Here is a 58,108-nt window from a genome sequence, read left to right as displayed (position 1 = left end):
TCCAAGAAGACTCTCTTCATCCTGCCTGGGGCACTGGGTCATTTCACATAAAATAGACTCATTAAAAATCATCAGGTAGAAGCCTGCCACTCGGTCAGTCAACATCCCAGCTGTGTCACTGCCGGAAGTGGAGGTCAGGTCATGGCAGGGTCACAGGCCTCATGGGATCTCATGTCCCCAAAACTGAGAAGACGATGAACTGAGATCAAGAAAAACTCCCTCCTTTTTAGATGAAATAGAAGCTGTGGGAAGCACTCTGAGGAATATCAAAGCTTCAGATAACTCATCCATGATTTAGCAAGTTGGTTATTTGCTGAGTCAACCAGTTTGCAAAATGATCTTCAACACATTGGCTCCTGGAGAATGGACCTCTCTTCAGGGAAGGCAGCTGTTCTGGTTGGGCCCTGATCCAGGGAAGGATGGGACTTCTCTGCCCCCTAGTGGCCTTGAGGGTAATGACAAGGGCAGCAAAACCACTCCCCTGAAGGCAGGAGGAGACGGGGTCGACAGAAGATGAGATGGCTGGGTGGCATCACTGACTGGATGGACGTGAGTTTGAGCAAGCTCCAGAAGTTGGTAATGGACAGGGAAGCCTGGCGTGCTGCAGTCCATGAGGTCTCAAAGAGTTGGACACGACTGGGCGACTGAACTGAAGTGAGGGGGGTTCTGCAAGGGCTCTACCAGTAAGACACCCTTCCTCCCCTCCAGCAGGGGGAGGAAGAGGGGCTGGACTTCCAGAAACAGGATAAGCCAGGAAGGCACATGTTTTGCGAGAAAGGAAGAAGCTACCAGGACCAAGCACAGTGTCAGACACAGAGGTTCAAAGACTCTCCAGATGCGTCTCTGATTCAAGGAGCTCAATCAAATGAGGGAAAAGAGACTAAATGTGTGGATACAAAATATATGTAGATGCTGCTATAGAGGGGGGCCATGGAAGCAAAGAGGAAGCCTGTCAACCCTGCAAGATGGAGGAAAAAAACAAGTGGGAAAAAAAACTCATCAACCAACCTGTAAACCAGCCATTTCCTGCAGCAGGTACTAGAATGAGGGGAGCAGCATGCACTGAGGAGGAGGAGACTACATAGGGGCGCTCCAGCCCAGCCACAGTCTTGAAAGGCATCTGGAAATTTCCCCAGAAAGGACTTTCAGGCAGGAGAGTGGTCAATGCGACGGGCAGACAGAGTAAGGACAGCAGCTCGAGCCCATGGAGGGAACAGGGTCAGGCTGCAGGACCAGTGAGAGGCTACTACAATAGTCCAAGCTAGGAATAAAGACCCGAACTAAAACAGTGACAGGAAAATGGACGATGGAGAAAGGAACAGATTTAGGAGCTAGAAATGGCACAAGAATAAAAAAGACTCATTCAGCATGGCTGTTACAAGTGTTCGAGTTGCCAGATCAAAGGGAGTGCTACTTACAACATAGACATTTCTTATTTCAGAAAAAAAAAATTATATGTTGTTTTCTTTCAAAGACAGGACATGTGTGTTTACTACAATTTTGGCAGATGGCAGTAAAAGTGTCTTGTAACTAAATTTGTATATTTTGACGGTTTGGGGATGAAATTAAATGTCTTACTCAAACAGAGTCCTTGTTTGCTACAATATTTATTATTAGGAAATAACATGCCTATTTATAAACACTTAACTTGAAGAAGAGGTATATTCTCATTTTATATAAAGGCTGACCAGCTGTGGGATGGCTGGGATCACACACTTTCTAGTGGCCTTTGTGGAGCTCAGGCTGTGAGAGGCTGGGGTTTTCCGGGGAGATGAGCTTGTGGACACTGAGTTTAAGGCTCTAGAGTCAGGGCAGGCAGAGACATCCAAAAGATAATGACTGTTCCCTATTTACCACATTATTCACACCAACCTCCCACTGAAAATAACTAAAACTAAACAGGATAAAGATACTTAAATCTTCTCAAAAACATCCAAAAAGCAAGAAGGCAATAAGCAACTACCAGGTCAAAGCAAAAACCTGGACCTCGGAGGCATGCTTTTCCCCGTGGGCATGAGGTCAGCCCGGAAGACGAGGATCTGTCCTTGTAGCCTCCACAGCAAAGGGCAACAGAAGCCAAACCCCAGGGGAGGCGTCAAAACCAACTGCAGCAGCCACTGTGGAAACAGTATAGAGGATCTTCAAAAAACTAGAACTAGAGTTGCCATGGGATCCAGCAATCCCACGCCTGGGTATATGTCCAGACAAAACTGTAATTCAAAAAGATCCATAGCCCTGTGTTCACAGCAGCCCTATGTACAATGGCCAAGATGTGGAAGCCATCTAAATGTCCATCGTCAGATGACTGACTAGAGAAGATGTGATGTGTAGGCATATACAATGGAATAGTACTCAGCCATAAAAAAGAAAGAAATAATGGTATCTGCGGCAATATGGATGGACTTCAAGATTTCGTACTAAATGAGGTAGGTCAGAATGAGAATGCCAAATACAATGTGCTATCCCTTATATGTGGTACCTAAAATATGACACAAATGAATTTACCTGTAAAACAGACTCACAGAGAACAGGCTTATGTTTGCCAAGCAGAGAGGGAAGGGTTGGGAGTTTGGGCTTGGCAGATGCAATCTCTTGTATATAGAAATAGATAAACAACAAGGTCCTACTGTATAATACAGGGAACTATATTCAATATCCTGCAATAAACCATCATCTGGAAAAGAATACATAGATATAGATACATGGAGGAGGGCATGGAAACCCATTCCAGTATTCTTGCCTGGAGAATACCCAAGGACACCCAGCCTGGTGGGCTGCAGTCCATGGGGTCGCAAAGAGTTGGACATGACTGACGTGACTTAGCACACGCCACACTGTAAGTCAACTCTAAGTAAATACGATAAATTAAGACAACAACCATGATTACCATATGCAAAATAGATAGCCAGTGAGAATCTCCTGTATGTTGCAGGGAGCTCAAATCCAGTGCTCTGTGACCACCTAGAGGTGTGGGGTGGGATGGGTGGTGGGCAGGAGATTCAAGGGGGAGGGAACATATGTATACCTATGGCTGATTCATGTTGATGTATGGCAGAAACCAACCCAATATTGTAAAGTAATCATCCTCCAATTAAGAATAAAAACAACAACAATAGCAACCACTGCAGCAGACAAAGGCAACCAGGCCAGGAAGACTATTCAAGGCTCTGATAACAGGGACTAAGACCGAACTCAACCACTCAAACACTAGGAAGGATGTTCAGGGCCGGGGTGAGCCGCTGGAAAAGTACTGGTGGATGTTGGGGAAGCCTGTCACTGTGATGAGGCCGTGTGTGTTTGCTCACTGGAGCCCATCAAAGCCAGGCTTGACCCTCCTGGGCAGAAGAGAGATAGGTGGCTACATTTCAAAGGGGTAGACAGCTCCCATGGCCTTGAGAAAGACAGTTCTGGGTTGTAAAACTGGCAGGAGGCTTTTAAAAAGAGTTACATCTCAAAGAGGCAGAGAAAGAATTTGTAATTAAAAGTTTTCTCAAATAAATGATCCAAGGAAAGGGAGGTCAAGAGTCAGGAAGAGACAAGTCTGAAGCCGTCAGGTAGAGGAGAACATGAACGAGCTAGGCAAAAGGTGGCCCGAGTCTCCCAACTCTCCATCAACCATGCCTCCGTCTGCAACGCAGATGGCCCCAGTGGAGACACAAGAACCTGCCCTGTCTCTACAGCCAGATCACCATTCTCAGTGGACTCTGAGAGGGCATCATCTCTCTGTGTTGTAGTCCATTCACTCCCCTCACCCCCATCAACCCCCTCCGACCTTCTCTTCTCCCATCTTTAAAAAAGAATATTTTCTCAACCCACTTTGTCCTCCAGCAACCATCTAATTTCTCTCCCACTTGCAGCATGTATTTGGAGAAGGAAATGGCAACCCACTCTGGTACTCTTGCCAGGGACGGAGGAGCCTGGTAGGCTACGTTCCATGGGGTCGCAAAGGGTCGGACAGGACTGAGTGACTTCACTTCACTTTCTTTCTTGCGGCATGTATTACTGATGTAGTTGTCTAGATTTGGGCGTCTTGAGGTGCTGTAATCCCCTTGCTGGAAAGGAGACGGGATGATGAATGCCGAAGGCAGCTACTCCATCCGCAGGTGTTATCATCACACCCGCAGGATTTTATCAAAAGAACATCTGTCCCTGCTGCCCGGGCTGCTGGCTCGCAGGGATGCAAGAGCAGGATTTTTAATAAGCAGATAAAGGCAACGTTATTAATTATTAAAAAATCCTGCTCTAAGGCCACATGCTTCCCTGGTCACTCAGCTGGTAAGGAATCCACCTGCAGTGCAGGAGACCCTGGTTCGATTCCTGGGTCAGGAAGATTCCCTGGAGAAGGGATAGGCTACTCACTCCAGTCTTCTTGGGCTCCCCTTGTGACTGAGTCGGTAAAGAATCTGCCTGCCATGTGGGAAACCTGGGTTCGATCCCTGGGTTGGGAAGATCCCCTGAAGAAGGAAATGGCAACCCAGTCCAGCGTTCTTGCCTGGAGAATCCCCATGGACAGAGGAGCCCAGTGGGCTTCAGTCCATGGGATCACAGAATCAGACACGACTGAGCGACTAAGCACAAGCACAAAGGCCACTCGGGGGCACCAAGAGCAACAGCGAGGCCAGAACACAAGTAGGAAGCCAGGAGGGGCCTCGGAGGCCGCTTGCTTCTTACATCTCAGCTGCAGGTGTTCCGGCTTCGGGGGCTAAGGGCCAGGTCCCAGGCTCAGACAAACCACAGCCCAGCCATGGCCCACCTTCCAGAGCATTTTAGATAAATACTGATAGATAATGAAGAACAATTCAACACTCCTAAGAACATCTGAGCTAAACAAAAATGTCCCCAGAAGCCTAGCTTGCCGATGGTGGCCTTGAGATTCCCACAAGACCTTCTTTTGTGCCCGGGACTGAGTCAGCACTTTCTGAGAAGCAGAGAAGGAGGTTAATCCCATTATATACTTGGGAGTCCTTAAGAGATTTGATCACAAATGTTACTGCCACACACACAAAAAGGTGAGGGAGAGAGGTGTTAACTAACCTCACTGCGGCAAGCATGTTGCAGTATATACAAAGATCAAATCATCTCCATGTACACCTTTGTTGTGTGTTTAGTCACTCAGTCGTGTCCGACTCTTCGTGACCCCGTGGACTGTAGCTCACAGGCTCCTCTGTCCCTGGCATTTTCCAGGCAAGAATCCTGGAGTGCGTTTCCGTTCCCTTCCCCAGGGGAATCTTCCCGATCCAGGGAGGGGAACTGCGTCTCCTCCACTGGCAGACAGATTCTTAACCACTGACTCACCTAGGAAGCCCAATCATACACCTTAAACTTACATATATTATATGTCAATAATATTTCAATAAAGCTAGGAAAAACTTAAAAACTAAGAAGTCACCCTTCTATTTAAAAACATAAAGCTACCGCAAAGATATGACACTCAGGTCCCCTGACTCCCAGTCACAGTGTCTCCTGTCTTTGATGAGATGCGTCCCAGAAGCCTAATGAATTATAAGAGAGCCCAGGCATGCAGTGTTCCAGAGGCTTCTGCAGGGCCCCACAGAGCACCTGGAATTAGTCTTTCATCAGAAGATGTTGGTGACTCTTCTAGAAATAACCCACCTAGAAATCACATTCTGCATCAGTACAAATAGGAAGCACGTTCTATTATCTTGCTTCTGGAAAGTGGAAGGTTGCCTGGGGAGGTGAAGGAAAAACCTACAGGTCCCAGGTGGCAACATAGGAGCAGGTGTGTGGCCTCTTCCTGCAGCTCTGCACATGGTCTGACTTTTGGGCCGTGAGCTTCCATCGCCTCCCCCAAATGTCTAGTATGTTGCCTTCTCCTGAGATGCGCCTGTTCCAGGTGAGGCCTGAGACCCCCGGGAGTGGGGTCTCTTCAGCCCAATTAGTCCCCCTCGGCTCCCCAGTTTCTGGATGGCACTGTGCCCACCACAACTCTCAGGCCTCCTCAGATCTCATATGGTCTCAGAGTGATTCCCCACAGAAAGGAGGGTTTGGGCCTCACCGGATCTGCAGCATCTCGAAGGGAAAGATGAGGCAGGGACACCTGAGACTCAGCACTAACACCCCATGCAAGGGGGGCACTAACAGCTGGCACTAGCAGAAAGGTTTCAGGCAAGGAAAACTCACCTCCATCCTGTTCACGGCGGAAATGAAGAAAGTTTGGCTGCCATTTCTCAAACTCCTCAAATTAGAGAAACAGAAACTGCTCGTTTTATTCTTCCAGCCTGAGTGGAAGTTCTGGAGGGTTTATCAGGGGCCTTTTAGAAGTCCTGGAAATCCCGACCCGCTGATCACTGCATTTCCACACCCCTGCTCAGGTGCAGATCCCCAGGGCCAGCCATGGCCCTCCCTGCTCAAGGGTCCCCCCGACTCTCCCCGACATGCATCTCCTCCGCCTGCCAGGTGGGGTGCAGGCGGCCAGGGTGGGGTGGTACCTGTCCCACACTGGGACAAGGACTCAGGGGTGCAGCCCCGAAATGGACATTGAAGGAAGCGCTTTGGAAAGAGGGGGACTCATCGCACTAAGTGAAGTAAGCCAGACAGGGAAAGGCAAATACCACCTGCTATCGTTTAGGGGTGAAGCCTGGGAAAATGACACAGACGAACTTATTCACAAAACATAGACCCACAGCATAGGGAACAAGCTTACGGTTACCAAAGGGTAACGGGGGGAGGGATAAATTAGGAGTTTGGGATTAACATATACTCACTACTATGTATAAAATAGATAACCAACAAGGACCTAATGTATAGCACAGGGAACTCAACCCAATATTGTGAAATAACCCATAAGGGAAAAGAATTTGAAAAGGAATATATAGAGAGAGCTTCCCAGGTGACACTAGTCATAAAGAATCCGCCTGCCAGTGCAGGAGACATAAGAGACTTGGGTTCAGTCCCTGGGTCGGGAAGATGCCCTTGGGGAGAGCATGGCAACCCACTCCAGTATTCTTACCTGGGGAATCCCATGGACAGAGGAGCCTGGTGGGCTACAGACCATGAGGTCACAAAGAGTCGGACATGACTGAATCAAATTAGCGCTCGAGTGCGCACACACACACACACACACACACATATATATATATATATAACTGAATTATTGTGCTATACTCTTGAGACTAACACTATAAATCAATTATACCTCAATTGTTTTTTAAAGTTAGGAAATAACAAAAAAATAGAAAGACACTCCCCAACAGGCACTCATGCCTTTCTTCAGGCAGAGAAACAGAAAATTCCTGTTAGGAGCCAGTTCACCCAAGATCACACCTGGAAGTGGCAGAGCTGGGATTCTAACCCAGTTTTAATCCCGAGACCCACGCTCTTCCAACCTCAGCCATTTCTGTGTGGTGGTCACTGAAAAGTCAGCGGAAGCACCAGCAATGCAAACAGCAGTCCCATGGCATCCCACTGCCCATCCCACCTCATCCAGAAAGAAGATCCAGAGTGTGGAGCCTAGAACCTGTCTCTACTAGAAGCTGAATTAACACTGCATTTCTCGATGCACTCCCTAATCATTTCTAGCGTTCCTTAGAATTTTTCTAAGTTCAAGCAAACACGGAAATGACTTCCAAAAATTCAGAAGAGCAGCCATTCACTCAAAGAACTCTGTTACAGCTGAGCATCAGCCTCTGAAATCCAGGCAGGGGCTCAGCATCCCCCACCAGCTCTCTTGGTATTTCACAGGCATTGCACCCCACCTCCACCCCAAGGGATCAGACTCCTCTGTGATCATAATCACACCAAAGACCTAGGATTCTCTCAGAAGTGCTTTATGTCAGTTTTCCTTTTAAACACATTCAGTTCAACAACAACAACAAAAACCCTCAAGGCATTCCAGATTAGGACTGCCATTCTCGAGGTCAAAAATTGATTCATACTCAACTAGCTGATTGTCTTTGAGGCAATTTTATTTCCTCAGTAGCATTTGGGAAAGTTTTCAAATTTTCCAGTTAATGTATCCTTAAGTCGATCCGACCATGAAGTAATTTGGTTCAATTACCTATTTAATAACTAGATCATCTTTCCTCATCTTGAAGAGACCCGTTACATGGCATCACCCCTTAAGAGGGCATCCTCTGGACTCCTCCCCATCCTCATCTTTTGGACAAAAGGAAAGGGCTCAAAACTAAGACTTTAAATCAGCCTCAACCATTTCCTCCCCACCCCAACACTTCTGCTTTTTCAGAAGTATTAAGAAGGGAACATTCTAAGGGCTTGAAGGATTGGGCTCAACGATACTTCAACTTGTTATTACAGAAATCTTCTAATACATGACAATGGTAGACAGAAGGCTGTAATGACCCCCAGTCCCCTTATCCAGCTTCAAATCATCAACACACAGTCAATACTGCCTCATCTCTAGCTGCACCTTCTCACACCCATGCCCCAGAAGGTCTTGAAGCAAATTTCAGAGAGCATTTCATTCCCTGTGTATCTCTAAACATTAGTGTTCTTTCATTGTGCAAGCACAGTACCTAGTTACTAATTCCATACTATCAAATATCCAATAAGTATTCAAGTTTTCCTAATAACAGCTATATATTATCAATCTTTTTATTGACATATAGATGATTTACAATTTTGTGCTAATTTCTGCTGTACAGCAAAGTGTTTCAGTTATATGTTTATACACATTCTTTAATGTGTTCTTTTGCATTATGGTTTATCACAGGATACTGAATATAGTTCTCTGTACTATATAGGAGGACCTTGCTGTTTATTCGTGCTGTATATAAAAGCTTACATCCGCTAGCCCCAGCCACCCAGTCCACCCATTCTTCAAGCCCCTCCTCTTTGGAGGAGTCTGCTCCTATCACCAGTCTGCTGTCTATGTCCGCCATTCTGTTTCTGTTCACAGATAGGTTTGCCATGCTAAGCTGCTTCTGTCATGCCCAACTCTGTGCGACCCCATGGACTGTAGCCCACCAGGCTCCTCTGTCCATGGGATTTTCCAGGCAAGAATACTGGAGTGGATTGCCATTCCCTTCTCCAGGGGAATCTTCCTGACCCAGGGATCCAGTCTCTTAAGTCTAACCTCCATTGGTAGGTGGGTTCTTTATCACTAGCGCCACCTATGAGAGTGAAAGTGAAAGTGCAAGTCCCTCAGTCGTGTCTGACTCTTTGTGACCCCATGCACTATACACTCCATGGAATTTTCCAGGCCAGAATACTGGAGTGGATAGCCTTTCCCTTCTCCAGAAGATCTTCCCAACCCAAGGATCAAACCCAGGTCGCCTGTGTTATGGGCAGATTTTTTATCAGCTAAGCCACAAGGGAAGCCCAACAGCTGGAGTGAGTAGCCTATCCTTTCTCCAGCGGATCTTTCCGACCCAGGAATTGAACCCAGGTCTCCTGCATTGCAGGCAGATTCTTTACCAACTGAGCTATCAGGGAAGCCCACGGTACATAGGTTTATTTGTGTCATATTTTGGATTCCACATGTAAGTATAGCGTCTATATTTTAAAGATTTGCTTACAGATGAAAACAACCCACCGTTTTCAGCTGGTCTTTGTTTTTCCCCCTCTTATTACATTCTTTTTTTCTCTCACCTTGTGGTCGACTCAGCAGCCTGTGGAGTTTGTGCCTCGCCCCATTTGGGGCCTATTCCCATTTAAAAAGTCCCTTTAAATAAACTTTGATGAGCAAACTTTCATTGCCGGATTTTTGGCTCATTCTCTTTGGAAAGTTACTCCATGTTTTCTTCTTCTCCCCTCTTGAAACTCAGACAAGAAATATATGTTGAAATTCATTACCTCCATATTTCTCTTCTCATCAACCTTTGTGTTATCATCAACCTTTGTGTTATCATCAACCTTCACTTCATCTCTAAAGGGACAGTTTACAGCTCTGCTTTTTTTTTTTTTTACTCACTTCCATAGGGCACTCTGAAAGCCTCGTGGTTCTATTTATTCATCCAGCAAATATTTACTAACGGCCTACATAGTCCCTGACTTGTACACTGTAATAAAAACGCAGCCAGGCAAGCCTCAGAGAACAAAGTCCAATTCACGCCACATCAGTTCTCGAAATGTGCGCTAGAGGGCGCGTCTTTCCCGTTGGCATCTGACAAGCGGCGTGGCTAACTCTACGTGCAGCCTACACCTCAGGACACAGTCAACCGAAAATCGCACACAACTTGCCCCCTAAAACGAAGTAAATTCCATTTATTGGATTCACGAACAAAAAGAGAAATACAGAAATTACATAATTCCCCCCAAAAGGTCCATTTTTCCATTAGACACCTCAGGTAGAATGCCTAGGGCTTACAGGTTTTGCAAAATTATAAAAAAGTTAAGGACTATTATCATTCCACAATACCCAAAGAAAACTGAAAAACTGACATCAATAAACTTTCAACTGAATGTCAAAGATAGTGACATATCAAATTTGCTAACTATTAACTGTCTCAAAAAGACTTCCTTATACTTAAAACAATTAACAAGTTTAATTCTCCATACAGTAGAATTTCCTGAATATGCCTAGTAATGGCCAAGACCGGGAGCTGACTGTGGCTGAGATCATGAACTCCTTATTGCCAAATTCAGACTGAAATTGAAGAAAGTAGGGAAAACCACTAGACCATTCAGGTATGACCTAAATCAAATCCCTTATAATTATACAGTGGAAGTGAGAAATAGATTTAAGGGCCTAGATCTGATAGATAGAGTGCCTGATGAACTATGGAATGAGGTCCGTGACATTGTACAGGAGACAGGGATCAAGACCATTCCCATGGAAAAGAAATGCAAAAAAGCAAAATGGCTGTTTGGGGAGGCCTTACAAATAGCTGTGAAAAGAAGAGAAGCGAAAAGCAAAGGAGAAAAGGAAAGATAAGCATCTGAATGCAGAGTTCCAAAGAATAGCAAGAAGAGATAAGAAAGCCTTCCTCAGTGATCAATGCAAAGAAATAGAGGGAAACAACAGGATGGGAAAGACTAGAGATTTCTTCAAGAAAATTAGAGATACCAAGGGAATATTTCATGCAAAGATGGGCTCGATAAAGTACAGAAAAGGTATGAACCTAAAAGAAGCAGAATATATTATGAAGAGGTGGCAAGAATACACAGAAGAACTGTACAAAAAAGATCTTCACGACCCAGATAATCATGATGCTGTGATCACTGACCTAGAGCCAGACATCCTGGAATGTGAAGTCAAGTGGGCCTTAGAAAGCATCACTATGAACAAAGCTAGTGGAGGTGATGGAATTCCAGTTGAGCTATTCCAAATCCTGAAAGATGATGCTGTGGAAGTGCTGCACTCAATATGCCAGCAAATTTGGAAAACTCAGCAGTGGCCACAGGAATGGAAAAGGTCAGTTTTCATTCTAATCCCAAAGAAAGGCAATGCCAAATAATGCTCAAACTACTGCACAATTGCACTCATCTCACATGCTAGTAAAGTAATGCTCAAAATTCTCCAAGCCAGGCTTCAGCAATACGTGAACCATGAACTTCCTGATGTTCAAGCTGGTTTTAGAAAAGGCAGAGGAACCAGAGATCAAATTGCCAACATCTGCTGGATCATGGAAAAAGCAAGAGAGTTCCAGAAAAACATCTATTTCTGCTTTATTGACTATGCCAAAGCCTTTGATTGTGTGGATTACAATAAACTGTGGAAAATTCTGAAAGAGATGGGAATACCAGACCACCTGATTTGCCTCTTGAGAAATCTGTATACAGGTCAAGAAGCAACAGTTAGAACTGGATATAGAACAACAGACTGGTTCCAAATAGGAAAAGGAGTACGTCAAAGCTATATATTGTCACTCTGATTATTTAACTTAAATGCAGAGTGCATCATGAGAAACTCTGGGCTGGAAGAAACACAAGCTGGAATCAAGATTACCAGGAGAAATATCAATAACCTCAGATATGCAGATGACACCACCCTTATGGCAGAAAGTGAAGAAGAACTAAAAAGCCTCTTGATGAAGGTGAATGAGGAGAGTGAAAAAGTTGGCTTAAAGCTCAACATTCAGAAAATGAAGATCATGGCATCCGGTCCCATCACTTCATGGGAAATAGATGGAGAAACAGTGGAAACAGTGCCAGACTTTATATTTTGGGGCTCCAAAATCACTGCAGATGGTGACTGCAGCCATGAAATTAAAAGACGCTTACTCCTTGGAAGGAAAGTTATGACCAACCTAGATAGCATATTCAAAAGCAGAGACATTACTTTGCCAACAAAGGTCCGTCTACTCAAGGCTATGGTTATTCCTGTGGTCATGTATGGATGTGAGAGTTGGACTGTGAAGAAAGCTGAGTGCCAAAGAACTGATGCTTTTGAACTGTGGTGTTGGAGAAGACTCTTGAGAGTCCCTTGGACTGCAAGGAGATCCAACCAGTCCATTCTGAAGGAGATCAGCCCTGGGATTTCTTTGGAAGGAATGATGCTAAAGCTGAAACTCCAGTACTTTGGCCACCTCATGTGAAGAGTTGACTCATTGGAAAAGACTCTGATGCTGGGAGGGATTGGGGGCAGGAGGAGAAGGGGACGACAGAGGATGAGATGGCTGGATGGCATCACTGACTCGATGGACCTGAGTTTGGGTGAACTCCGGGAGTTGGTGATGGACAGGGAGGCCTGGCATGCTGCGATTCATGGGGTCGCAGAGTCGGACACGACTGAGCGACTGAACTGACTGACTGAACTGAACGGCCAAGAAACTCAAGTCAGCTGATGCAACCAGTATTTATAGAGCACCTAACCTGTACCAGGCATTGTTCTGGGCCATGGATGGACAGAGTCCCACTGCCCTTGGGGCTTACATTTGAAGAGAAAGATAATGAACAAGCCAACAGATAAATAAACAAGGTCAAGTCTGTGATCACTGTGGCAGAGGAAATAAAGCTGGCTGTTAGGGAAAAGCACAGATAGGGAGCTCTTGAGTCAAGTGTTTAGGAAATGTCTCCATGAGATGACAGCTATACAGATATCTCAGTGACAAGAGAGCACTGGGAATGTCTTGGAGCAGAATTTTCCAGAATATTCCAGGAAGCGGGAACAGGGGCAAAGTCTTACCCATGAGAGTGTGAGTTTTTAAAAGATAAAGAAGAGTAGGAAGAGCACAAATAACAAGTATTAGGATGTGGAGAAAAGGGAACCCTCCTACACTGTTGATGAGAATGCAAATTGGTGCCATCATTATGGAAAACAGTATGGAGATTCCTCAAAAAACTAAAAATACAGTTACCATATGATCTAGTAGTCCCAGTCCTGGGTACGTATCTGAAGAAAATGAAAACCCTGATTTGAAAGGATCCATGCACCCAGTGCAGTGGTGCAGTGGCAAAGAAGCCCCTGCCTACGCAGATGACACAAGACTCAAGGGTTCGATCCCTGGCTCGGGAAGATCCCCTGGAGAAGGAAATAGCAACCTGTTTCAGTTCTTGCCTGGAGAATTCCATGGATGGAGGAGCCTGGTGGGCTACAGTCCATGGGGTCACAACGAATTGGACACAATTGAGCGACTGAGCACACACACAATGTTTATAGGAGCTTTATTTACAATAGCCAAGATATGGAAGCAATCTAAGCGTCCATTGACAGATGAATGGATTAAGAAGATATGTATATATATACAATGGAATACTACTCAGCCATTAAAAATGAAGTTTTGTCATTTACAGCAACATGGATGGACCTGAAGGGCATTATGCTTAGTGAAATAAATCAGAGAGAGAAAGACAAATACCGTACGTTATCACTTATACGTGGAATCTAAACTATAAAACAAATGAATAAATGTAACAAAGCAAACAAGCTCACAGATATTGAGAACAAAACTCACCATTACCAGTGGGGAGCAGGAAGGAGTGAGGGGCAAGACAGGGGTAGTAGCCTGCCAGGCTCCTCTGTCCATGGAATTCTCCTGGCAAGAATATTGGAGTGGGCTGCCATTCCCTTCTCCAGGGGATCTTCCTGACCCAGAAACCCACGTCTCCTGTACTGCAGGCAGATTCTTTATTGTCTGAGCCACTCGCAGGTACAAACTAGAGGTATAAAATAAATAAGCTACAAAGAGACACTGTACAGCATAGGAATATAGCCAGTATTTTATTATAATAACTTTAGAGTATAATCTATAAACAATTTGAATCTCTACGTTATATATCTGAAAGTAACATAATGCTAATATCAACTATGCTGCTGCTGCTAAGTCGCTTCAGTCGTATCCAACTCTGTGTGACCCCATAGGCGGCAGCCCACTAGGCTCCACCATCCCTGGGATTCTCCAGGCAAGAACACTGGAGCGGGTTTCCATTGCCTTCTTCAATCCATGAAAGTGAAAAGTGAAAGTGAAGTCGCTCAGTCATGTCCGACTCTTAGCGACCCCATGGACTGCAGCCTACCAGGCTCCTCCATCCATGGGATTTTCCAGGCAAGAGTACTGGAGAGGGGTGCCATTGCCTTCTCCAAATATCAACTATACTTTCACTTTAAAAAAATAGCAGAGGAGGAAGGTATACTGAGATGAGGAGGAGGAAGGTATACCAAGATGAGGAGGAGGAAGACTGCTTTTTCTGAATATACTGAGATGGCCATGCTTTGTCCCCATTAATCTGTTGCAGTGGCATATTTCTTTAATAGATTTTCCTTATGTTGAAACCTTTTTATTTTTTTTTAATAAAGCCTTTTTGGTCATGATACATTTTTAAATATATTTCTGGATTTGACTTGCCAATATTTTATTTTGAATTTTTGTGGAGATCCTCATATGTGAGATGGGCTGAAAATTTTCCTTCATTGTCCTGTCCTTGTCTGGTTTCATTTTCAAGGTTATACCAGCCTCATTAAAACATTTGGGGATATTTTCCCCACTATTCTTTGTTTATATATGAAGAATCATTAGAGGTTGAAAGCCTTCCCAAATAAAGCAATCTGAGCTCCTATTTTAATTAAATTTTACCTTTCTTATTATTTTTTCTCTTTCTTTAGGCATATTCTGTTGTTCTTTTCCTAACATTTTAAGTTAAACTCTTGACTTCTTGATTTTCAAAATGTCCTCTCTTCTGATGAATATATTTAAGGGTAAATTATAGTTGCGTGACACAAGGTTTGTAAGGTGGTGTTTTCACCGTCATTCATTCATTTTGTCATCTTTTTGTTAATTATAGGTGTACATCTTTTTATTGCACTTCACAGATGACGCATTTTTTACAAACTGAAAGTTTATGGCAATATTGTGTTGGGCAAATCTACCTGTATCATTTTTCCTACAGCATCTGCTCATATCATGTCTGTGTCACATTTTTCTAATTCTCACAATATTGCATACATTTTCATTATCGTGACATGAAATAATGTTAACATATTACCTTACAGTGATTGGTGACCAGTGATCTTTGATGTTACTCCGGGACTTACTGAAGACTCAGATAATGGTTAGAATTTTTTTGTAATATAGTATTTTTAAATTAAGTTGGCATACATTGTTTTGTTTGGGATATAATCCTATTGCACACTAAACAGACTATAGTGTAAACAGAATTTTTATATGCACTAGGAGACAAAAAATTCACGCGACGCTTCATTACAATATGCACTTTATTGCAGCGGTCTGAAAGCAAACCCACAATCTCTCGCAGGTGTGCCTGCATTTCTAATTTCATTGTATTCACAGAATACAACCTCTCAATGATACCTTTTTTTTTTTAATATCATCCCATAAGTGGGACTGTTGTATTCACTGGCTCTGTCCCTTGATTTTCTCATATTGCAGGATTTCCTGAATATACTCGGAGTGCTGGCCAAGCTAACAGTCCCCCTTTATATAACCTTCTCCAGGCATTAAGGAGAAGCGACTGCAAATATTAACATACACCAGCCAGGCAGAGGTCATGAGAACAGAAAGAAGATCCAAAGGGGATTTTTGTTGTTGTTGTTCCAACTCCAGCACCCTACCCAGAGCTCGAATCCAATCAAAACCAACATGCCCCCCACCTATCCCGGGGGGCGGGGGGCAGGGGCAGAGAGATTTGCACATAAAAGTGAGGGAGAAACCAGAGTCCGGGGCTGGACAAGTCAGACCCCAGGAGCCTGTCAGCTGACCCTCCCTTCCAAGAACACGTGCTCAAGCATCTCCAAGTTCCTGAGACTGGAACTTTCAGCAGAGCCACTGGGCCTGTGCCTGGGATGCCAGCTCCAGGCTCACAGGTCACATGGGAAGCACGGGGAGAATGAGCTCTGTCCGAGGGACGGTGACTAGTCACATCAATCCTGTCCCTGGAATTCTCAGGGGAGAATTCTGCAGCTGGAATAAAGAGGGGCACACAGAGCAGGCAGCCGGGCTGTCAAGGGCATTGGCAGAGAAAACACGGTAACAGGCCCCCTGAGCCAGCACAGAGGCGAGGTGGGAAAGCGGTGGCCAGCGTCCTGCTCCAGCAGCCTGAACAGGCTGTTACATACAGACCAAGCGCTCCCCCACCCCCAGGACTCTGCAGGGTCCATTTCTCCCCCAGGAGCCCACTTTTCCCCCAGGAGCCCACGGTGCATACCCCCCAGTCATTTCTGGGGGTGCTCACGTGCGCCTGAGGCTGCCTGTCCCCTCTATCCCCCAGCCACTGTCTCTGCCACCTCTGGGGACCCACAGGCACCATCACACCACCCCGCTCCCAAATCCCTCAGTCCCCACACCTGGGCACAGTTCATGCTGCTCCTATAAACTCAGGCTCTCCAGAACCCACGTGCCTGAACCCTGATCTAGGATGCCACTTGTCTGCTCGCAGGTTTCCAGGGGCAAAGAAGGACCAGCTCAGCCCCTGGGGTCTTTTCCACATCTCCAAGCCACCTTGGTCCCCTGGTGCTCTGCCTAACAATAGCCTTTTAAAAATGATTTTTATTAAACACAAAGGGCTTCCCAGGTGGCACTAGTGGTAAAGAACCCACCTGCCGATGCAGGCGGAGAAGGCGATGGCACCCCACTCCAGTACTCTTGCCTGGAAAATCCCATGGATGGAGGAGCCTGGTAGACTCCAGTCCATGGGGTCGCTAAGAGTCGGGCACGACTGAGCGACTTCACTTTCACTTTTCATTTTCATGCATTGGAGAAGGAAATGGCAACCCACTCCAGTATTCTTGCCTGGAGATTCCCAGGGACAGAGGCGCCTAGTGGGCTGCCGTCTATGGGGTCGCACAGAGTCGGACACGACTGAAGCGACTTAGCAGTAGCAGCCAATGCAGGAGAGGTGAGAGATGCAGGTTCCATCCCTGGGTGGGAAGATCCCCTGGAGGTGGGCATGGTAACCCACTCCAGTATTCTTGCCTGGAGAATCCCATGGACAGAGGAGCCTGGCAGGCTACAGTCCATAGGGTCACAAAGAGTCAGACACGACTGAAGCAGCTTAGCACGCGTGTCCAAACACAACAAGCTAATATGCTGGTCTGAAGCATCTGTGTTTGCAATGCTACCTAAGTCTAAGGCTGGCATGAGAAAAGCAGTGGCTATCTGTTCTATGTGGGTTTCACCACCTCACAAAGGACACAACCACCTCCAGTCTGTCCACCAGCGCTCTTTGATGAAAGCCTATAGCAGCAGGCAGAACTCAATACTAGTCACGATCTCATCTGCGCGAGATGCTTTGATCATGTACTTGAGCGTGTATGTCTCAGCGACACTGTCTTAGATCGAGGTCCTAAGAAGTGGAGCCTGAGCCAAAGATTCTGTTCAAGGGGAATGAGAAGTATTGGGAAGGCCTCTCAGGAGAAGGGGAGTGGGACGCAGGCTCAGGTTGGGGAAGGAGCCAGGGATGTGGTCGCAGCAGGAGCCCGGTGTCGCCTGATCCCCAGCACAGGCTGCCCTCAGATCTGGCCCCACACCCAGACACAGTGACTGCTGGGTCAGTACTCACTCGCAGTGGCAGGGATGGTCTGGGAGCAGCCCCCAGGCTAAGCAGCTGCAAACCTTAGCAGTCAGCGCTGGAAGCAGCTTGCAAAGGGAATCCACAGGGTCCCAGCAGCCTCCGCCACAGACATCCTCTCACCTGGGCATTACTAGGGTGAGGAGAGGGAGGCTTAGTGATGCTTCGAAGGAGGGTGGAGAGGGGAGTCAGGGAGGGTGCAGAGACTGGGTGGAGGAGCTGCTCTGTTTTCCCAGGACCGGCCCTTTCCTGGACCTTTCTCTCCTGTGCTGTGCTCTGTGCTGATAGAAAATTCTCATAAAGCCAGGCTGGCCAGGCCAGGCTGGGCACCGCCGATGAATGCTCTGGTCCCTGGGGACGTGGGACGGAGGGGCATTGTGTCTGGGGTCCTGGACCCTGGAGGTTCCTGGAGGCGGAGACAGCGTCTTGTCTCTACACCCCACAAGCTGCTTAAGACAAATGACATGCTTTAGTCTCCCGCCTTTTTGCACAGTAGGGTTGATGTCATGTCGGAGTGAAAAGGCCCACCCGAGAGAGGTGGGAAAGCGCGGTAGGGCAGACCACCTGCACACATGACAGCCTGGACCTCTTGTTAAAGGGCCGTTTCTGATTAGAGTTGGGAGGGGGCTGCAATTTTGAGTTATAACAAACCACGAGGCTGCTGGGCATAGCAGGGGTGCTGGACTGCCACTGGAGTCCACTCGCCCACCCTCTCAACTCTGGTTTTCCCTGGTGATTCGTCCCTCCCCTCCACAAACACACACATCATGGCCTCCAGGTGGAGCTGAGCCTCCTGGGGCGGCGTGTGCCCGGGCCAGGCCGTCCAACATGTGCCCCTCCCCAGATCTGGTGGAGCCACTGCTCTGGCAAAACCATCAACAGATTCCGGCCGAGGACGGTCAGCCCTGCAGCTGGTTCTGACCCTCAGGGAAGGAAGTGAGCCTGGGCAAGCAGAAGGCAGAGCTGTTGCCTGCTCCCTCCTGCCCTGCGAGACAGGGAGGCAGCAGAGGGAGATGGGCTGGGTCCCTGCAACATGGTCAAGTCCCCGCCCTTCTCAGCTACAGATCCCATGGTTCCCCTTTAAGGTGTCAGTGGATCTGAGTTGAACGAGGTTCCTGCTTTGACTCACCCCGACCTGAGCCAGGTCTCCCAGGCCCTTGTCCACGAGTTACCCTGACTCAGGACCCCCGTCGGCTGATAGACGTGATTGACGCAGCCCCAGGTCTGAGTCGAAGAGCAAGGCATGGAAGGAAAGTTCGGGAATGAGCCCATGACCATGGGCCATGACCAGGCCCGCCCTCACCAGGGACAGGAGGGGAAATCACTCATCCAAGTCTTGGCAGCCTGGCGGCAGGCCTCAACAACCCCACGCTCCAGCGCCTTCTGCGGCAGGAGACTCCAGGCTGTGAAGCGGGGTGTTAGCGGCCGGACCCACTTTTGGTGGGAGACACAGCAGGACACGGCCCTGCCTCTGCATGGTTTCTTCAGTGCACGCGGTTTACACACGTACTCATTCGAGTCTCACAACCCGTGACACAGGAGGAGCAGAGTCAGAAGAGAGACAGGACTGGCCAGGGCCTCCCGGTGGGGATGGGCTGGAGCCCAGGCATCCCCAGCGCTCAGGGACTGGCAGAGGGAACCACCTCGAAGGTTCTCAGCAGTTCTGCCTGACCGCAAGCTGGGCAAGCTGTGGGGGCTTACTCCAAGACGCCCTGATATCCATCTATTACCCAAATCCAGTAGCAGTCATTAGCCAGCTGGGGGGAGCCCAAGCTGACTCACTGCTGTGACTTTGGAGCTCTGTGACCTTGAACGTAACTCCCTCGGGGAGAGGGAAAATGAAGGAGGCCGAGGTAGAGGCTTCCCTGCTCCCAGCTGAGCTCAAATGATCACTCCTCACATGAGCTGATGTTGCGAAAACATCAATTCCTGTTAGTCAGCTCCGGCAGGCATCGGTGACCTAGGGAGACATCCACCCTGGACATCCAATGCCACACACTCCTGAGGAGCCAGACGGGGTTGCAGTGGGGTCGGGGCAGGGGGCGTTGGCGGGGATGGGGTCTCTCCTGTCCCACTGCCCCAAGGAGGGGAGAACTGGAGGCCTCCCATGACCTCCCATTATTGTCCGGGAGACCAGCCCACAGCCCAGTAAAATGCACTCAGTGGGCACACCTCCCCCATCCACCTCCCACCCCATGGCCTCCAGCCCTGGATCCACCAGCCAGTGGGCAACTACTTCCTGGGTGTATGAGCCAAGCCCTGCACTAGACCCTGCCAGGGTTGAAGAAGGAAGGACACGGCCCTTGCCTTCAGGGAGCCCCTCGCCTGCCCCCTATCTCAGCAGAGATCACACACACACAGAGGAAACTGGAATATAAGCCCGCACACACCTCTCAGGGGTGAGATGGTGTGTTAACACAGGGACTGTTCCGAGGAGGGAGGGGTGTGTGCTAGGTGGTTCTGGAAGGCAGGCCTGGCGGAGAAGAGGGCTCAGGAGGGCAGAGCGGAGGTGGGCAGAGGGGCACAGGTCAGACCGGCACCAGTGGAGGCAGGAGATGAGCAGAGCAGGGGCGTCTGCAAGGGTCCCCCCAGGTGGGCCAAGGACCCAAGTGAGGGGAGTTCCAGAAGCATGGGGCCTTGTTCCCTCACCCCCGCAGAGCAGCCTGTTATCCCAGAAGCCAGCGCATGGCAGATGGTCGGTAAGAACCCCTGTGCAAACTGCACCAGAGACCCATGGGAGCCCCCCAGCAACCCTGACTGAACCCCAGCTCAGCCCTGGGAACCTCAGCCCCCACCTCAACACAACTCCCAAGCACCCCGGCACTCACATCCCTGGGATTTGACCTGCATGTCATAACTAAAGGCCTCTCCCACCCTCAAGGGTTTCACTCCCTATAACTCACCTTACAAAGTCTGGTTGTCCCCAAAACCCCAGCCCGGCCGTAGTCAGTCCCCTCTTTTCTGAGAGGTGGTCCACTCTGGGGAGGCCAGGGAGCTCCAGGCCAGGTGTGAAGCCTGGAGGAGCCCTTGCCCTGCAGCTGGCCCCAGCCTCGCCCTCCTCTTGTTCCTCTGTGCCCTGTGGACACACAGAAGCTTGTCTGCCAGCTTCTCTCCCTGCCTGGAGCTCGCGGCCACCAGCAGGGAGGTGCCACTTCCTCCCCAGCCTCCCACCTCGCCCTCTCAGCCAGCACTCTGGAAGCCAGAACAAGCAACCCAAACCAGAGGAGAGCAGACCAGCCCCCTCCAAGCTTCCCAGTGATGACGACGGCTGGGGAAGGGAACTGGGGCTCCTAATGTGCTGACGGTGGGCTGTGGGAGAACAGAATGACTATTCAGGGCCCCTCCTCAGAATTCTTTATTCCTGAAAAGGGAAGGAAGGTTGATGGGTGCGGAATGGGGGAAACGAAATGTGACTCAAACGAAGATCCTGACCCAGGACTCTGTGTCAGCTCAAGAAGGAGCAGCGGGCTAGCCCCAGGGCCCGGGGATCTCGGCCTGGAGTCCCGGAGCTCCTGGAATCCCTCGTAGATTCTGCTTCCCCGTGAATGTGTGCGTCTTCCTGGGGAGAAGGTTCATAACCTTTGCCATCTTGCCAGAGGGCTTCATGAGCCCAAAAGTGTGAAGAAACCACTGCCCTAAAAGGAGAGGGAAGCCTGCAGGCGTGTTCATCCATGGGGGGCTGGTCTTGCCTCTGGAGCCGGGTGTCTGCTTCCACTCACTGTGTCCTCCCCAGCAGCTGACTTCCTGTCTCTGGTGGGCCAGGCGGGAGCACAGAAGTGGGCTCCCCACACAGGCACCATCGCTGCTACCACAGGAGAGGCGGGGCAGCCAGGACCACCTCTTCTCTGGCTGTAACTCCCAGCAAGCCCGGGGAGTTTTTCCGCCAAGGCACAAAGTCTGTCTCCAATTCCAGGCTCCATCGGACCCTCTGCCTTCACCTCCCAAGGTAGGTCTTCTTAGGGGACGTGTCCTCATGCTGGGGCGCAGGCCCAGGGCCCCATTCCAAGTCTCTGTGTCAGAGGTGCCCTGCACATGCCCAGAGCTCCTGACCACTCCACATCTGTGCGTAAAGACAAAGAGACCAGGGTCAGGTCTGGGGTGGAACATGGCCCCGCCCAGCCCCCACCTGGCCCCCACTCAGCCAGGGCTAGGAGGGAGCAGTCATGGGCCCCCTGCACCCAGTTCAGAATTTTGCATCCTCTTAGCCCCTACCAAGCACCCCCAGGATTATACTCCCATTTACCAATGAGACATCGTGGGTTCAGGGTACTTTTGGTTCCAGATGTCCTGGGTCCCGACTTAATCTCTTAATCTCCACCACTAAGCACTAGTCCACATTGCAACAGCCACATACAGGCGGCAGGCAGAGGACAACTGATCCCCGAGAAGCCACATGGCTCTAAGGAAGGAGGGAGGGCAGAGACGGGTCTCCAGCACTGAGCACCAGCCTGGGTGTGGAGCAAGGGCCCTGTGGAGGCAGGTCCTCTCCCAGCCCCCGGCTGCCTTCCTCCCAACCCACCACCCAGGAGGTCATGTCCCCTGCAGACACCCATATCTCCCACCAATGCCCCTGCCCATCCTCCTACTACATGGTCCCGCTTCCTCAAAGCCACATTTTTCCCACCTGTAGTAGCATCTCTTAATGATGGTACAGGAGAGATACAGGGTCTTGGGGTCCAGAATTCAAAATGAGGTCCAGGCTTGCACTGCTGCACCACTAACTCCTATGTGTGACTCAGGGCCAGCCTGGGGGAGCCTCACTTTCCTTGTTGACCACATGGCGGAGAAGCCCAAGCATCAGCTTGGAATCTGAGGCCTGGGGGACAGGTCATGGCTCGCCCCTTTCTCACTGCATGACTTTGGCCAAGCCGCTCGGGGGACCTCAATTCCCTTGGCCGGACGACCCCAGGACCCGGGTCCTACTTCCATCTCTCCTCCATGCCTCTAGTTGTCCTTGAACTGCACTCGCACTCACTGGGCTCTTTCCATTAAATATTTTGGTGTCCCCTCTCCCTGCCACAAATCCTTTGTAGAGCAAATATAAGCCTCCGAGTTCAGACACCCACCTTAGAAACCTTCCACACTCTATGGAAGGTTCTATGTTCCCTATGAGTCCCCAGGACCCAGCTCAAACCATCAAATTGCCTTGGGTGTCGCCAGTCACCTCCCCACCCCCCAGAACACTTTCAGTCTGTCTTCTACAGTAGGCGGCATCACCCTGTATGAGCACCCCAGGGACAGGGCTGTGCTCCTCCCAAGGACCCTACTCAGCACACAGCTTGGCACACTGGGGCACTCAGTTAATGATGTCACCTCCTCTTAGCTGCTAAACTTAACAGTCCTCACAACATTCCCGGGAGGAGGAGGACCTCCTCATCTTTAGCCCCTACTTATAAATAAGCAAACTGTGTCGTGAAGTGAAATGACTTCTCAAAGGCACTAAGTAGGAAGCACTTGTGCCAGGAGACCTTGGGGCTGGGGGAGGCCTGAGGATTGCGGAGAGTGTCCTCTCCGGGTGGCTTTCAATTCTGGCATTCAGGGAACGAGGATCTAGTAAGAAGACAGTCCTACACCTAGAAGCCCTGTCTGCCCCACCCTCCCCACGTGACCCCCAACAAGACCGAGAGGGCTCTGGCCAGCGCTAGGTCTCACCTGCTCTAAGCTGGGTGTGCCTGTGGAGGAAAACCAACACTGGGGCCCAAAGCAGCCGGGTGCAGCCACCCGGAGGGTCCTGGAGGATGAGAGGAAGGCGGCGGCCCAAGCCCGGCAGCGGCCCACTCCTTTTGAGAGCCTCCCCTCTCCCAAGCCAGCCCTCACGGTCTCCCAGGATCCCATCCAGAGAGGGGGCCCCAGCCCAGCGGCATCTCCAGGGGTCACAGATGCGGCTCTGGGGCGGAAAACAGTCGGCGGCGGCGGCAGGTTCTGTGCGTATCAGAGCACGCGGCCTAAATGGCCCGCCTGACCCTCGGGCCCGTGGCCGTGGCTGCGCTGGTGGGTCTTGAGCGAGCCCTCGCGCGCGAAGCTCTTGCCACAGCGGGCGCAAAAGTAGGGCCTGCGCTCCCCGAAGACGCCGGGGCGGCGCGGGTGCGGCGCGGGCATGCGCGCGTGGGTGCGCTGGTGGTTGAGCAGGAAGCGCGGCTCGCGGAAGCAGCGGCCGCACTGCGCGCACTGGTGCGGCTTCTCGCCGCTGTGGATGCGCTGGTGCGTGAGCAGGTTCTGCTTGAGGCTGAAGCAGCGCCCGCACTCGGGGCAGGGGAAGGGCCGCTCGCCCGTGTGGGTGCGCTGATGCACCTCTAGGTTGTGCTTGACGCTGAAGGCCTTGCCGCACTCCGGGCACACGAAGGCGGCTGCGCGGCCCGCCCCGGCGTGCGCCTTCTGGTGCCGCACCAGGCTGGGCTGCTGGGCGAAGGTCTGGCCACACAGCGGGCAGCGGTGCGGCTGCTCCTCCGCCGGGTGGTGGATGACCAGGCCTCGATCGTCCCCCAGGCACTCCTCCCCGTCCCCCGTAGGGGACCCGACCCCGGAGGATGCCAGCTCGGTCATGGGCACGTCCAGCTGCAATCACCGGCCCCTGAGGAGGCAGAAGCAGAGAGAGGAGTCAGAGGGCACCCGAGGGTCGGCCAGCCCCCAACCTCAGTGCCCATCACTCCCCAGTCCTGTTCGAGCCAGTGTCCCCCTGCTGGAATGTCCTTCTTTCTTCTCTACCCCTTAATCACATCCTACCCCTCCTTCAGGCCTTTCTCAAATGACACCTCCTGCTAGAAGCCTTCCTTGACCCCTCCAGCTTCTTTTGAGCCACGTGGCCCAACCCTGTGACCCTCATACATCACACAGCACACGGGTCGGTCATGCCACCTCTGTCTCCCTAATCTGTGAGCATCTTAAGGACAGACCTGCTTCCTTTTATGACCCACATCAAACGCTGTGCCTACCACACAAGGCATGGAATAAATGCTGATGAGTAATACTCAGGGGCTTCCAGTCTTATAAGTTGTCCTGAACCCGGGTGCGCCTTATCCCTCCAACCAGAGTCTCAAGGAGGAGGGGAGGGACAGACATCCCCAATCTGGAGGGAAGGGTGGGGTCAACAGTGGTTTAAAGATATTTTTGCAAAGCTTAAAAGAAGAAACAAAACAAAAGCCCTGTAAACTTGAAAGTAACCTCAGTTAAACATTAAAGGCAGCAGCTCTTTGTTTATCAAAATGAGGCATGCCTGTAAAAGGTTTGCAAGTCACTGAACCACAGTGTAAGCTCGCAGGGGGCGGGTCTCAGCTTGATTCCTCTTGGCATCCCCCCAGGAAAACCTGGCCCAAGGCTGAGGAACACTCTCAGCTCAACAAACACCCCCAAGTTCAGTTCCATCTCCTTCACACTGCTTCTCCTAAGGATCCTCTTTCCCAGAGCACTGTGTCCCTCTTAAATTGTTGCCCACAACAGCCCCAAGGAAGGGGCAGGCTTACTGAACCCCAATTTATAGATGGGGAAACCAAGACTCAGTGAGGTCGACTTACTTGCCCAAGGTCGCCCAGCAAGGTGAACCGGGACTAGACTGTAAATTTCCTCACTGTCAAAAGTTCTTCTCAATGTACTAGCTGCTCACCAGCTAAGTGCCCCTCAAAACACACACACAGAAGACCACCACTCTCCTGGCCACCACAGGTTATCAGGACCCAAAGGACCACTGCTTCTATGGGGCGCTGTCTGTGGCCAACACCCTCACCCCTCCCCAATTCCTGGGCTCCAGCTTCTGCAGAGCACTGAGGCCTGCTTCAAGGGGTCGAGCTGACCTCTCCCCATGCTATCCCCCACCCCTATCAGGGAAGCCTCCTGGCCCTTCACCTGGACCTCCATGCAGGCCTTCTCCACACTTGCAGATCTCCCTGCTTACCACCGCCTCAGTGGACCTACCAGCAGAGTGGGGTCCCAGAGGCACCCCCTCTGTCTCCCCCTACCCTCAGGCCCCCGGGGAACACCACTCACCCCGGGGAAGGGGACAAGGACTACTTGCAACAGACCCCACCCCCAAATCTTTCCCCAGGCAGCTGCACGGATGTTTGCAAAGACAGATCATCTCTGTCCCCTTGGGCCAATCTCAGCCTGGCCTTGCCTCTGAGCCGCCTCCCCACTCCCCCAGCTACACCCCTGGCCGAGGGCCCCGCCCGCCGAGAGGGTCTCAGGCCACGGTCCCCAGTCTCTCTGGCGGCAAGTTCCTCCATCCCATCCCGCACTCACAGCCCAGGCGGCGCCCCAGGTCCTCGGGCCTCCAGCAGTGGCTCTTTCCTCGAGTCTGCGCTGCTCAAGGCAAATACGGTAACTCTCCGCAAAGCCTCCAGGGGCCCCTTCTCCCTCACCCCAAAAAAGACGGCCAGCCTCCAACACCGCTCTTCTTATCAGATCGCGGCGTGAATCGGAAGAGCTGACCCCACCCACCCGAACCCCCGCACACAACCTTGCCAGCTCCTCGGGCCAGAGCGAGATCCTGGAGAAATATGGTAAACTCTGCGTCGCAACCCCACCCCCACGAAAATATGTAGGCCTCCCACTCTGCTGCAGCAACCCACCCCATTCCGCTGCAAGCCCTGGCTCCCTTAGGGAATTTGTGCAACCCACCCCGCTCCCGCAACGCCGGGGTGGGGGTGGGGGGAACCACGCCACCCCGGATAAATACGTAATTAAGTCGCGGCGCTCGCCACTCCCGGAAAGGGTCTGCGCGGCTCCCGGCAAATACGGTAGCGCTCCCGCAGTGACCCGCCCCCAAGGGTCCGGCACCGGCCTGGGTAAATACGGTAACCTCCCTCCGCGGCCTCCGCCCCGGACCCGGCCCGGGGCTCGCGAGGCGCCGCCTCCCCGCAGCCCGCCGCTCCTTCGCAGCGCCGCAGCCGCCAACGTCGCCGCAGCCGCACAGCAGCCCCGTGAGGCTGGGAGGTCTAATTCTCCCACAGCCTGGCTGGAGCACCGAGGAGGGCTGCGAGCGCGGCTCCCGCCCGGGGCAAGACAAGGAACCAGGCGGGGCGCCGGAGGGTAGGGGCTGTCAGGACGCCTAGGCGGGCGGATCGCCCCAGGTCCCCTTGTCCCAGCCATTCCCGGTTCAGGATTCCCTGAGGCCCCCCGATTCAGCAGTTAGAGCTACAGCCTCGCCTCCCTCATCCTACGGCTGTGCTGTGCTTGGTCGCTCAGTCGTGTCCGACTTTTTGCGACCCCATCCATGGACTGTAGCCCGCCAGGCTCCTCCGTCCATGGAGCTTCACCAGGCAAGAATACTGGAGTGGGTTGCCATTCCCTTCTCCAGGGGGTCTTCCCCACCCAGGGATTGAACCAGGGTCTCCCGCAGTGCAGGTGGATTCTTTGCCGTCTGAGCCACCAGGGAAGCCGAGCTACCCTAGTCAGGCCCACAGACTGGCCCCAGCGCCTGAGAAGCCGGGTCTGGGGGCGCTGGAAGGACAAAGCCTTTCCTTGCAAAAGAGAGAAAGGTGTGAACGCAGGAAGCTGCCCACCCCACCCCCGGGGAACCTTTCTGAGCAGGGGCTTCATGGGTGGGAGACAGAGCCCAGTCTACCATCAGGTTATGCCATCAAGATGACTAGATGACTGGGTGGAATAGAAGAGATACTTATTCCCCTACCATCCCATCCTTCCCACAAAGGAGCCCATTACAGTCAAGCTAAAGACAACCCATGCAAGAGTCACTTGTAACACCCCGGGGAGGCAGCTGGTGTGGACAGAGCTGGGCTGAATTCCAGCTTCCAAATGTCACTTAATAATACACCTTACCTAGACATTACTTCTCTCATTACAAAGCCCTTTCCCATGTATTATCTCGCGGGAGCCTTCCAATAACCAGTGCCGGCTGACCTATACAAGTGTTATTATCCCATTTCATAGATGGGAAAATAAAATAAAATTGAAACACAAAGTGGCTCTGCCAACACCCCACCCCTGCCTCTCCCCATCCCCCCTTCCCCACTGCTCCATGTGGCAGAGTCCAGGTGGAAAGGCAGGCCCAGCTCCCTCTCCGTGGCATCACCCTGGTCCCTCAGTGGAGAAACAGAAACTGTGCTGACCAGGATCGGAAGGAATAATCTCATCCCAAAGGGGAAAATACCCTCAAATTTACATTTTACAGATGAAGAAACTGAGGCTGGAGAAGGAAAATGATTTTTTAAATTAAAAGTGCTAGAGGAACATTCTGGGCTTCCCAGGTGGCACTAGCGGTAAAGAACTCCGTCTTCCAATGCAGGAGACATAAGAGACTCAGGTTCAATCCCTGGGTCAGGAAGATCCCCTGGAGGAGGACAAGGCAACTCACTCCAGTATTTTCTTGCCTGGAGAATCCCATGGACAGAGAAGCCTGGCGGGGGGCGGGGTGGGGGGGGTGCGGTGGACACAAAGAGTCAGACAAGACTGAAGCGACTTAGCATGCGTGCATGCATGCACGCAGAGGAATATTAGTTGGCCCTTTCTGCCCTGGCCCTCTGCAGCTGCCGGGTGGAAAATACTGCTAGGATTCCGGAAGGCCCAGGCAGGGCTCCTTACAACAGACAGTGGATATGGCTGTTGGGGTGGCATTATCCCTGATGAAGGCTTCTGGGAGGCATGAGTCCCCCAGCCTCAGGAGGTGCCCCCCGCAGCCCTGCAGGCACCCAAGGTCCCTTCCAGGGCCTGGGAAATGAATTCCAGGTGGGGGGGGTCCATCTGGGAGTAAAACCAATCCCTCACTCCCAACACCAGCTTTCACAGCTCGCCCCGTGGACCAGTTCATCCCAGCAGGTCCCCCCTTGGGTCACTCTCAGCCTCTGACAGACCCATCCCATCCACGCTGCTCCAGTAGCCCCTCACTGAGGTTTGTGGAGCTCCCCAGAGGAGACATCCGAAGGAGATTGGTATTTCAAATACAGTCAGTGGTGGGGTGGGGGAGGAATTCTGGGAAAGCCAAAGACGTTAAGCCACCAAGGTAGATGTTTACTCCAGGGCCAAGTGTAGCTTTCCCATGGCATTGACAAAAGGACCTCTAACCACTGACGATAACCCACACCCACACCCCACCTGGCCCGTGGACTTGGTTCATGAACAGCCACGCCACCCAGCTCTCTTTGGTTGCAAACATCACCCGTCAGAGCGACCAGCTTTCATCTCTCCCACAGGCTACAGGAGAAATGGGAACACTTAGGAAATGACCGGATTCCTCAAAAGCAAAATAATATACCTGAGGACATCACCCTTATTTTTAGCAGCTGTGCCATATTTCCGGGTAAGCTATACTAACACAGAAAGGGAAGGAACACAGCCAGGGGGGTGGGGGAGGCAGACACCACCACCTAAAACTCGTTGCTCCCAGTGGAATGCCCAGGGCTCCGGGAAGCCTCCTTCCTCTGCCCTGCCTGTGTGTGATTTCTGCTGACTCACTTCACGTCTCTGGTTTCATACACATACACCCCCGCACACATCTCCTGCTGCCGTTGGCATGTGCTGTCGTGAGCACAATAGAATGGCAGCGAGGAAGTATTCCGCAAACTCAGTCACGCTTCTCCGTCCAGGCAGGGCCAGGGGCTGGCATGGAGATCCCCACCATCCGCGAGGCTCATGTGACAGCTGGACTCTGGACCCTAAAAAAAAAGGCCCAGGCTGCTCACAGCCAAGAACAGCTGGCCCGTGAGCCCCCTCTGGGTAGAGGTGTGTCCAGCTCAGCTGAGTCCTGCCCAGGGCCCTATATTCCCTCCCTCCCCCACCTCCGGGGCACACTGGCTGGACCAGTGATCCCCCTGACTCCCCTGGACACGTGTGCTCCCTCACAGAGGTCAGCCTGGTCATCCTCTGGCTCCCCCAGCTCTGGGCTGCAGGCCCAGCGCTTCTGCACTCAGTTCAGTGACCATGCCACCGGCCTCCATCAGCTCATCCCATCTCCCCAGATTGAACGGTGATCCCTAACCTCCGTCTCCAAGGGGACTTAGCTCAGTTTGGTTTTCCCACCAGGTTTTCCCACAAGCTTCAAAGGGCAGGGACTGTGTTCTCAACATCTCTGTATCCCAAGAGCCCAGCATATCATAGACCCTGGGTCAATGTCTGCTGAATGAATGAATGCATGTCTGCCAATTACACCTGGGGGAGGGGGGGGCGGGCCACGGCCAGCAGGTGTGCTGATGTGATGTGTAAGGGGTGAGGGACTGCAGGCAAGTTACAGCCCCAGCCACGGCTCCGAAGGCCAGGAGGCACTGCGAGACCTGGATGGTGCTGTGAGGCTCTGGGCATGAGTTCTCATCTGCTCCCATGTTCTTTTTCCTTGAAATTAAAACCCAAGATGTGACCTAGGACATCCATTCAACCCCTTAGCTTGCAGCCTGCTTGATACCAGCTAATTTCTATGGCAACTGAGCTCTGTTTGGGGAAAATGTTTTCTTCTCTTTCCATGGTACGACTTCCGTTTCTACAAATGCCGGGCAAGTAGCCAGACATGGGGGCCATTTTTTAAATGACAACAGCAATCATTTATTGACTGAGTGCTGTGTACCAGGAACCCATACTACATGCTCCTAGGTGACTTGGAGCACCTAGGTGAGCTCCTAGGTGACTTGCCCAAGGTCCCACAGCTTACATGGTTAAGGCCAGAATTTAGCCCCAGAACAGAATCTATCCGCTATTCCCAAAAACAAAAGAAAGCTCTTTTTAGACTGGGGTGAGAGATGGGGACAAGAGAAAACATTTCTACTTCTTCTCAATAGGAGCATTATTCCTAGGGCTGTACTGTCCAATAGCCACATGTGGCTCTTTACATTGAAATTAACTAAAATCAAGTAAAATGGAAAATTCATGTTTTCTGAGGTCCTCCACCCCACCAGCTACAGTTAAGTTCTCCACAACCACACATAGCTGGTAGCCATGGCATTGGGGGGCACAGATGTACAACATGTCATCATCACAGAAACTTCTTCTGAACAGTACTGGTCTAGGGCCCCTCCCCCTCCAGATCTGGGAGACTCTGGTCTCTTTTTAACCCAAAGATCAACCTATGCTGGGATCATTCATTTCCCTCTGTCTGCTGGGATCATGTAAAAGCCTACTGTTTTCAGCCCCAAGGACTCCTCTTGCCAAAAGGTCAAGGCTATTTCTTTAGCAAACCCAAACTACTTTAAAAAAGAAAAAGTAAAAAGCTCAGCAGAGGCTTCACTCCTGCCATGCACTTCCTGCCTAGTCCCTGCTGGTCCTCCTCCCTCCCCTGGTCCTGGGACTACTCCCTGGGGCTGGGCAGTGGGGAACCACACTCTCCCAAGAAGGCTGCCATCTGCCTGGCTGAGTCGAAGCTCATGATGCTTGCCAAGGACAAGCATTTGCCCAGTACCTAAGTCATTTGTCATAACTCCCAGCCTGCTCCTAACAAAAGACACAATGATGCTGTAGGCAGTTCCTGGAACACCACCTCACCAAGCTCATCCGGTGTGTTGGAAGCTTGGCCCCGGGTCCCCACTGCAGACTTGCACTTACCCGGCTGTGGATAGGCTATAAATAAGTCTTTGAAGATCCTGATTTATTTACTCATGGTTGTTTTCTGTTCCCCCACGCAAGCCTTTAATCTCAGCATGCTCTGGAACGTTTTGAACTGTAAAACACGAGGCCAGGTCTGATCTTCTTGTCTTTGATTTTATGGCGTGCCTCTTCCTAAATTTTCTCTGACCCAGTTTGATTATTTTTAAATGAAAGGGAATTAAAAATTGAAGCTGACGATGCCAGACCTCCCTTGGAGAAGCCTGAGCCTTGTGAAGGTGGAAGAGGTTTAGGCTAACAGGAAGTCTAGGACCTACCATCCACTTGCAAGGGTTCTTGGTGAACTAGTCCCACCATCCCCACCCACTGCCCTATATCTCTGTCCTGCCCAGTTCACAGCTCACAGTGAGATGGCGAATAAGAAAACCTTGTTGGGAGAGCCAGGGCTGGGAATGATTTGTTGAAGAATTAACTGTATACAGATTGTTCCAAGCTATGTATCAAAATGAACTAGAGAGCAGGGACTATGACTGCTGTAGACTGAACTGTGTTCCCCAAATTTGTATATTGAATTCCTGACCCCCAGTACGATGGCATCTGGAGATGGAGCCTTTGGGAGGCAATAGGAATTAGGTCTAGACAAAGTCGCTCCAATACTTAGACCACCGGATGCAAAGAGCCGACTCACTAGTAATCACTCATCAGCATCACCTGATGCTGGGAAAGATTGAAGGCAGGAGGAGAAGGGGACGACAGAGGATGATATGGTTGGATGGCATCACTGACTCAATGCACATGAATTTGAACAAGCTCCAGGAGATGGTGAAGGACAGGGAAGCCTGGCGAGCTGCAGTCCACGGAGTCGCAAAGAGTGGGACACGACTGAGCGACTGAACAGCAACAACAAAAGTCATGTGAGTGAGGTCCGCCTGGTGAGATGAGTGTCTAAGAAGAGGAAGGGAGAGACCAGGTCCTCCTTCTCTTTACTTTTTCCTCTCCCTCTCCGTCCCACCACATGAGGACACCAAGAAAAGGTGGTTGTCTGCAAGCCAGGAAGCAGGCCCTCACCAGGAAAAGAACCTGCCATCTCCTTCATCTTGGACTTCCAGCCTCCCAGACTGTGAGAAGCACGTGTCCATCGTTGAAACGCCTAGCCTGTGGTGGTGTTCTGCTGACCTGAGCTGACGAAGACAGTGGCTTCTTCATCACACCGTCCCTGAGGTCTGACACAGTGTCTGGCACACTAGAGGCTTGCTTAGGAAATCAGTGCTCTGCCATCTCACCATCCTGACCTGGCCAATGGGACCTGCACCTCAGTTACTCTTGGTCTGACGGACTTGGTCCTGTCCCCATTGTGACCCAGAGCACCCATTTGTGAGGGGGTGGTCACCTGGGGTCAGTGAACAGGCATTCATTCTCATGACTTTGGTGGCCGGGGGTGGGGGGAAGAGGCAGTGGATGGGGTGCTGCAACCAACCTCACTAACCCCAAATCCTACCAATACAGCTGTTTGATTGATCTGATCATCAAACACAGGACATTTGTGAATGGTAACACATTCATTGTACAGAAACTCCTGCCCAGCTGATCTCTTCAGTATCACAGACATGGTACCTCTGGGATGCTTCCTGGAGGAGGAGGGCTTGCATGCGTTGGCCTCAGGATTTGAGGAAGCAAGTTCCCCATTGTTAAAGTGGGTTTTGATGGGATCCCAGGCGCCCGGTTTCCCTGAGCAGGGCAAGCTGGGGGAGGCACTGCAGGAGAAGGGCAGGACATCACAGGGAGACAGCAGAGCCCCTGGGGCTGGGGAGGGCCAGAGAGGCTGCCCAGGGAAACCCTTCTGACTTGGCCTCCAGCTGGTCCTCAGAGCTGAACTCCCGGATGGACACACCTCGCCCATTCATGAGGTTTCACACAGCGTGGTTTGCAATCAAAGGCCGGGACCACGAGTCAGCAGCCCTGGCTGCACATTAACCATCCCCAACATTGTGTTACCCAGGGAAGCTGGATCACCTCCATGTCTTTTTGTGATGCTCCTGCCAGATGAAAGGGATTAAATAAAACCTGAAAAGAGGGGTGGCCGGAAGCCAGGGTGACCATACAGATCCCAGAGAAGGTCACACTTGTCTGAGTTCAAGGGAGAACCCGGTGGGCCCCTGGGAGGCAGGAAGGCAGAGCTCCTCCTACAGAATCATCCTAGGGTCCCCCTTTTCCCTCCCACTTTCCCCAACCCCATACCCACCCCCTCTGCAATTCCCTCCTCTCCCACGTGGGAAGACCTGGTCCAAGGCCACAGTCGGGCTGGAGCCCTGGGTTCTCTGTTAGCACTAGGGCCCCAGATGACTCTGCTTTTGGAAGGGTGTGAGCAGTGACCTCAGGGGGGCTAGAGGTTGAGGGGGTTATGTGTGAAGTGATCAAATTGTCTTAGGGAAAGGGGGAAGAGAATCCTTCCCTCCACCCCCAGCAAGAACTGACCACTGGCTGTCCCGGCCCGGGGGACAAATGGATCCCTCCGAGCACACAGGAACCCGGAGTTCAGGAGGGCAGCTTAGAAAGGACAAGGAGACCACGTGAGGAAGGCAGTCCTTCATTTCTCTCTTCTGTGACATCAGCATCAATAAGGGTCCCAGGCAGCGTCCACCGAGTGGGAGCAGCACGTTGGGCGCTCTCCCTCTGCAGGGCCCTTCCCAAGGAACCAAAGCCCAGTGAGACCACCCTCCGAGTCCCAGCCGTGACCATCATACACACACAACCCAGTCCTAGGCTCAGGCCGCCCAGGATAGCACCCAGGGTAGTGGGGTACTCAGGGTTGAGGGCCATCAAGCCATTCACGCCTTCCTAACACATGTATTGAGTGGCCTTTAAGTGCTGGGCGCTGGCCTTGCACTGGGGACATGCTTGCCCCTCGCCAGCTGCTGCTTCTAGCTCCCATCTGGGTATCGCTCAGTCTGTTGAGACTCCCCCCCAGGGACTGACCCTGGACGGCCACAGCTGACCAGTCCAGACTTGGGCCATCTCACCCAAGGCCTCCGACAGCCCCCTCATTCAATGCCTGAGAGCTGGGGTCCCACCTCCAAGGAAGGACACATCCAGGCTCCACAGTGTGGGATGTGATCTTATTTCTGCCTTCGGCCCTTCCCGGGACTTTTCCCGATCCCCTTTTGGGGACGCTCCAGGAATTTGTTGTCAGGTCTCGGAGCCTTGAGGAAGGCACCTTTGGAGAGGGTCTCAGCCCCTGCAGTTCTAAACGCCACCATTCCTGGTCACTCGCCCACAAGCACCAGGCAAGCCTCCTCCCTCCCCGCCCACGGGCCTGCGTGGGTCCAGCCTCACTAGAGCGCGTCTCCCTTGGCGCTGAGGGTGGGCGCCAGAGCCCCCAGGTGAACGCGCTGGTGCTTGAGCAGGTGCTGCTTCTGGCTAAAGCCGCGGCCGCAGGAGGCGCATAGGTAGGGCCGCTCGCCCGTGTGGTTGCGCCGGTGGCGCGTCAGGTTGGGCTTCTGGCTGAAGCGGCGGCCGCACTCGGGACACGGATAGGGCCGCTCCCCAGTGTGGATGCGCTGGTGGATGGTGAGCGCCGACCACCACGAGAAGCTCTTGCCGCACTCGTTGCAGATGAACTGACGTGGCTCACCCGGCGCCCCAGCCCGCGCCCGGCCCCACGGCAGGTCCCCTGGTCCCCGGGCGGGCGAGGGGCCCCGGGCCGGCGGCGACAGGCCAGGGACGACTTGGGCCGGCGGCTGGGCGGGGGCGGCGGGCGCGCGCGAGGGTAGGCCCGCAGGCGCCCGCCGGGCGGCGGGCGCGCCCGGCGCGCCGGGCTGGTGCGTGCGCTGGTGCTTCAGCAGGTGCTGCTTCTGGCGGAAGCGGCGGCCGCAGTGCGCGCAGGGGTGCGGCCGCTCGCCCGTGTGGTTGCGCAGGTGGCGCGTCAGGTTGGGCTTCTGGCTGAAGCGGCGGCCGCACTCGGGACAGGGGTAGGGCCGCTCGCCTGTGTGGATGCGCTGGTGGATGTTCAGTGACGACCACCACGTGAAGCTCTTGCCGCATTCGTTGCAGATGAACTGGCGTGGCTCGCCGGGGGCGGCGGGCCGGGCCCCGGGCGGGCGCCACCAGCCCTGGCCGAGCCCCAGCCAAGCCCACTCGGGGCGCCCCCTCTGGGGCCCCGGCCGCGGGCGCCGACCCCGGGGGGCTGCGGTGTCCCGCCGCAGCGCCTGCAACCCGGCGCGGGGGCCCTGGCGGTCCCGCGCGTGCGCGCGCTGGTGGATGCGCAGGCCCACCTGGTGGCGGAAGCAGCGCGCGCACTCGGGGCACGGGTGGGTGGCGGGCCGGGAGTGGGTCTTCTGGTGCTTCAGCAGGTGCTGCTTCTGGCTGAAGCGCCGGGCGCACTCGGGGCAGCAGAAAGGCCGCTCGCCCGTGTGGTGCCTCTGGTGGCGCGCCAGGTTGGGCTTCTGGCTGAAGCTCTTGCCGCACTTGCCGCACGGATACGGCTTCTCGCCCGTGTGCGTGCGCTGGTGGATCTTCAGCGACGACCACCAGCTGAACCTCTTCCCACAGTCCGGGCACACGAAGTGACCCTCGCCAGCAGGAAGAGCCGGGCTCAGGGGGCCGGAGGCCGCCCTCGGAGCCCGGCCTGCCCGCCCCACGGCCTGCTCAGAGGGAGGGGCCCACCTTGGACCCCCAGTCTCGTCCGGGTGCCCCCAGGCTTGAGACTTCCCCGCCGCCGTCTGGCATGGCGGGGGGACCCGACGAGGCCGGAAAATGTTCTCCTTATCCTTCTGCGAAAGCGCGGCCTGCGTCTGCAGCAGCCACTCTGGCTTCTCCTGCTTGATCTTCATCACCAGCCCATCTCCTGCCGGAGGCAAAGGGAGAGAGATCAGGGAGAGTCATTCGGTGGGTGCTGTGCTCCTAAGATGGAGGGAAAGGGCGGGTGGGGGGCAGGGAGCATCAGGAGGGTAGGGCAGGGTAGAAAACGGGACAGAAGAAAAGGATGCAGACGGAATATAGTAAAGGGAGAAGAGGAAATGGGGGAAAGGAGAAAGGAGAGACGAGGGAGAGTAGGAAGGACAATAAAGTCAGAGGAGTTGGAATGTGCAGGAGGGCAGAGAAGAAAGAAACGGTGCGTGTTGCAGGTGTCAAACACATCGCTGCCCGCCTCCTCTACCCTGAGGCCCAGGAGAGTCTCAGAAGATAAAGAAGCCAATCCAGGGGAGTCTTCTGACTCAGGGAGCAAGCAGAAAGTGGCCAAGTTTCAAAACATCTGGTTCTCGTCCTAAGAGGATGGACATGCTGGGCGCTTGCTGGATGAGTGCATGCCCAGTCCCCCAGAGGTTGGGCAACCAAGGCTGGCATCACTGCCAGGTGGCTCCCGGGCAACAGCTGTGGTGCATGATCACCTCACCCGCTTGGCAACTTCTCCTTTCTTCAACAAAACCAAGAACAAGAAACCCAGCCAGAAAGCTCTCAGGACCCGGAACAGGTTAAGTGTTGCCTTGTCCTGTACTAAAGGAAGCCTACACACCAGCGGCACACTCTGTTACTAACCCACCCTTTAGACCAGACTCAGGTCTGCCGGGAACTTTGCTTCCAGGCTCCTGGACATAAGCCATGATGGAAAAAGTCTGCTACAGACACCACATATACAGGCTATCTGAATTCCATTTATACAGAGGTCAAAAGCTGGCAACTGAAGGATGAGTTAGAGTTAAAACTAATGTCCCTGACAGAGGGTGCTGTGGTTGGAAGTGGGCCTGGGGCACTTCTGGTGTGTATATATATATATATATATATATATATCCATATATATATATACACACATATATATGTGTGTATATATATATATATATACATATATGTTCTGTGTTTTCTGTGTGTGTGTGTGTGTATATATATATATATATATATATATATATATATATATATTTCTCCTTGTGGATCTGGGTGCTGGTTACACAGGCATGTTCACTTTGAGAATTTATAGAGCCTGAGACCTGTGCACTCTTATGTGTGTTATATGTCAATAAAAAGTTTATGGCCTATAAAAATAGATGAAACAGGGACTTCCCAGGCAGTCCAGTAGTTAGGACTCCATGCTGCCAAAGCAGCAGATACGGGTTTGATCCCCAGGCAGGGAACTAAGACTCCACATGCTGTGCAGCCAAAAAAAAAAAAAAGTTGAAAAAAAAATAACTGTGAACAAAGGAGAGAAACCCTAAGCAACAGGTGCCCATCTTAAAAAGACAGTGACACAAACCCAAAGGAAGTAAGAGGAAAGAATCAACACAGACAAAAGCAGAGATTACAGGATAAAGGGAACAGAAAGATATAGAAAGGATTCTGATGAATCCCCAAAACCTATGTATAGACATATCAATTTGAAAAACCTATGTAAAATGGATTTTGTGAGAAAATAAATTAACAAATCTGACTCAAGACGAGGTAGAAACCATGTCTGCATAAACATAGAAGAGACTGAAAAGAAAGCTAAAGTTAGACCTCAAAAGTGGGTAACAGGTCACTTAACTGTGCAAACAAATTCTACTAAAACTTCAAGGGAAGGACTGTTCCAGCTTATATAGACCATGACTAGGCAGGCAGGGGGTGGGGGGTGGGGGTGGGGTGGGGTGGGGAATGTGCTGGGGAAGCTTACATGATACATGACCCCAAACAAGGCAAGGGTGCGGTACGCAGGAAATTATAGGTTTATCATTCTTTGAAAGTAGATGTAAAAAAACAAGCAAAAATACTGGCAAAGCAAGTTTGGCAATGTTAAGAGAACAACCTATCATGACTTTGCTGAATCTTCCCAGGAAAACAAAGATGCCTCAACACAGTTCATGACACTGACTTGTTAAATACCAAACACATATGCAGAGTACATCATGAGAAACGCTGGGCTGGAAGAAGCACAAGCTGGAATCAAGATTGCCAGGAGAAATATCAATAACCTCAGATATGCAGATGACACCACCCTTATGGCAGAAAAGTGAAGAGGAACTAAAAAGCCTCTTGATGAAAGTGAAAGAGGAGAGTGAAAAAGTTGGCTTAAAGATCAACATTCAGAAAACTAAGATCATGCCATCTGGTCCCATCACTTAAGGGGAAATAGATGGGGAAACAGTGGAAACAGTGTCAGACTTTATATTTTTGGGCTCCAAAATCACTGCAGATGGTGATTGCAGCCATGAAATTAAAAGATGCTTACTCCTTGGAAGGGAAGTTATGACCAACTTAGATAGCATATTAAAAAGCAGAGACATTACTTTGCCAACAAAGGTCCATCTAGTCAAGGCTATGGTTTTTCCTGTGGTCATGTATGGATGTGAGAGTTGGACTGTGAAGAAAGCTGAGTGCCAAAGAAATGATGTTTTTGAACTGTGGTGTTGGAGAAGACTCTTGCAAGTCCCTTGGACATCAAGCAGATCCAACCAGTCCATTCTAAAGGAGATCAGTCCTGGGTGTTCATTGGAAGGACTGATGCTGAAGCTGAAACTCCAGTACTTTGTGCACCTCATGCGAAGAGTTGACTCATTGGAAAAAACCTTGATGCTGGGAGGGATTGGGGGCAGGAGGAGAAGGGGACGCCAGAGGATGAGATGGCTGGATGGCATCACCGACTCGATGGACAGGAGTTTGGGTAAACTTCGGGAGTTGATGATGGACAGGGAGGCCTGGAGTGCTATGATTCATGGGGTCGCAAAGAGTTGGACACGACTGAGCGACTGAACTGAACTGAACCATTTCAATAGAGGTGGAAAAGGCTCACAATAAAATTCAACATCATTTCTGGAGGAAAAGAAGGAGAAGAAGAAGTTAGGAGGAGGAAGGGAGGGAGGGAAAAAGAAAAAAGAAAGGAAGAAGGCTCTTAGCAAGCTAGGAACATAAGGTAATTTCCTGAAGTTGACAAAGGAGTTGCACTAGAAACTGTAGCAAATGTAATAACCAAAGGCAAAAAATTAGAAGCCTAGTCCAATTAGGAACAAAGAGAAAAAAGAAAGATATATATAAATATTGGAGATTAAGAGAAAGCTGTCATTTGCTGATTATTATTAACCTATAACTATCATTTGCATGAGAATCCACTGATGAAGTTTGTATTAGAAACAAAAAGTTTCAACAAAACTACCAGCTTAAAAAAATTAAAATTCATAACTTTTTTAAATGGCAATAAAATAACTGTAAGTAGACCTACTGTATAAGCAAAACATAAAGAAAACTGTTACTTTACTGAATGAATACAAAATGTAAATAAAAGAACAGGTACATCATATTTCTAGATAAGAAGCTTTTCACTCCAAACCAACGTTCAAATTCAGTATAATCTTAATTAGGTAATTTATAAAATTTACTGTGTAGTAAGTCACCCACAAAGTCTAAAAATGATAAAGGAAGAATCTGGCTTATGCAACATTAAAAGCTAAAATACTATCCCCGCACACCTGTTAGAATGGCTAAAATCCAAAACACCAACAACGCCAAATGCTAGCCAGGATGTGAAGCAACAGGAACTCTCACTCATTGCTAGTAGGAATGCAAAATGGTACAGCCACTTCGGAAGACAGTATTGTCAGTTTCTTACAAAACTAAATATACCCTTACAATACAATCCAGCAAATCATTTTCCTATATATTTACCCAAAGGAGTTGAAAACTTATGTCCACACAAAAAAACCTCCCCACAGATGTTTACAGCAGCTTTATTTGTAACAGTCAAAACTCGGAAGCATCCAAGAGATGTCCTTCAGTGGGGGGCTGGATAAACAGCGGTGTACCATACAATGGGTATTATTCAGCGATAGAAAGAAATGCGCTCTCAAGCCATGGAAAGACACGGAGGAAATGTAAATGCATATTACTAAGTGAAAGAAGCCAATCTGAAAAAGTACACTGTATGATTCCAACTATATGACATTCCGGAAGGGGCAGAACTACGAAGACAGTGAAAAAAAGATCAGTGGCTGCCAGGGGTTGAAGGATCAGGGGGAAGGGATGAAGGAGGCAGAGCACAGAGGATTTTTAGGCAGTGAAACTGCTCTGAATGATACTATAGTGGTGGGTATAGGACGTTAAGCGTTTGTCCACAGAATGCACAACGTAAAGAGTGAACCCCAAGGTAAACTATGGACTTTATGTAATAAAAATGTATTAATAAAGGTGCATCAGTTGTAACGAATGCACCACCCTAATGCAACATGTTGATAATGGGAGAAAATGGGGACTTCCCTGGCAGTCCAGGGGTTAGAACTTCACCTTCCAATGCAAGGGGTGCAAGTTCAATTCCTGGGGAGCTATGATCCCATATGCCTCAGGGCCAAAACACCAAAACATAAAACAGAAGCAATACTGTAACAAATTCAGTAAAGACTGGAAAGATGGCCCACATTAAAAAAAAAAAAATCTTAAAATTTTTTTTAATAGGAGAAACTGGAGAGAGGGGGCATAGGGCACTCCCTGAACTTTCTGCATTTTTTCCTGTAAATGTAACACTGCTCTAAAAAATAAAGTCCATTTTTAAGAAGTCTTGACAGATGCAGTTGTTATTGACATGGCTGCTCCATAGTGAGCCAGGTAAGGTGAGGCTGTGAGTGAGGGTCTTTCCCACCAAAAAAAAAAAAAAAAAAAACCTAAAAACAATTATAAGCGTTGAATACACATAACCAACAGATAGATCAAGAGAACAGAAATATTTGATAAGTGATACACGGTAGCATTATACACAGTAGCATTCCAAGTCAACAGTGAAAGGCTGGCTTACCCATCAGTTTGCTGCTGCTGCTCAGTCACTTCAGTCGTGTCCAACTCTGTGCGACCCCATAGACGGCAGCCCACCAGGCTCCCCCGTCCCTGGGATTCTCCAGGCAAGAACACTGGAGTGGGTTGCCATTTCCTTCTCCAATGCAGGAAAGTGAAAAGTGAAAGTGAAGTCGCTCAGTCGTCTCCGACTCTTTGTGACCCCATGGACTGCAGCCCACCAGGCTCTTCCAACCATGGGATTCTCCAGGCAAGAGTACTGGAGTGGGGTGCCATCAGTTTAGGACCAACTAATTATTTGGGGGAAATATTCAAGTTAGATTTCTAGTTCATACAGTTTATAAAAATCAGTTCCAGATGGATTTAAGTGCTGGTTTAAAAGAAGCAAATACAAGTAGTAGAAGAATTAGGAGAATTTGTTTAGAATCCAGAAGTAATTGAAAATCTTCTTAAATAGGATGCAAAACATAAAAACTAAATTTAAAACACCTGTATGACAGAAGTCCCACATATGAGTCAAGTAGAAATGATTGTTTGGGGCAGCCTTTCCCAACAGAGCTTTCCACAAGAGTGAAAATGTTTTGTTGCATCCAAGCTGCCCAACACATGTGGCTTCTAGCCACTTATGGTTCCAGAGCACTTGAAATGTAGCGAATACAACCAAGGACCTGAACTTCTTTTCTTTCATTTAAATTAACTTAAATTTAAATAACCACATGTGGCTATTGGCCACCTACTGGATAGCGCACGTCTAGGAGAACACATATGCAGATATATAATAGGCCAAGGATTAATATTAATAGACCAAGGGGGTTTCCCTGATAGCTCAGTTGGTAAAGAATCTGCCTGCAATGCAAGAGACCCTGGTTTGATTCCTGGCTTGGGAATCGAACTATCCAGCTATCCCCTGAAGAAGGGATAGGCTACCCACTCCAGTATTCTAGCCTGGAGAATTCCATAGACTGTATAGTCCATGGGGTTGCAAAGTGTTGGACACAACTGAGCAACTTTCACTTAAAGGACCTCTATAGATAGATGAAAAGAGGCTTACCATCACTAGTAATTAACAAGTGCCAAATAACAGTGTAGCATCTCTTCACCCATCACTCCAGCAAATATTGAAGAAATTGATAATATCCTGACTTCATGATACACATGAAAACTACACAGGAGGATAAGCACAACATGGATATGCTGGGGGCATAAATGAATTCAGACTCTTTGAGGATAACTTGACAATGCCTATTAAAATTATAAATGTGTTCTATCTTTCTGTCATGTAAGGATGTGAGAGTTGGACCATAAAGAAAGCTTTATGAAGAATTGATGCTTTTGAACTGTGGTGTTGGAGAAGACTCTTGAGAGCCCTTGGACTGCAAGAAGATCAAACCAGTCAATACTAAAGAAAATCAACCCTGAATTTTCATTGGAAGGACTCGTGCTGAAGCTCCAATACTTTGGCCACCTGATGCCAAGAGCCGACTCATTGGAAAAGACCCTGATGCTGGGAAAGATGGAGGGCAGGAGGAGAAGGGGATGACAGAAGATGAGATGGTTGGATGGCATCACTGACTAAATGGATGCAAATGTGAGCAAACTCCAGGAGATGGTGAAGGACAGGGAAGCCTGGCATGCTGCAGTCCATGGGGTCGCAAAGAGTCAGACATGACTGATACACTGACTGAGCGACTGAACAACAACAATCCTTCACCTTTTCCACCCGGCAATTTCACTCTAGGTATTTATCCTAAGAAATACATGTGAGTCCAAAGAGGAATGTCCAAGTATATTCACTGAAGTGCTATTTGTAATAAGCAAAAAGGAGGATAACAATGAAATTACCTATCAATAACAATCTAATACAATGTTCTCTCCCTTCATAATGTGGGGAACTGTGCAGAGACTGAAAAGAGCTATATGTGCTCATGTGAGAAGATTTCCAAAAGATTTTAAGAGAAAACAATGACACATTAAAAATCAGTATCAGAAGTATGCTCCAATTTATGGAAAATAAAGCCATGCCTCTCTGTGGATATTCACATGCTCAATCCGGGCCAGTTTACACCAAACCCACGATGGTGGTCACCTGGCAGGTGATATGGACCACAGCAGGAATAGATGGACAGGCAGAGGGGACTTGCATTTTGTATGTGTTATTTGAATATTCTCATAAAAATTCAAACATTATAGTTTGTACATCTTTTAACTATCTTAGGAAATAAAGAGAAAACCTTCCCTTTAATCCAGTGGCCTTTAGTTCTGAGGCCAAAGAGCTCTGCTCCACTCCACAGCCTCACTGGCCCCACGAGAGCATAGAAACCAATGTGGTGACCCTGGTGGTAGGGCGAGGGAGGGAAGTGGGGGTTCCCTTACAGAAAGCACCCGTAAGGGGCCAGCTTTCCTCCTGGCAAAGCAATGCCATGGGTCCTCCCCAGGTGCTGCTTGTGAGAAATCATTTTATCAGGAGTAGTAATTTGAAAATGAAAGCAGTGATTTAAATTGTGTACTGGCAGCAATCAAAAACACATGTGTAATGAGTTTCATCAATTATAAAACATTCCCTTAGATGCACTGACTTGTTGGCCAGTGGACGTCTTTGACAGGCCCGGCTGTCCAGATTGGTGGTTGAGTAGTGAATCCAAAGTACAATCAGGTCAGAGGGGCACCACTGTCCCCAAGTGACGAGGCACCCATGAATGCCCCCATGTGTGCATGCTCAGTCGCCAAGTCATGTCCAGCTCTTTGCAACCCTGAGAACTATAGCCCACCAGGCTCCTCTGTTCATGGGATTTCCCAGGCAAGAATACTGGAGTGGGTTGCCATTTCCTTCTCCAGGGGATCTTCCTGACCTAGGGATCAAACCCCCATCTCCTGTTTGGCAGGTGGATTCTTTACCACACCACACTGCCAAAGAAGCCCACAAATGCCCCCAGAACCCCACAAAAGCCACTGCCTTTCCCTGATTAAACGTAGCCTAACATCCATCATGCTGGCTGATGCCTCAGAAGGCTCACCCTCCCAGCCAGATGTATAGTGGAGCCTGAAAGCCTGAATCCACTGCTCCAGGGCCCTGGGGGGGCATACATGGCTGAGTTGTATGGGGAGGCCCTGAAGCCCGCGATGGTGGGTATGGACCCTTGACCTTCATGCTCTGGGACTTCGGTCGTCCCGGGCACCTTCCCCTAGGGATCAGACACTGACACAGAGGGAAACAGGCCTCTGCCTGCCGGTTCCAAGGGTACTGCTCCTCAGTCAGCATAAAGATGCATCATTTTTAAAACGTCTTCATGGTTCAGAAGAAACAGAGAGGAACAGAGGGCTGTCGCTTCATGGGTACAGGTTCTGACGTTACGGGACATGTCAGGAAATGGATGGTGATGATGCTGTGCCTCTACGTGAATGTCCTTCGTGCCACTGAACTGTACCCTCCAAAGGGGGCAAAGTGGTAGATTTCATGTTTTGTATGTTTCACCACGGTTTTAAAAATACATTCAAATACAAATAAAAAAGTAAAGGGTACTTAAAAGAGGTAAAGTCTCAATTATGTTCAAACCTTCAGCCGTCCAGAAGAGTCATTCCTTCAGCCCGGCCAGCAGGCGTGGGAGCCTGGAAGGCTGCGGCCCGAGGGGTCCCCAGGCCCCAGGGTTTTCCCACCTCTTCCTGGTGGAGGAGCTGCCGTATGGGCAGAGAAAGCCTGGTGGAGCCCACTGCTCGTGTCTGAATTAGGATCCCCCTTATTAGTTTATGTGGGCAAAAGGGTCCTGCAGGGACAGTTAGGGACTTTGGGGAAGGTCATGGACACACTGCTATATTTAAAATGGCTAACCAACTAAGACCTGCTGAACAGCACATGGACCTCTGCTGCATGTTATGTGCCAGCCTGGATGGGAGGGAGGTTTGGGGGAGAACGGATACATGTATCTGTATGACCGAGTCCCTTCACTGTTCACCTGAACATATCACAACATTGTTAATTGGCTATACCCCAATGCAAAATGTTTTTGGTGTTAAAAAATTAAAATTTGGGGGGAAAAAAAGGAGCCCTGCAGCTAAAACGTTTGGAACCATCTGCCCTAGGTTTTCCTGTAACTACTTTAATGTTGGCGTCACACACACACACACACACACACACACACACACACACACACACACACACGAGTGCTCTCAGCATTCAAAGTGACAGCCTGGGCGGGTGGGGAGACTGGAAGTGGGTGGCTCAGCTCACTGCCAGGTGTCAGGACTCAGTCGCAGAACAGAAGAGTGTCATAGAGCATACTGGCCCTCTGTGAGCCAGTGTTTTCTTTCTTTCTTATTCTGTTGCCTGATTTTTGTCTCACCTTAGGTCCACCGTAGTAATTGTCCTGGGGGCGGGGGCTGCTCTGGGGCCTTCGGGGAAACTCCCCTGGAGGGAACAGGAGGTAAAGAAACCTGGTCACTGTGCCCACGAGGGGCAGAGTGCCCAGGTCCCGCCCCCTCTCTCAGGCTCAGAGCTCCCATCAGCCCGGCCGCACCCTCTGCAGGGCCTGTTGCAGAGGCTGGGAGAGCGGGTCTTAGACCTGGGGCTGCTCCATCCTGGAAGCAGGAAGCGGGCACCTGGGGAGGGGTCTCCAGAGGGCACTTCCCATGTTCAGTGGTGCCCGCCCCCTGCCCGGGAGACACCAGGACTAACGGCTGTGTTTTCCCACCACCACCACCGGCTCTAAGTGCATCAGCTGAGACAGACCCAGGAAGCTTTCATGGACCGAACTGGAGATGCTCTCCTGACAGACAGACAGCAGGGCTTGCTTGTTCTAACCACGTGTCTTCCCCAGAGCTCTGGCTTCCAGTACACAACCAGCAAGAACACGGTGTACTCCCTGATCTAGCACTAACGGGGTATGTGGTGGTGTGTATATGTGGGGTGTGTATGTATGTGGCGTGTGTATGTGTGTGCACCTATGCCTGACAAGCAGGGCCTGGGCTTGTCCAGCTCTTAGCCCCCTAGTCTGTATCTGCTCCATCCTTTCCCAGACTGTGGGTCTACTGGCCACCAGCAAGCCCTGCTCAGCTGCAGAGGGACAGGGCAGGGGAGGAGGCGGCGGGGGACTCCCACCTGCCCACATGCTCTTACCTGTGCCGCCAGCCAGGCCATTCTCCATCCCCGGAGGTCCGTCTGCATCAGCCTGGCTCCCCGCCCGGCCGTCTGTGGGTGGGATGGAAGCAGAAGAAGAGGGTTGGCCCGAGACAAATGGACAAATGGACCTCACACAGGGTGGTCCCTTTTATTTTTTTAATTTGGCCACATCGCACAGCATGTGGGATCTTAACTCCCCAACCAGGAATGGAAGCTGTGCTCCCTGCAGTGGAAGCAGGAGCCTTAGCCGCTGGACCACCAGGGAAGTCCTCAGTCCCACTCTTTCACGTCTCTCTACCTATGGCTTCCATTGAAATGTGCAAGAATTTTCATAGCGCATATATAGCTACTCAGCAGGTAAAATGTGTACAATTCCCACTTTCTAAAGAAAAAACTGAACCCCTCAACATGCGCCCAGTCACGGAGGTGGCTGGATGGCACAGCTGGGCAGGGTCCTGGGGCTTCTGATGTCCACACTCTCAACACCTGCAGGGTGAGGGATGCAGGAGGCCACACGTGAGAATCAGGAAACTCTTTAATTCTAGAGACCCCTCCTTATGGGCATGAGGACACCCTGGCAGGGGGGGCAGAACTGACCCTCCAAAATCACCAGCCCCCTGTCTTTCAAAGCCCCCGTCCATGTCCCAGTGAAAAACCCTCCTGGGGCCTCCCTGCCATCCCCCCCACCAGCATGGGAACACACACACGGCCAACCTGGGTCCCAGTGGCCTGGTCCTTCACCCACCACTCTGGGCTCACGGTGAGCATTAAGCTTGGGTCTTTGGAGCATCTCCCAACTGGCTCATCTGGTGCCTGGAACACGATCAGGACAGGATCCTGCTGCTCTGTCGCCTCCGCCTGGGGTGCCCCCTTCCCAGGTCCCTGTGTGGCCACTGCCCCTTCCAGGCCCGAAGGTCACCAGCTCTGAGTGGTCTTCCCTGGAGACCCTGTGTACAATCACAATCCTGGCTCCACCTCCCATTCCTCCCCAACACTTCCGCCATCCGACAGGGTATTTCCTTGTCTGCTTATCCCCGACACGTCCATGTCGGGGGCTGGCACCAGACAGCCGTGTGTGGCACCAACAGGCTGCCAGCTGCGGGCACTCAGAGGTACAGCAGCTGCCCCGTGGTGCTGTGGGTGGCCCCTCCTGAGGACACGGATCTCGTTTCCCGTGCCAGTAGCCCCCTTGGCCTCCCTGCACTCCCAGTGGGCCCCAGCCTCTGCCCCACATACCTGGGCTCCACCACCACTCAGGCACAGGGGCCCAGCCCCCACTTGCTCTGCACCTCAGGCCCCAGACGGCCTCCACACTTCCCTCTCCCAAGTCCCCTCCCCTCCCAGCAGCCACTCTGGGGCAGGGACCCAGGCTGGGAATCTGAGTGGGGGGTCAAGGGTGTCAGGGAAATACAAATCTGATAGAAAAGTCTGTCTCCCTGTTGAGAAAAGGGAAAGAGACTCCCTCCCCTTTCTTTCCTTTTCTTTAGAAATCTAACTGGAAGCCCTTTCTCTCCCCCTTCAATGTATATGTAAATCTTTTGAAAAGTTCACTCAGTCTCTTGCCAGGACCCTTTCTCGAGGACCTGGAGCCATCTCTTCGAAGTGCAAATGTCAAGGGATCAGCAGCCAGTGTCCCCTCCCATGGAAGGTAGGAGCCTAGCTCAGCAGTGCCCGGCTCCAAGATGCAAACCTCCTCCCATCCTCCCCGAGATCCAGGAAGTGTGTGCTTCCTTTGCAGGAAGGCAGTTAGCTCTCCCGGGTGGCCGCCAATTCCAGGTGAATGTAGGGGAAACTGTGTGACGAATGGTGCTATCAGGTCCCTTCACCCAGAACCGGTTATGCTTTCCCTCGAGAACACGTGCGTAGTGGGGTCGCATCTGCTGGGCTATAAGGTAGCATGACATTTCTCTCTGTCTTTGCAGTCTTTTAGTGTGTCGCCTGTGACGTGCATGTTGCTGGCTTAATGCTTATCCAGTAATAAAACTGTTTCTTTCTCTTCTATCTTGGTGCAGAGCTTTCCAGGGTAGGAAGGAGATTTTGTTTTTAATTCTATTTCTCCCACATGAATCTGTTATATACTCCTGCTGTGGGTTCTCAGAGATGCTGAAACCTGCCTGAGGTGCAGAAGAAACAGGGCCTCAGGGCCCCTGATGGATGCTGGTGCACCTGCCTTAGCACCACCTCTTCCCTCCAGGTTGCCACCTGCTTCTTCCCCACCTGGGGCCTGAGTCTGTGAAGAGAGCTGTCCTGGGCTGGTGGGAAAGATCCAGGGCCCTGGAACTGTGGGGCAGCTTCTCACCAACTGGAGATTCAACATCTGCCCAAGGAGACTCAGACTGCTGGTGAACAGGGAGGTCACCTCAACGCAGGGAATCTCAGATGGAGGGTGGAGGCTCAGGCCACAATTCAGGACAAGGACAGTGGGTGGGTCTTGGCTTCATTCATGAAACCCCTACACAACACAACTGAGGCCTCTCCAGCCAAATCAAATCTATCCTGGTTGATCCGTTGTGTCTTAGGAGATATCCAGGAACTCAAAATAGTCTCAGATGGCAGAAGGGCTTCGATTCTTGGTGACCAGTTCACAGGGAGTCACCAAGCGGCTCATGGTCCAACAAAGACCAGAAGTGGAAATGGAAGGAAGGGACCCTCATGGGCCGAGGGGAAGAAGGGAGAAAGGACAGGGCAGGGCACAGGAGGAGAGGCACAGGGAATAAGAGCGGAGACAGGGGCTGTGTCTCGGGGGTCCACCTCCACCTGTGTACTCCGAGGGATGTGTCTGGAACCCAGGCCGACAGGAGCCCTGCAGGCCAACCCTTGAGATGGCCAGACCTTGGAAGGGCCCAGTGTGCAGTGGTATCTTTCCAGGACGGCAAGGCCACAGCACACCTCAGCCTGCCACATGGCACTGGCTGCTCCTTCTCACCCACGAGACACATCGCTCCGCTGGCTGGAGGGAGACATGCCCAGGGACCCAGTGAGCAGAACACCCCGGCCGTGAGGGGACTGGTCCCCATCCATCAGCACCCCGACTCTGGCCTCTGATGACCTCTCCCCTCCCAGCCTGGCAGGTCCCGTTGGGGGCAGGACACCCACCAGGGCCAGGTCTCGGTTCAGGGCCCTGTCGCCTCCCCCTTCCCGGCCCTGTCTCTGGGTCAGGCCCCCGTGGGGACGAGAGCCCCGGGATGGGAAGGCCTCTCGGGCAGCTGCCATGACAACCGCCAGGCCACATGATGAGGGACTGTGGTCCACAGCAGGGCCTGCAGTCTGGGGGGACAGGGGAGGTAACAGAGGAGCTGTGGGCTCAGCGGGAATTTGAGGAGGGGGAGGCGCTCAGTGGCCATTGTTGGACAAAGCCCATGGGCTGGAAGGGGCAGTGCGGGGACATGTCCAGGCCACCCCGCCACATCCGCCTGATCTCAGGGCCCTGGATCTTCCCCACCAGCCCAGGACAGCTCTCTTCACAGACTCAGGCCCCAGGTGGGGAAGAAGCAGGTGGCAACTCGTGTGGCCTTTGTCACCAGTGGAGCGGGACTGGCCACGTGCCCTCCACCGGGAACTGAGGCTTCCAGGGTGGCACCACCCAAACTTCAGCCAAAGCCCAGCTCCCAGGCCGGCTCCCCTCCAGGGCCACACCTAGGTCTTCATCCTCAGCCACTGCTGGCTTTGCCCAGACCCCTCCCCATGGGAAACTGTGGACAGGGGGCAGTCTTCTCAAGGTACTCTCCCCATCAAGCTGACTGCCCCCCTGCCCTCATACCAGCAGTCAAGACCCCCAGCAAGGAGCACAGGCCAGTGTTTGGCAGGGGATGGGCAAAGGCTCACGAGCTCCAGCCAGCCTCCACCCTGACAATGTGCTCTCAGAGTCCTCTGGGGACACACAGACCCTGTCTGTCCTTACCTCATTCACTGGGGAGGGGGTGTTCCCTGGACACCTCGGTACTGAGCTGGCTCTGGGAGAAAGAGGGGCTGGCCAGCCAAGACTCATTAGGGACCGGGAGACAGACAGTGTACCAAGCACTCAACAAGCATCGCCCACTTCATCCTAAGGATACACGGCTCCAGCTCCAAGACGCTGAGCAATTTGCTCAAGGTTACACAGCTAGGAAGGCTGCAGCCAGAACCTAACAAGCTGGGATAGGCCAGGTGGGTTGGCCCACCCCAGCCATTGTGCCTTCTCCTGGACCGTGCCTTCTCCTGGACCACGCCGTCTCTAAGAGAAGGTGAGGGATGCATCAAACCTTAAGCTACCAGGACCTCATTCAGGAGTCTGGCCTCTGTACTCACATGTGGTTATTTAAGTGTCTATAAATTAAGTTAAAAACTCAGTTTCTCAGTCATGCTGGCCACGTTTCAAGTGCTCAATGCCCACATGTGGCTAGAGCTAGCATAACATCCAATGGAAGAGAAGATTTCCAAGTTCATGAAGTTCTGCTCGAGATATAAAGCTCCAGGGAGTGGGGGTGGGGGGGTCCTGCCTGCCTGGGCCCGAGATGGAGAAGGTGCTCAGTTTATACTGAATGAGTGCATGGAATGGGAGGACTGACGAGGGGGGGTCCCCTGGCCCCAGGGCTTCATCACAAATGACAGACACCTCAGGATGAGCTAACGATGTCCTCTGCCTGGAAAACGGAGTTCAGTGCACATCAATGGATATTTCATTTAAGGTTTACAGTCACAGGTGGTTGCCAAGGGGGAGGGCATCGGGGGAGGGATGGATTGGGAGTTTGGGATTAGCAGAGGCAAACTATTATATAGAGAATGGATAAACAACAGGGTCTTCCTATAGAGCACAGGAAACTATATTCAATAACCTGTGATAAACCACAGTGGGAAATAGTAAAAAAAGAATGTATATATATGCATGTATATATACCTTCTTTATTATGTATATATATGTATAACTGAATCACTTTGCTGTCCAGCAGAAGTTACATCATTGTGAGTCAACTATACTTCAATTAAAAGGATATTGATAAAATACAATCATAGGCACATGAGAAGAAACTGATCTGAACACTCAATGCACACAAACTCATCCGGACATAATCCTATCTCACATCCAACACGGCTGACTACACACAAGTTTAAAGATACAGAAATGCAGAGATACTCACACATACAAGAACGCTTGCAAAACTACACATGCAAAGTACAGAGAAACTGAAATATGAAGAAATCCACAAACTACAGATCCACTGAGAGACAAGTGTGCCACCGTGGACCGCATGAGCACAAGTCACTACCCTTCCAGCACTGTGACTCCCTGCTGACACAAGTGTCCTCGGGAGCTACGACCAGCCCTCCAGGTCCACTGCTCCAAGGAACGGAACTCGGGGGGCACCGAGGCCACAGGGAGCTGGGAAGCAATAGGGAACAGTCACCTGCTGGGTCGCCTGTGGGGTGAGCTGAGGGCAGGGGCGGCGTCAGTCAGCACGGGGAGAAGCTGGAAGGGCGCAGAAAGCTCTAGAAAGAAGATGAGGCTGGGCCCAGCAGGCCAGGGCAGCCCGAGACTCAAGGCCAGGCTGGAGGGGTCCAGCCAGGAGGCGACAGCAGGCCGCCCCCACTCCCATGGGAAGCTGAGCCTCCGAGTCTGCCCCTTGCAGTCTGCTCCCAGCGCTGCCCCTACTCAGGCCCAGGCACGCAGGGACCCAGAAACAGGGGCCCTGAGTTCTAGCTCCATTGCCCTGGGCAAATGATTGCTCCTCCCGGCCTGGGTTCCCAGTGGTGAAGGTGACAGAAAACGCCTGCTCTGGGGGTCTGCTGCCAACATCAGGTGGGGAAACACTCAACTTCCTAAAAGCCTGTAAACCGTCTTTTCTCTACCATCACCGGGCCTGAGAACAACCCACGCCCAAAGGTTCTGAGCCCTCTCCCCAGACACCCTCCCTACCGGCTCACTCTAAACTGGCCCTCTTTAAGCGGCTTCAGAGTCTCCAGAGGCCCCCGGAGCCCACACGGGAACCCCACGCTCTGCTCAGCAACGGGAGCTGGCCTCCCAGGGGAGCAGGGCGTAGACAGCTCTCAGGGGCAAGGCTGCTTGCAGAGCCAGGCTCCACAAAGCAGCTCCAGGTACCATCTCTCCCAGGAGATGGAGGCTGAGCCGGGAGGATGGTCTCTTCCGGCCTGAGTGGGGCAGGGCCTGAGAGCCAGGCAGGGGGCTGGACTAAAGAGCCCTGGACACTCCACCGGCTCAGCTCAGGCAAGCCCCAGGACCTCACACCCGACTTTACTGGGGGGAAAGGGGCTCGTCCAGCCTCTGTCTCCCAGGAGACAGCCCCCAGGCCCTCTTCCAAAGCCGATCCCAGGCAGGCCACTTGCACAGGAGGCCTGGTCCCTGGGCATGGGCTCTGGCTGGCCCCTGGATAATCAGCACCCTTTCTGAACCCCCATCCCAGGACCCACCAGACCTCACACCTCCCTCTCCTCCAGAGTTTATGACCAAGGAGGACACGCAAACCAATCCCCAACAAGTGGCTTTTAAATGATATCAAAAAGGCAGGACAACTGCTGTTCCCACTTTCTAGGGCCCTGTGCTGAGGACAGACAGGCAGGCAGACTAGGCCAGGCCACGTGAGCATCACCTCCGCCCCCACCTGCAGGCCTGCCTCCATCCCACATGCCAGCATCAGGCATGCCCAGCATCTTTCTACAAGTCCCACAGCACCTCCCAAGCCCCTCCAGGGCCCCCACCCCATCTCCCTGTCTCATCGCCCTCCCTGTTCCACCCTCATTCCTGGGGTCTATTCACCACTGGATCAGGTGTCCCCCTGCACCGCCTACTGTTACGGCTCCTAAGTGCCGCCCCATCCCCTCCTCCTACGCCAGCATCTTCAGGCCTTGGACTCCCAAACACCATGGTCCTCAGTCCCAGGAGAGGGGACGAGGCAGGCAGCAAGGGGACGGGGCAGGCCGGCACCCCATAGAGAGACCAGGCGGTAGGAAGGAGGAGCCTAGGACCGGGAGGCCTGAGACCTGGGGACCCGGCTTGCTTCTGGTTAGCCAGGTGGCCCTGGACCAGCCAGTCTCCTTCCCTGGGCCTCTGTCTCCATCTGCAAACAGAAATCACTCTTGGTCCTCTGCGGAGAATTGTTCCACCAAGCAGTGCAGGCAAACATTGCGAAAGGACTCTGGGAAAGGTTCACGAGGTGCAAAAGTTCTTTTTAGGTCGCTGCATGGCCATCACCCGCTCCCTGCTCCTCAGCTGGACCTCAGAATGGTGCCTCATGGCTGCCCTGATAGGAACAGCCCAATTTAGGGACTTCAGTCTCAACATCCCCTGGGAACCTATCCCGTCACGCCCACCTACCTCCCAGAGGTCCCGGGTTCAACCCCACACCAGTCCGCAAGGGCCCGCCTTCTGGGACTCCTGCCCCACCAGCCCTGCCCGACCTTTGCCGGGACCGCCCCACTCCCCGCCTGCCCGCCCCAGGCCTGCCCCCGCCCATGGCATCCACACTGCCAGTTTTGCTCGCCCACTTCCTTTCAGAAGACAGAGCAGCACACATATTCTTCTGCCCCAGTCCAAGACTCAAGAGCCTGCCAGGATTTCGGGACCCCAGTTACCTGACCAAAGACAAGGAATGAAACCGGCTGCTGACAGTACTTGGAAGTGTTATCACATTTTAATTCATAAACGCTTTTCCAATCCCGCGCTGTATTCACAGGAGCATGACAAGGATAAGGAGTGTTTCCCCTTTTTGGATGAGTTAGAGCTCAGGTCTCCTTCTGCATAGCCTGTCTGCTACTTTCCTGCAGGCCACCCCCATCCTAGGAAACCTGAGATTCCACAGCTTACCCCTCACCAAGGGGGTAAGCTTCCACCAAGGGGTGCACGGACCAGCTCTACACTTTGCCCTGGGCATCCCTTGCCCCTCCAGGGGGGACTCTCCAGGCCTCTCAAAACTCTCAGCACCTTTCACTACTGCAGAGTGCAGCCCTCACAGTTCACAAGCCACTAAATCGTACTAGTGCTGTTTTAATACCTCCAACACCTGCCATGGCTACAAGCTTCAGCTCACCTGGAAGCAGCACCCATATTACAGCTCACCTTGCTCTCCAATCCATCCACCATCCAGACTCAGAGCAATTTTCCTCAAATTACAGTTTAAACATGATACTCCTTTGCTTAAAAACTTCAGCGGGTCCCCAGTACTTTCAGGTACTTCTACAAATTTTTTGCCAAGACCATTTAAAATCTGGCCTCTGAGCACCTCTCACTGCACCATCAACCTACCCCACTGTCCCCAAATGCAGCTCCCTGACCTTGCTGTGTCTGGAACACCTGTCATCAGTCTTGGAATACCCTTGCCCAACTCTTCTCTGCCCAGACCAAACCAGGGATCACTTTCACCAGGAAGCCCGTGTGGATTCACCAGGCTCAGAGCAAGGACCTTCTCCATTTAACCTGTGCACCCACCCAACCCAGTACCATCCACATGGTACAATAATATAATTTGTCTCAAAAGCATGACTGTAAACATCTAAACACAGGGAGCCTTTCTCTCCCCAACACCCAGCACAAGATCCAGCATGCTGTAAACCATTAATATAAATGTTAACAAAGGAATATTTAAATAAAAGAAACATAAGTCCAAAACAGATTAGAAGCACAGAACCAGGGAACCTTAGAGCTGAAAGGAGACTAATACCCTCTAACCTCTTCATTTTACAGATGAACCCTGGGACCCAAAATGGACACCTCATAGTGGAGTCTGGCCATCACGGGCCTTGCCTGGGGGCTTTGGCCACACCCCATCCCAGGTCGGGAGGACCAAGCACGCACCAGGCTCCATCCTCCCAAAGGGCTGGAGCGGGACCGCATCTCCACCTTCAGGAGGGAAGAAACCCCCAGCGCCGACCCCCATCCCCACTAAGATCTTGGCTTCCTGTGCCGGTCTTCCTGGAATGGAGGTTTCGGGGAGACCCTACACACACACACACACACACACACACACACACGCCCCTTCGATTTCCGTGGTGCTTCCCTCTCATTGTTCTCGCCCCCAAGCTCGGGCCCATTCATTTAATCATTTATTAAGCACCTACTATGTGTCACTCTGCGGCGAGCACTGGGGTTCCCGCCCCTGCAGGAACTCGGTCTCTGGGGGAGGCTGGCATCACTCCCAAACATCGGGACCGTCTCTGGCAGAGCGCGCCCAGAGGCGGGCAGGGGAGGCCGAGGGGCAGTCCCCCCAACCCCAAGCTCACCTCCCCGCCTCTCCAGCTCTCACGCCCCCCGTTCCAGCTCTGCCCCGGCCTGCAGCCCCTCTCCACGCACGACCCGAGCCCGTTTTTCCCGGGGAGCTGTGCGAGGGTGGGGAAAGTTCGGGACTGAGAGCGCGAGGGGCGGGGGTCTCGAGGGACCCCGGAGGCCGCCCCCAGCCCGAGGCTGGGTATAAACGGCGCGGGAGGAGCCGGGCGCTGGCCCTCGACACGGCCCGTCCCTCCGCACGCCCCTCCCCGCCCAGATTCAGAGGGACTCGGAGGGAGGGGACGGGAATAAATACCTTTGACTTTGTGGCTAAGGTTAACGGGAACTGCCACCCCGGGGCGACTTGGGCACTGCGCTCCCCGGGCCCCGCCAGTCCCGGGGCGGGCGGGGCGGGCCCGTACCCCTGATTGGCTGGCGGGCCCGGCCATCCCCGGGGCCGCCCCGCCATCTGATTGGCTGAGCGTCTCAGATGACCAGTTTAGCCCTATCGGAGCAGCCTGCGGGGCGGCCCCTTTGTTCTCCAGAGCCAATGGCTGGGGCGAGCCGGCTGACCCCGCCTCCAGTGAAACCAGCTCCGGCCCAGCCGGACTTTAAAGCTCTGGCCGCCGGGCGGGCGCCGGGCTCTGATCGCCCAGTGGGGGAGGAGGGATGAAGGCGATGTCTGGTAACTGGTGACCTGACGGTACCGCAGCACCCGCTCCTCCCATCCGCCGAACTCTCCCCTCCCGGTCCTTGCCCCGCAGACGCGCGCTCTGAAACCGTTCCAGTCGCTGGGCCACTCTCGGTCCGACGCCAGCTGCGCGCCCGCACCGCCGTAGGAGCCAGAATCTGGAGGAAAAAAAAAAAGATACACAGAGCCCGCTCCAATGCTCACACTCGAGTGTGCATGTATCATGGTGGTGGCACTTTGCACGACAGCACACCAGGTGTTAGAGAGATGTTCGCGTCTCGTGTGACCAGAGAGATATCGCCCTCCGCACCCGCGCGGCCCTAGGCACGTCGTAAGTGCGTGATAAACGACCCCGGGGTTTCCAGGAGAGACTTAGACATCATTAAATCCAACCCCTCGCCCTGCAGTTGAGGAAACAATGAACTAACTTTCCTGAGTGGAGTGCGACTGCTGATTTAGAGGCAGCGTTCAGATGGCCAAGCAGGGTCTTAGTCCTTCAGAAGAGAGGATTTTCTCATCTACCCACCCTGATCGGAAGGAAATGCTCCTTTATAAAGTCAATAAAATTCCTCATTGCCAGCTCAAAATGGGCCGGCCAGCTAGGGCAACTCCCACGGGCACACTCTGTCCGGAACTGCTTAGAAACCGCCTTTGGGACATGAGGTTGATACAGAGAAAAGCCAGGGCCTCACTCTGAGACTTCCTACAAACCTTACTGTTAAGCCGTTGGATCTTACTCTAATCAGTCAGCAACTGTCTACTAAGCGTTTGCCCGCGAGCTCAGCTGTTGTTTAGCCTCATATCACAAGAGGAACCGGGAGCCCAAGATTCTATGTTTTGCCACAGTCTTCGTGTGCAGTTTTGTTCTGTTTTCTTTTTAACAAAAGATACTTTCTGTCCCTGGACTTTGACTTATTCATCTGTAAGAGTTAATAATTTCCTAGTTACAGTCAGCTGTCCACATCTGCTGATTCCACGTCCATGAATTCAACCAATAGCCCAATGAAAATATGCAGGCGAAAATAAAAGAAAGTTCCAAAAAAAGCAAAATTTGAATTTTCCCGGGTGCAGGCAACTGTATATAGCATTTACATTAAGTATTATAATTATCTAGAGGTAATTTAAGGTATACAAGAGGACATGAGTGACTAAGGTTATATGAAAATGCAATACCATTTAAAGAAGGGACTCCAACATCCAAAGATTTTGCTATTCAGGGGAGTCCTGGAAATAATCCCCTGAAGATCCTGAGAGACCCTGGGTTTTTGCAGGGCCCTAATTGGTTCTATGGTCTACAGAAGCATTTGTAAAGGGTAAAACCCTACCCAGTGGCCAGACATCCCTAGGTTCAGTTCAGTTCAGTCTCTCAGTCATGTCCAACTCTTTGCGACCCCATGGACTGCAGCACACCAGGCCTCCCTATCCATCACTAGGTTATCAACCCTTTAAAGAGTCTCCGTCATCTTATTTTCTAGAGTACCTAGGAGGAAGTTCAACCAAGACTTACGGAATTCCTGTGTTATAGTTCCGCTCTGCCACTGGCTGTGAGTGGGAAAGTCATCTCCACTCTCTGGCCTGCTCCCTCTTTCAACAGAGTGAAAGACTTCCTCCAGATGGACATTTCATGACCAAGCCTGCTTCAAGGGTGGAAAACAACGAAGCACATCTGGGATCCTATTTCCCTTGATGGAAAACAAGAGGGAGGCTGCACATGCGTGTTTGTGAAGGCACAGGGAAAATGTCAGGAAGGCCACCCCCGCACTCTTTACTGGATGCAGAGAGAAAAGCCACAAGGGGGGGTGGGGGTAGGGGGGCTGGAGTGGGGGAAAGTAAAGGATAACTTTCACCTTAAAAAACCTAAATATCTCTTCATTGTTAAATTTGATAATTTAATACTTTGTAATTGTAGAAGGAGGGGGAAAAAAAACCCTGGACTCTTTAGAAGGGGAGGTCCTCTTAGCAGCATGTTGACCCCTCCAATGGGGCCATCCCTCACATGCCCTGCTGAGCA

At 51.7% G+C, this 58,108-nt stretch overlaps 2 protein-coding genes and 1 long non-coding RNA gene across 24 annotated transcripts; 1 reads left to right on the top strand and 2 right to left on the bottom strand.

Annotated features, from left to right (window-relative positions):
* Positions 1-21,222: 21,222 nt before the first annotated feature.
* On the bottom strand, positions 21,223-27,092 carry LOC138987596 (zinc finger protein 586). Of its 10 annotated transcripts, XR_011463941.1 has the most exons (4): positions 26,494-27,092; positions 23,536-24,454; positions 22,127-22,282; positions 21,223-21,943 (listed from the first exon to the last, which is right to left on the bottom strand). XR_011463941.1 is itself a non-coding variant. In XM_070369148.1 (3 exons), the coding sequence occupies exons 1-3, from the start codon at positions 26,962-26,964 to the stop codon at positions 21,855-21,857; spliced, it is 1,479 nt and encodes a 492-aa protein (XP_070225249.1). In that variant the 5' UTR covers positions 26,965-27,079; the 3' UTR covers positions 21,223-21,854. The 10 variants fall into 10 exon arrangements, 7 of the variants coding, with proteins under 7 accessions (XP_070225249.1, XP_070225253.1, XP_070225254.1 ...); XM_070369148.1 differs by lacking the exon at positions 22,127-22,282 and having other exon boundaries at positions 26,494-27,079; XR_011463943.1 differs by lacking the exons at positions 22,127-22,282; positions 23,536-24,454; positions 26,494-27,092 and adding an exon at positions 22,508-23,529.
* Positions 26,291-32,069, top strand: LOC138987597 (uncharacterized). Its single transcript, XR_011463944.1, has 3 exons — positions 26,291-26,375; positions 29,025-29,131; positions 31,576-32,069. It is a non-coding gene; the product is annotated as an uncharacterized lncRNA (long non-coding RNA).
* Positions 32,070-33,930: 1,861 nt separating this feature from the next.
* ZNF775 (zinc finger protein 775) lies at positions 33,931-57,783 on the bottom strand. 13 transcript variants are annotated; one of them, XM_070369145.1, is made up of 6 exons: positions 55,723-55,816; positions 46,959-47,160; positions 46,211-46,282; positions 45,438-45,502; positions 41,105-41,236; positions 33,931-36,202 (listed from the first exon to the last, which is right to left on the bottom strand). In XM_070369145.1, exons 5-6 carry the CDS (start codon positions 41,106-41,108, stop codon positions 34,692-34,694), a joined length of 1,515 nt encoding a protein of 504 aa, XP_070225246.1. In that variant the 5' UTR covers positions 41,109-41,236; positions 45,438-45,502; positions 46,211-46,282; positions 46,959-47,160; positions 55,723-55,816; the 3' UTR covers positions 33,931-34,691. The 13 variants fall into 13 exon arrangements, with proteins under 13 accessions (XP_070225246.1, XP_070225247.1, XP_070225244.1 ...); XM_070369146.1 differs by lacking the exons at positions 46,959-47,160; positions 55,723-55,816 and adding an exon at positions 56,104-56,126; XM_070369143.1 differs by lacking the exon at positions 46,959-47,160 and having other exon boundaries at positions 55,723-55,789.
* Positions 57,784-58,108: the final 325 nt, after the last annotated feature.

Source organism: Bos mutus, chromosome 4 (genome assembly GCF_027580195.1).
Source record: "Bos mutus isolate GX-2022 chromosome 4, NWIPB_WYAK_1.1, whole genome shotgun sequence".
Lineage (NCBI taxonomy): Eukaryota > Metazoa > Chordata > Mammalia > Artiodactyla > Bovidae > Bos > Bos mutus.
Note: the sequence above shows the minus strand (reverse complement) of the source record. Positions and strands in the feature narration are given on the sequence as shown.

Coding starts and splice junctions, on each gene's coding strand:
- LOC138987596 (XM_070369148.1), bottom strand. CDS start 26,964: ATGGCTGGGACAAGGGGACCTGGGGCGATCCGCCCGCCTAGGCGTCCT. Junction 24,455..26,493: donor CCCGGCGTTGCGGGAGCGGG/GTGGGTTGCACA, acceptor CTGCCTCCTCAG/GGGCCGGTGATTGCAGCTGG. Junction 21,944..23,535: donor GCACACCCAGCTTAGAGCAG/GTGAGACCTAGC, acceptor CTTTACGCACAG/ATGTGGAGTGGTCAGGAGCT.
- ZNF775 (XM_070369134.1), bottom strand. CDS start 55,855: ATGGCCGGGCCCGCCAGCCAATCAGGGGTACGGGCCCGCCCCGCCCGC. Junction 46,283..55,722: donor CCTTAGCCACAAAGTCAAAG/GTATTTATTCCC, acceptor TCCCACCCACAG/ACGGCCGGGCGGGGAGCCAG. Junction 36,203..46,210: donor TGGCCTGGCTGGCGGCACAG/GTAAGAGCATGT, acceptor TGCCTCCGGCAG/GAGATGGGCTGGTGATGAAG.